General features: G+C 43.9%; 1 protein-coding gene across 2 annotated transcripts; it reads right to left on the bottom strand.

The window, feature by feature from the left end:
- Positions 1-36,920: 36,920 nt before the first annotated feature.
- On the bottom strand, positions 36,921-40,050 carry LOC123111714 (keratinocyte proline-rich protein). Of its 2 annotated transcripts, none has more exons than XM_044532562.1 (3): positions 39,938-40,050; positions 37,962-38,087; positions 36,921-37,419 (listed from the first exon to the last, which is right to left on the bottom strand). In XM_044532562.1, exons 2-3 carry the CDS (start codon positions 38,068-38,070, stop codon positions 37,142-37,144), a joined length of 387 nt encoding a protein of 128 aa, XP_044388497.1. In that variant the 5' UTR covers positions 38,071-38,087; positions 39,938-40,050; the 3' UTR covers positions 36,921-37,141. The 2 variants fall into 2 exon arrangements, with proteins under 2 accessions (XP_044388497.1, XP_044388496.1); XM_044532561.1 differs by lacking the exon at positions 39,938-40,050 and adding an exon at positions 39,751-39,931.
- Positions 40,051-72,089: the final 32,039 nt, after the last annotated feature.

Raw genomic sequence — 72,089 nt, forward strand, 5'->3', positions numbered from 1 at the left:
AACGCTAGTAAGCGCAACCAGGAGGCGTGCACCGTTAATTGTGAGTTGACTCTTTCGAGCGTTAAATTTTCTTCACGTATTAGCATTGCCCCTAGTATTTGTCTTCACTACATTAAATAAAGAGTTCGGTTTGTGCACAATTTAAAATGATTTTTAGGGAGACAAAAAGAAAACCACTCCATCTATATACGTTGCAGCCTCGGCGCTTCTTTTCTAGGGTTTGCTCTCTTCACACACTCTCTCCACTATATATATACACGTTGGAGCCTCAGCGCTTGTAGTTGCTCTCTTCACACTCTCTCACCCTCTCTAGATCTAAACAAGACTTTGTTGGCTTCTCTCTCTCTCTCCTCCCTCACTGCTGGTCAAAGAGCCGGCAGGATCCGTCCGCCGGGAAGGGAAGGAGGCTTAACATTGTCACCGTCGACGAGGGAGGGAATCCACTACCGGCGCAATTGTTCTCTTTCACCCAGCGGCAGCGCGGGAGGGCTTCCGACCCCTTCTTCCTCACTGTTGTACATAGTGTGGGCAGATCGGCCTCCGGCCACCCACTGAGCCACACCCCGAGAAACTTATGGTATTCCGCTTCTGCACTTGAATCTAGGTGTTGGATCAAACAGGAAAGTAGTGGGGAAAGTTGTATAGCATGAATCTAGGATGTGGTTGAAAGAGGAAAGGAAGGGGGAAAGCAGTACAGACTAGCTATCTAGCACCTACGTTGGTCGAAAAGGGAAAACAATGACAAACGCAGTACGCACATCTATAACGAACTGATCTTTCTGTTTTGGGGTACAAGGCTGTAGAGTTTGAGCAGGACTAGATTTGCTGCCCTCACATAGGGAAAGGTTTCTAAAGATAACAAACTGGGACCAACACAAATATGCTCCTTAGTCGTTTGTTCTTTGTTGCAACAGACTGTGCATCACCCCTTTATACATTGGTAGATGCACATGGTGTCGGTGCGTTCACTGTCCCGTACAACTCTTTAGCTATTGTTAATCTAAGGCCTTGTTTGGTTAAAAAGTCCTAGGACTTTTTTAGTCCCAACTAAAAAGTCCCTAGTCCCTACATGTTTGGTTCTAGGGGCTAAACATGGACTAGAGGTTATTAAATGACATGCTAAAAGACCATGTTACCCCTAGTAATGAACTAACAGAGATAAGGTGCGATGCAGGGCAGGGGCAACTATTGGAAAAAGTCCCAAAGGCCTCTCCCTTAGGGTCTTGTTTCTTTAGTCCCAAATGTTGGAAATATGCCCTAGAGGCAATAATAAATTGATTATTATTATATTTCCTTGTTCATGATAATTGTTTATTATCCATGCTAGAATTGTATTGATAGGAAACTCAGATACATGTGTGGATACATAGACAACACCATGTCCCTAGTAAGCCTCTAGTTGACTAGCTCGTTAATCAATAGATGGTTACGGTTTCCTGACCATGGACATTGGATGTCGTTGATAACGGGATCACATCATTAGGAGAATGATGTGATGGACAAGACCCAATCCTAAGCCTAGCACAAGATCATGTAGTTCGTATGCTAAAGCTTTTCTAATGTCAAGTATCATTTCCTTAGACCATGAGATTGTGCAACTCCCGGATACCGTAGGAGTGCTTTGGGTGTGCCAAACGTCACAACGTAACTGGGTGGCTATAAAGGTACACTACGGGTATCTCTGAAAGTGTCTGTTGGGTTGGCACGAATCGAGATTGGGATTTTGTCACTCCGTGTAAATGGAGAGGTATCTCTGGGCCCACTCGGTAGGACATCATCATAATGTGCACAATGTGACCAAGGGGTTGATCACGGGATGATGTGTTACGGAACGAGTAAAGAGACTTGCTGGTAACGAGATTGAACAAGGTATCGGTATACCGACGATCGAATCTCGGGCAAGTACCATACCGCTATACAAAGGGAATTGTATACGGGATTGATGAGTCCTTGACATCGTGGTTCATCCGATGAGATCATCGTGGAACATGTGGGAGCCAACATGGGTATCCAGATCCCGCTGTTGGTTATTGACCGGAGAACATCTCGGTCATGACTACATGTCTCCCGAACCCGTAGGGTCTACACACTTAAGGTTCGATGACGCTAGGGTTATAAAGGAAGTTTGTATGTGGTTACCGAATGTTGTTCGGAGTCCTGGATGAGATCCCGGACGTCACGAGGAGTTCCGGAATGGTCCGGAGGTAAAGATTTATATATAGGAAGTCCTGTTTCGGCCATCGGGACAAGTTTCGGGGTCATCGGTATTGTACCGGGACCACCGGAAGGGTCCCGGGGGCCCACCGGGTGGGGCCACCTGCCCCGGGGGGCCACATGGGCTGTAGGGGGTGCGCCTTGGCCTACATGGGCCAAGGGCACCAGCCCCAAGAGGCCCATGCGCCTAGGGAACCCTAGAGGGAAGAGTCCTCAAGGGGGAAGGCACCTCCGAGGTGCCTTGGGGAGGATGGACTCCTCCCCCCCTCTTGGCCGCACCCCTTTCTTGGAGTAGGGGGCAAGGCTGCGCCTCCCCCCTCTCCCCTGCCCCTATATATAGTGGAGGGGAGGGAGGGCATCCATACCTGAGCCCTTGGCGCCTCCCTCCCTCCCGTGACACCTCCTCCTCTCCCGTAGGTGCTTGGCGAAGCCCTGCAGGATTGCCACGCTCCTCCATCACCACCACGCCGTTGTGCTGCTGCTGGATGGAGTCTTCCTCAACCTCTCCCTCTCTCCTTGCTGGATCAAGGCGTGGGAGACATCGTCGAGCTGTACGTGTGTTGAACGCGGAGGTGCCGTCCGTTCGGCACTAGGATCATCGGTGATCTGAATCACGACGAGTACGACTCCATCAACCCCGTTCACTTGAACGCTTCCGCTTAGCGATCTACAAGGGTATGTAGATGCACTCTCTTTCTACTCGTTGCTGGTCTCTCCATAGATAGATCTTGGTGTTTCGTAGGAAATTTTTTGAATTTCTGCTACGTTCCCCAACAGTGGCATCATGAGCTAGGTCTATTGCGTAGATTCTTTGCACGAGTAGAACACAAAGTAGTTGTGGGCGTCGATATTGTTCAATATGCTTGCCGTTACTAGTCTTATCTTGATTCGGCGGCATCGTGGGATGAAGCGGCCCGGACCAACCTTACACGTACGCTTACGTGAGACCGGTTCCACCGACAAACATGCACTAGTTGCATAAGGTGGCTGGCGGGTGTCTGTCTCTCCCACTTTAGTCGGATCGGATTCGATGAAAATGGTCCTTATGAAGGGTAAATAGCAATTGGCATATCACGTTGTGGTTCATGCGTAGGTAAGAAACGTTCTTGCTAGAAACCCATAGCAGCCACGTAAAACATGCAAACAACAATTAGAGGACGTCTAACTTGTTTTTGCAGGGTATGCTATGTGATGTGATATGGCCAAAGGATGCAATGAATGATATATGTGATGTATGAGATTGATCATGTTCTTGTAATAGGAATCACGACTTGCATGTCGATGAGTATGACAACCGACAGGAGCCATAGGAGTTGTCTTTATTTATTTGTGACCTGCGTGTCAACTTAAACGTCATGTAATTACTTTACTTTATTGCTAACCGTTAGCCATAGTAGTAGAAGTAATAGTTGGCGAGGCAACTTCATGAAGACACGATGATGGAGATCATGATGATGGAGATCATGGTGTCATGCCGGTGACGATGATGATCATGGAGCCCCGAAGATGGAGATCAAAAGGAGCAAAGTGATAATGGCCATATCATGTCACTATTTGATTGCATGTGATGTTTATCATGTTTATACATCTTATTTGCTTAGAACGACGGTAGTAAATAAGATGATCCCTTACAACAATTTCAAGAAGTGTTCTCCCCTAACTGTGCACCGTTGCGACAGTTCGCTGTTTCAAAACATCACGTGATGATCGGGTGTTTTATTCAGACGTTCAAATACAACGGGTGTTGACGAGCCTAGCATGTACAGACATGGCCTCGAAACACATGCAAAACACTTAGGGTTAACTTGACGAGCCTAGCATGTACAGACATGGCCTCGGAACACGGAGACCGAAAGGTCGAACATGAGTCGTATAGAAGATACGATCAACATGAAGATGTTCACCGATGATGACTAGTCCGTCTCACGTGATGATCGGACACGGCCTAGTTTGACTCGGATCATGTAATCACTTAGATGACTAGAGGGATGTCTATCTGAGTGGGAGTTCATAAGATGAACTTAATTATCCTGAACATAGTCAAAAGGTTTTTGCAAATTATGTCGTAGCTCACGCTATAGTTCTACTGTTTAGATATGTTCCTAGAGAAAAATTAGTTGAAAGTTGATAGTAGCAATTATGCGGACTAGGTCCATAAACTGAGGATTGTCCTCATTGCTTCATAGAAGGCTTATGTCCTTAATGCACCGCTCAGTGTGCTGAACCTCGAACGTTGTCTGTGGTTGTTGCGAACATCTGACATACACGTTTTGATAACTACGTGATAGTTCAGTTAAACGGTTTAGAGTTGAGGCACCAAAGACGTTTTTGAAACATCACGAAACATATGAGATGTTTTGAGGGCTGAAATTGGGATTTCAGGCTCGTGCCCATGTCAAGAGGTATAAGACCTCCGATGACTTTCTTAACCTGCAAACTAAGGGAGAAAAGCTCAATCGTTGAGCTTGTGCTCAGATTGTCTGAGTGCGACAATCACTTGAATCGAGTGGGAGTTGATCTTCCAGATAAGACAGTGATGGTTCTCCAAAGTCATTGCCACCAAGCTGTTAGAGCTTCGTGATGAACTATAACATATCAGGGATAGATATGATGATCCTTGAGGTATTCGCGATGTTTGACACCGCGAAAGTAGAAATCAAGAAGGAGCATCAATTGTTGATGGTTGGTGAAACCACTAGTTTCAAGAAGGGCAAGGGCAAGAAGGGATACTTCATGAAACGGCAAATCAGCTGCTGCTCTAGTGAAGAAACCCAAGGTAAAACCCAAACCCGAGACTAAGTGCTTCTGTAATAAGGGGAACAACCACTAGAGCAGAATTACCCTAGATACTTGGTAGATTAGAAGGCTGGCAAGGTCGATAGAAGTATATTGGATATACATTATGTTAATGTGTACTTTGCTAGTACTCCTAGTAGCACCAGGGTATTAGATACCAGTTCGGTTGCTAAGTGTTAGTAACTCGAAATAAAAGCTACGAAATAAAAGGAGACTAGCTAAAGGTGAGCTGACGATATGTGTTGGAAGTGTTTCCAAGTTTGATGTGATCAAACATCGCACACTCCCTCTACCATCAAGATTAGTATTGAACCTGAATGGTTTATTGAATCTCGATCGTAGTGATACACATTTTCATGCCAAAAGATAGTAATGATAGTACCACTTACTGGTGGCACTGCCATGTAAGTCATATTGGTTTAAAACGCATGAAGAAGCTCCATGTTGATGGATCTTTGGACTCACTCGTTTTTGAAAAGTTTGAGACATGCGAACCATGTCTATTGGTGTATATGCATGAAGAAACTCCATGCAAATGGATCGTTTGGACTCACTTGATTTTGGATCACTTGAGATATGCAAATCATACCACATAGGCAAGATGACTGAAAAGCCTCGGTTTCAGTAAAATGGAACAAGATAGCAACTTGTTGGAAGCAACACATTTTGATGTGTGCAGTCCAATGAGTGCCGAGGCATGCAGTGAATATCGTTATGTTCTTACTTCACAGATGATTCGAGTATATTTACTTGATGAATCACGAGTCTGAATTGTTGAAAGGTTCAAGTAATTTCAGTGTGAAGTTGAAAGATCATCGTGACAAGAGGATAAAATATCTATGATATGATCATAGAGATGAATATCTGAATTACGAGTTTGGCACAGAATTAAGACATTGTGGAAATTGTTTCACAACTAATACAGCCTGGAACACCATAGTGTGATGGTGTGTCCGAACATCATAACTGCACCCTATTGGATATGATGCATACCATGATGTCTCTTATCGAGTTACCACTATAGTTCATGGGTTAGGCATTAGAGACAACCACAATCACTTTAAATAGGGCACCACGTAATTCCGATGAGATGACACCGTATGAATTATGGTTTAGAGAAACCTAAGTTGTCGTTTCTTAAAGGTTTGGGGCTGCGACGCTTATGTGAAAAAGTTTCAGGATTAAGCTCGAACCCAAAGCGGATAAAGTACATCTTCATAGGACACCCAAAACAGTTGGGTATACCTCCTAATTCAGATCCGAAGGCAATATGAATTGTTTCTAGAATTGGGTCCTTTCTCGAGGAAAGGTTTCTCTCGAAAGAATTGAGTGGGAGGATGGTGGAGACTTGATGAGGTTATTGAACCATCACTTCAACCAGTGTGTAGCAGGGCACATGAAGTTGTTCCTGTGGCACCTACACCAATTGAAGTAGAAGCTTATGATAGTGATCATGAAACTTCAGATCAAGTCACTCCCAAACCTCGTAGGGTGACAAGGATACGTACTACTTCAGAGTGGTACAGTAATCCTGTCTTGGAAGTCATGTTGCTAGACAACAATACCTACGAGCTATGGAGAAGCGATGGTGGGCCTGGATTCCGATAAATGGCTCGAGGCCATGTAATCCGAGAGAGGATCCATATATGAAAACAAAGTGTAGACTTTGGAAGAGCTACTTGATGGTCGTAAGGCTGTTAGGTACAGATGGATTTTGAAAGGAAGACAGACAATGATGGTAAGTGTCACCATTGAGAAAGCTCGACTTGTCGTTAAGATGTTTTTCGACAAGTTCAAGGAGTTGACTACGATGAGACTTTCTCACTCGTAGTGATGCTAAGAGTCTGTTGGAATTATATTAGCAATTACTGCATTATTTATGAAATCTTGCAGATAGGATGTCAAAACATTGTTTCCTCGATGATTCTTGAGGAAAGATTGTATGTGATACAACCGGAAGGTTTTGTCTATCCTGAAATATGCTAATAAGTATGCAAAGCTCCAGCAATCCTTCTGAGGACTGGAGTGAGCATCTCGGAGTTGGAATGTATGCTTTGATGATGATCAAAGATTTTGGGTGTATACAAAGTTTATGAGAAACTTGTATTTCCAAAGAAGTGAGTGGGAGCACTATAGAATTTCTGATGAGTATATGTTGTTGACATATTAATGATCAGAAATGACGTAGAATTTCTGGAAAGCATATAGGGTTATTTTGAAAGTGTTTTTCAATGGAAAGCCTGGATTAAGCTGCTTGAACATTGAGCATCAAGATCTATAAGGATAGATCAAAACGCTTAATAGTACTTTCAAATGAGCACATGCCTTGACGTGATCTTGAAGGTGTTCAAGATGGATCAGTCAAAGAAGGAGTTCTTGCCTGAGTTGTAAGGTATGAAGTTAAGACTTAAAGCTCGACCACGGCAGAATAAAGAGAAAGGAACGAAGGTCGTCCCCTATGCTTAAGACATAGGCTCTACAGTATGCTATGCTGTGTACCGCACCTGAAGTGTGCTTTACCATAAGTCAGTCAAGGGGTACAAGAGTGATCCAAGAATGGATCACAGGACAGCGGTCAAAGTTATCCTTAGTAACTAGTGGACTAAGAAATTTTCTCAATTATGGAGGTGGTAAAAGAGTTCGTCGTAAAGGGTTACGTCGATGCAAGCTTAACACCTATCCGGATAGCTCTGAGTAGAGATACCGGATACGTATAATGGAGCAACAATTTAGAATAGCTCCAAGTAGAACAGTTATTTGGAATAGCTCCAAATAGAACGTGGTAGCTGCATCTAGGAGATGACATAGAGATTTGTAAAGCACACACGGATCTGAAAGGTTCAGACCCGTTGACTATAACCTCTCTCACAAGCATAACAAGATCAAACCCAGAACTCATCGAGTGTTAATCACATGGTAAATGTGAACTAGATTATTGACTCTAGTAAACTCTTTGGGTATTAGTCACATGGGGATGTGACCTTGAGTGTTAATCACATATCGATGTGAACTAGATTATTGACTCTAGTGCAAGTGGGAGACTGTTGGAAATATGCCCTAGAGGCAATAATAAATTGATTATTATTATATTTCCTTGTTCATGATAATCGTTTATTATCCATGCTAGAATTGTATTGATAGGAAACTCAGATACATGTGTGGATACATAGACAACACCATGTCCCTAGTAAGCCTCTAGTTGACTAGCTCGTTAATCAATAGATGGTTACGGTTTCCTGACCATGGACATTGGATGTCGTTGATAACGGGATCACATCATTAGGAGAATGATGTGATGGACAAGACCCAATCCTAAGCCTAGCACAAGATCATGTAGTTCGTATGCTAAAGCTTTTCTAATGTCAAGTATCATTTCCTTAGACCATGAGATTGTGCAACTCCCGGATACCGTAGGAGTGCTTTGGGTGTGCCAAACGTCACAACGTAACTGGGTGGCTATAAAGGTACACTACGGGTATCTCTGAAAGTGTCTGTTGGGTTGGCACGAATCGAGATTGGGATTTTGTCACTCCGTGTAAACGGAGAGGTATCTCTGGGCCCACTCGGTAGGACATCATCATAATGTGCACAATGTGACCAAGGGGTTGATCACGGGATGATGTGTTACGGAACGAGTAAAGAGACTTGCCGGTAACGAGATTGAACAAGGTATCGGTATACCGACGATCGAATCTCGGGCAAGTACAATACCGCTAGACAAAGGGAATTGTATACGGGATTGATGAGTCCTTGACATCGTGGTTCATCCGATGAGATCATCGTGGAACATGTGGGAGCCAACATGGGTATCCAGATCCCGCTGTTGGTTATTGACCGGAGAACATCTCGGTCATGACTACATGTCTCCCGAACCCGTAGGGTCTACACACTTAAGGTTCGATGACGCTAGGGTTATAAAGGAAGTTTGTATGTGGTTACCGAATGTTGTTCGGAGTCCCGGATGAGATCCCGGACGTCACGAGGAGTTCCGGAATGGTCCGGAGGTAAAGATTTATATATAGGAAGTCCTGTTTCGGCCATCGGGACAAGTTTCGGGGTCATCGGTATTGTACCGGGACCACCGGAAGGGTCCCGGGGGCCCACCGGGTGGGGCCACCTGCCCCGGGGGGCCACATGGGCTGTAGGGGGTGCGCCTTGGCCTACATGGGCCAAGGGCACCAGCCCCAAGAGTCCCATGCGCCTAGGGAACCCTAGAGGGAAGAGTCCTCAAGGGGGAAGGCACCTCCGAGGTGCCTTGGGGAGGATGGACTCCTCCCCCCCCTCTTGGCCGCACCCCTTTCTTGGAGTAGGGGGCAAGGCTGCGCCTCCCCCCTCTCCCCTGCCCCTATATATAGTGGAGGGGAGGGAGGGCATCCATACCTGAGCCCTTGGCGCCTCCCTCCCTCCCGTGACACCTCCTCCTCTCCCGTAGGTGCTTGGCGAAGCCCTGCAGGATTGCCACGCTCCTCCATCACCACCACGCCGTTGTGCTGCTGCTGGATGGAGTCTTCCTCAACCTCTCCCTCTCTCCTTGCTGGATCAAGGCGTGGGAGACATCGTCGAGCTGTACGTGTGTTGAACGCGGAGGTGCCGTCCGTTCGGCACTAGGATCATCGGTGATCTGAATCACGACGAGTACGACTCCATCAACCCCGTTCACTTGAACGCTTCCGCTTAGCGATCTACAAGGGTATGTAGATGCACTCTCTTTCTACTCGTTGCTGGTCTCTCCATAGATAGATCTTGGTGTTTCGTAGGAAAATTTTTGAATTTCTGCTACGTTCCCCAACACCAAATTCCCACTTTTAGTCCCTAAAAGTCCCTCCTGTTTGATTTAGATGGGACTAAAAGGGACTTTTTTTAGTCCCTGCACCAAAAAGTCCCTGTAAACAAACACCCTCTAATGATGCCACTGGAAAATTGAAGCAATGCCACAGTTAAAAGCAAATTACATGTTTAATGAATTTTATTGTTAATATAATCTCTCTGTTAATATGAATCAATGCCACTATTTGAGAAATGCTATTGTCTTGCTTTCTTTCCCATTTAGATAAGTTAGATGCTTCTTTTTGTGGGCTTCTGTGTCATCCACCGTTATTGACCAGTAGTTGTTTCCATTGCACCTCTGTGTAAACAGGGTTATCTACTTCAACTCATTGCTATTGCGACCTTTTGTTGCATTGCACAAAACACTTTTGTTTTAAGAGTGTTTTGTGTAGTTCAACCAAAATGTTACACCGACAACATTGCTTGATTGCTTGATCTTAGTGGAACTGCACAAGAGGAGATCTGACTTCCTATCTGGGTTGGCAAATTTGTTTCAGTTCTTCTTCTTGTGAGTTGTTTGAATTCCGCGTCATGAGAGTTCAGTACTAGCCTTCTTCCACATGATTGTGCAGTGTGCTTCCATATGTTGTGCTACTTATACGGTAATGTTGCTTGATTTTAGTGAACAACACAAATGGAGACAAGACTTCCAATGTGCACCATAATATCCCATTGAGGTAAGATAATGATATTTCACAACTATTGGCATGTAGTTTGCTACTGTCATCAGAAAATTAATGGCATTGTTTAGTGCTATACTTGTGCTCCCTAATTGACATGCCAAATCTTACATTGAAGGTGAAGCTTTCCTGTTATTGAACCAAGTGATGAAGGGAAGAACAAGCGGAAGAAAAACAAAAATCAACTCCCAGTGCTGTAATGAAGCACTGGAACTGTGATGACACAAGTAATGATATAGTTTTGCATCTTAATTTATAGCTATGGCTGGAATGAGCAATTGTTTTGCCATTGATTTGGTGCCACTCTTAATGTAATACTCCTATGTAATTATCTCTACTTGTGCAAACAGGGATCTTCTTTGAAGATAACATATATTTTAGTGGACTGCAGAAGAAGATGTTGGAAACATTAAACTAATTGAGGAGTATATAGTAAGCATGGCAACCATAGTAGATAACAACAGATGGTTCCCGAGAAGTGCTTCATCTGTATGCTCTACACAATAAGCCTCTAGACAAAGGTTGGTACTGGCCCAAGGATTTCATCCATATGATTGAGCTTTGTCATCTCTATTTGTGTTTTGCTACTATTTAGCTACTGTCATGAAGTGCTTCATCTGTGTTGTTTTAAATATATTCCTTCCTTTTTTTGAGCAAACAGGGATGCTAGCATTTAGTTGTCCTCTTGTCTTTGAACAACAGGATCATCCTCCTCTGAAGAAGAATAAGTAGTACGTGAAGTTCCTAGTTACGATTATGCCAGGATGAAGAAGCCAAGCCTCTCTTCTTATCAGAAGGGAGCAGTTGAAGGATGGTTACATTATTGCCCACAAGAAAAAACTAACTTAAACTCAGAAGGACTCACAGTTCTCCATCTTTGTTGTTGTGATGGCCAATACAATGTTTTTTTAGGATTCTTTCCTGGTGAATTCCATTTTTTTAATGTGTGCTCTGCATGGATCATGTAGGTTGCGTGTTTAACTGTCAATTCATAGTACAGTTTGCTTTATACTAATCACTTTTTTTGTATTTATGCAAACATGGGTGCTCAGCTTGATTTCAATGGGAACTGCACAAAATGTTCTCGAATACATTGAATATTCTTGAATCATTCATTTCCACCACAAGAAAGGAGGTGCCGATATGTTCAAGGTGTTGCAACATATAAAGGTGAAATCATAAAAGCTACACGCGAATTTGGTTGATTTTTGTGGAACTGCACAAAAAGAACAGCTGGTTTATTTAACACGAGGTGCCATGTCAATGTCCGAACTGATGGAAAACTCTGCTCATTCCACAATCGTAGGCATTTGATATTTTGGAATGAGAAAACCTTATAAAAGTTTTCTCATTGATGTACGCAAAACAACACGCATTTGACATTTTGGAATGGGATAACCTTGTCAAATTTTGCTCATTGATGTTAGCAAGAAGACATGCGTTTGATATTTTTGAATGGGATGCCCTTTGCTGTCAGCAGCATCGATCGATTTTTCTTTATTCTTTAGTTGTGAAGTACATATTGGCTCTGACATGTGAATCACTGAGATGCATAATCATCGATTGTTTTGAGTGTTCTCTGTGAATTGTCAGGCCTGTGTGTTTGATTGCAATGTATAGGAACGCTAAAAAGCTGCTCAAACTTTTTATACTCCCTCTGTTCCTTTTTACTTCGCATATTAGATTTCTTTCAAGTCAGTGATACTTTTTTCTATAAGATTGGTCAAAGTAGAGATACTTTGACTTCAGACAAAACTTATATGCAGACTGTGGCCATGGCCGGTGCAACAGTTTATATAGCAATGGTGGGCGGCAGAGGTACGGACGGGTGGTGCTGGAGTATCCGCCTTGACAACCGAGTATCATTAATGTGGGTGGCAGGCGGACGGACGAACAACACTTGTGCTGTTTGAACACGGAGCAATCGCCTGCATCGGGAAGCGGCGCTGGCAGCGCTGACCATTTTGGGCGGAAAGCGCGCGCGAGCGAGGGAGGCAGTCTGGGTGGGCCAGGGCGGTTAGACTCGTGCTTGGCAACGGTTCAGTCCAGTAGCCAGACATGTTGGATCGCGAGCGAGCTCGCCGAGCTAAGCGACGAAATCAAACGATGGACCTGGCTTCCGACCAAGAGCCCGCGCCACCGCCCAAGCCAGTTCATGTCGTGTTCACCATAGAGCAGGTGCGGCCGCACTTCGACGCCCTAATGGCGGAAGAGCTACCAGCACAGGAGGGCCTGTGCTGCAACCTCCGTCTCCTCAATGAGCACCGGCTCGCGGAAGGACGAATCACCGACGAACAAGCGAACAACAACGCCGTCGCGAACATGTGGCCCTACGATCCTGGCTTCCTGAATGAGCAGTGGGCGCTGTATCAGATCATCCATAGAGCCCACGAGGCCCTCTACGGCGTCCTTCCAGTTGTTGCGCTCGTCGTGGCGCCGCCATCTCGCATTGTCAACATGGTCAACAAACATGAGGAATCGGGTGACTTTAATTGGAGAAGATGACAGTGGATCCCACCAGGGCCATAGCCGCACGTACGCAAGTGCCTCCTTATTAGTATATACAACTATAATTTTTTCTGGTTCCTCCTGGTTTCCTGACATCACGATCCCACACCATTGTCAACCTATATAGTCAATAAATGAGAGAATTGCACAAGGAGCGTCCGACTGCTGGGACCCAGCAGCTCGAGCAGTATTTGTGTTTTTGAGGTGTGAGCAGAGTTTTTCTTGAGCGATGTTTTTGTTGTTTTTCAAAGGAGTAGGGTATCAACTGGGCGGGATGTGGCCCGTCTAGCCTAGGCTATTATTTTATGTCGACCAAATATCTAGACCAGATATTAATATTTAAATGTGAAAATGGCTAGCCCAGATATTCTTTTTTTTGGAATACCCAACCCAGGTCAACTTGTTACTCTCCGGGCCGCATTAGACTTGCCAAGAAAATGGGCTTTAAGAAATAATAAATGGGTAGTAATTAAAAAAATTGGCTGCAAATATAAAAAGCGCACCGAACAGGTATTTTTTTATTCTTCTCAAAAAAGGTACATTTTTAATTTCATTACTTGTTGCGCGTGCATAATTTTGTTGGATTTTTACCTAATACAAATTTATTTTGAAATTATATTTAATCTGACTCTAAATTTTGGGTTAAAAAATATTTCGGATCCCATCAAAATGTTGGAAATTTTGTTGATTTTTTTTAGCGCTTGGCTGAAATTATTAACAAAGTCCTGGCTAGAAAATGGGTTGTAATTTTAACGAACAGTAAATGGGCTGAGTAAATTCCATTAGAATTAAAAAAATGGGCTATACATTATAACAAATCACAAATGGGCTATATGTTCTCCTCCACATATGTGATGGTCACTTGTGGGCCTACTAAGTTGACGCATACGAAAGGCTTTGTCAACTTATAGTCAACACACGATTCTATTAGCACTGGTTGTTGAATGTCCATCTAACGGCTGTAGTGCTTCTTCAATCTCGGATATTCATGCTTCAGCCACCCAAACCACCGCCGGCGGTACCGCCTGCTACTGCCTCCCATGACCGGTTGTGCTGTCACGCAGGCCTCACCGGCCCACCCTACTCCCATCATCGTCCAGTCCATTCCTCTACTCACCAACACCTCCTATTATTCTCCGGTGATGACAGCCTCACACCGCAGCCGAACCAGTGAACCCTCGTACTCCCCTCCGTGTGGGCATCCACTGCTGTGTCTTCACCAACTCCGGGTCGTTCCCTTCCTAGGCCTCGCCATTGTCCACCGCTTCGGTTCTCTCGGCCCGGCGTGGTCAACTTTTTCAACGAACGACATCCATCGGAAGAGGCATGAACCTGGAGAGGCTGACAGTAGGGACCCGCATGGCGCATGGTCGCACACGAGCAAGTCCCTCCTTATTATGCGAAAACAAATGATTTCTCCCCCTCACAGGTTTGAGCCACCAGCTACATCTTCGCACGTAGGGAAGTGTTTCCTTTATTACGTGGAAAAAAGTTACCTCTCCCTGATAGCTGGGACCCACCAGTTTTATTATGATCCATTTCGCGAAAATATACATTGTATCAAAGATGCTAAATTGTTTTCTTTTTATTCTAACTCGAAAAAGAAGAAATTAAAAAACCCAGAAAACATCTTCGCACGCAAGGAAGTGCCACCTAATTACGAGCAAAAAAATGATTCCCCCTGCTAGCTGGGACCCACCAGATTTGGAGGCTGACTTGTGGACCAACTAAGTTGACGCGTACGGGCTTTGTCAACTTAGTCAAAACGATTCTAGCTACACTGACCATTGGATGTTAAATCAACGGTTGTGCTGTGTCTTCAACCTCTGGTCTTTTTGCTCTAGCAGCCCAAACCAGGCCCGCCGTACCGCCTGCTCCATCCTCCCATGGCCGGCTGTGCTGCTGCGCAGGCCACATGGACCAACCATACTACGACTGGTCAGACCTTCCCTCTACTCACCCACACCCCCTGTTATTCTCTAGTGACAGCGGACTTACGTCATAGCCGGACCAGTGAACCCTCGTACTCCCCTCCGCATGGGCATCCACGTGCCTTGTCTTCTCTAGCTCCTCGTCATTCCCTTCCTAGGCCCCACCGTCATCCACCGCCTTGATGCTCTCGACGCCTCGTGGTCAACGAGGTCAACAAATGACAGCCATCGGAAGTGGACTTTAGGCTATGAGGCTGACAGCTTGACCCACCAGCTACATCTTCAAAACCAAGGAAGTGCCTCCTTATTACTCGCAAAATAAAAATGATTCCTCTCCCTGACAGCTGGGACCCACCCGGTCGAAGCGTATGTAGGATTGTCGCGAACATGTACGTACATACTAGTCGATCGGTCTCTCTGCAACGATGAGCCGTGGTCCAGAAAGCAGCGGCACATGTAGTAGTAGACGGCGTCGAGTTGGCGGTGAAGGAAGACTTAGCATGCCCCCGACGTAGCAGTTCAGGTAGTCCCTTCTAAACTGTGTACACGTACATACAGCCAGATGCCAAAAAATATGTCCACGTGCGTACATACGGGCGGGTTCTCGAACGCCTACTCGCGCATACGTATGGCCAGGACTTGTGTACATGGAGAGGCAGCAGATGGCGGCAACGGCGTTGTGTTCATCGGGAACCAACCGGCTTGGATGGAACAGCCGAAACGAGGTCTGGCGTGCCGTAGCACGGAGGAAATGGGCCTTCTGTTCGACCACATACGGTCGAAACGGGGTCCTGTTCATCGGGAAGGGTCTGGCATACCGCAAAATGGAGGAAACAGACTTGTGTTGAGTGCCTACGGTCAAAATGGGGTCCTGTTGATCAGGAGGGGTGTGGCGTACCGCAAAACGAAGGAAACGGACTTGTGTTGGAGTGCCTACGGTCAAAACGGGGTCATGTTCATCCACCGTCTACTGCCTTGCTCCAGCCTGCATGGGCTACTATTCATCCACCGTCCACTATCTCGCTCCAGCCTCCATGGCCTACTGTTCATCCACCGTCAACCTCCTCCAGCCTCCATGGGCTACTGTTCATCCACGGCTACTTTTCATCCAACCTCCACCGGCTGATGTTCATAGAGCCTACACAGGGTCCTATTCATCCACCCCAACCGGCTGGGGTGCGGCGGCCTCCTCGGGGTCCTGTTCATCCAGCGACAACGGCCTACTACCACAGGGTCCTATTCATCCAACCCCCACCAGGAACTGTTCATCCACAGCCAACCAACCGGCTCGACTCATTCTACGTACCGCGCGCATGGTAGCAACGGTCACTGTTCATCGAGATGCAACCCAACACCGTCTGGCTACATCTCGCAGGGGGCTCAATCGGCTTCAGTAAGCAGTAGCAGTGATCGATCGCTCGGGTTCAGTTAGCAGCAGGAGCGAAGGAATTGCTCGAGTTTAGTCAGCAGCGAATGAATCACTCGGGTTCAGTTAATAGTCAAGGGATCGATCGCTCGGATTCAGTAACGTGCGATCGCTCGGGTTCAGTTAGCCAACGCCTAGCACATGCGCGCGTACACGAGAGAAACGCGGAAACCTCCGTGCATCGCTCGGCCCCGACCACCCATCGTAACCGGGATCTCCCCGATATTTTCCTCGCCCTCGCTTCTACCACGGTTTTTTCCGTCATGGACGACCCAAATAATGTCATGCAGCTGCGTCTCCGGCCCGCCAGGACGAAAAGCCCATTTTTTGTCATAGCAATAGGAGCCCACCACATCTATGATGATACCGGGTTTTGTCATAATTATCATCATAGAAGTGTCATAAGCATGATAGAAAAAATTTCGTTCGGCCAAAAATGTCACGAATGTGTCTTTTTTCGTAGTGATACTTAGGTTAAACTTGACGAACCTGGTATGTACAAACATGGCCTCGGAACACGGAGGACCGAAAGGTCGAACATGAGTCATATAGTAGATATGATCAACATGGAGATGTTCACCATTGATGACTACCCCATCTCACGTGATGATCAGACATGGATTAGTTGATTTGGATCATGTAACACTTAGACAACTTGAGGGATGTTGATTTAAGTGGGAGTTCATTAGAAATATGATTAACTGAACCAATTATCATGAACATAGTCTAAATGTCTTTGCAAATCTATGTTGTAGATCAATGGCTCGCGTTGTAGCTCCTATGAATTTTAATGCATTCCTAGAGAAAGAAAAGTTGAAAGATGATGGAAGCAACTATGCGGACTGGGTCCCTAATTTGATGATTGTCCTCACTGCTGCACAAAAGGCTTATGTCCTTGATGCACCGCTGGGTGTGCCACCCGCTCCCGCAAATCTAGACGCTATGAATGTCTGGCAGACAAGGAATAATGACTACATGATAGTTCAATGCACCTTGCTTTACGGCTTAGAACCGGGGCTCCAAAGACGTTTTGAGCACCACAGAGCATATGAGATGTTCCAGGAGCTAAAATTAGTATTTCAGGCTCATGCCCGGGTCAATAGGTATGACAGCTCCAACAATTTCTTTAGGTGCAAGATGGAGGAGAACAGCTCCGTTAGTGAGCACGTAGTCAAGATGTCTGAGTACTACAACCGCTTGAATCAGTTGGGAGTTAATCTTTCCGATGAAGTAGCGATTAATAGTGTTTTTCAGTCACTGCCACCAAGCTACAAGAGCTTTGTGATGAACTATAATATGCAAGGATGGAGAAGATGATCCCTGAGCTCTTCGTGATGCTTAAGGCCATGGAGGTAGAAATCTAGAAAGAGCATCAAGTGTTGATGGTCAACAAGACCACTAGTTTCAAGAAGAAAGGCAAGGGAAAGAAAGGGAACTTCAAGAAGAATGGCAAGCCAGTTGCCGCTCTCGTGAAGAAACCCAAGGTTGGACCCAAACTTGAGACTGAGTGCTTCTATTGCAAGGGGAATGGCCACTGGAAGTGGAACTGCCCCAAGTACATGGTAGATAAGAAGGCTGGCAATGTCAACAAAGGTATATATATTTAATATACATGTTATTGATGTGTACCTTACTAGCGCTCGTAGTAGCGCCTGGGTATTTGATACTGGTTCGGTTGCTAATACATGTAACTCAAAATAGGAGTTGCGGAATAAAAAGAGACTAGCTAAGGATGAGGTGATGATGCGCATCAAAAATGGTTCCAAGGTTGATGTGATCACCGTCGGCACGCTCCCTCTACATTTACCTTCGGGATTAGTTTTAAACCTAAATAATTGTTATTTGGTGCCTGCGTTGAGCATGAACATTATATATGTATTTTTTTATTGCGAGACAGTTATTCATTTAAGTCAGAGAATAATGGTTGTTCTATTATATGGACAATATCTTTTAAGGTTTATTTTTGTTGAATCTCGATCGTAGTGATACACATATTCATAATATTGATGCCAAAAGATGCAAAGTTAATGATGATAGCACCACATACTTGTGGCACTGCCGCGTAGGTCATATTGGTGTAAAGCGCATAAAGAAACTCCATGCTGATGGACTTTTGGAATCACTTGATTATGAATCATTTGATACATGTGAACTATGCCTTATGGGCAAGATGACGAAAACCCCATTTCCCTATACAATGGAGCGGGCAAGTGACTTGTCGGAAATAATACATACTGATGTATGCGGTCCAATGAGTGTTGAAGAACGCTGTGGATATCGTTATTTTCTTACCTTCACAGATTATTTGAGTAGATATGGGTATATTTACTTAACTAAACACAAATGTGAGACATTTGAAAAGTTCAAGGAATTCCAGAGTGAAGTGGAGAATCGTTTTAACAAGAAAATAAAGTTTGTATTGTCGGATCATGGAGGTGAATATTTGAGTTACGAGTTTGGCTCACATTTAAGACAAGGTGGAATTGTTTCACTACTCACTCCACCCAAAACACCATAGTGTAATGGTGTGTCCAAACGTCATAATCGGACTTTATTGGAGATGGTGCATTCTATAATGTGTCTTAATGATTTACCGCTATCGTTTTGGGGTTATGCATTAGAGACGGTCGTATTTACTTTAAATAGGGCATCGTCTAAATCCGTTGAGATGACACTGTATGAACTGTGGTTTGGCAAGAAACCTAAGTTGTCGTTTCTTAAAGTTTCGGTATGCGACACTTATGTCAAGAGGCTTCAGCCTGATAAGCTCAAACCCGAAGCGAAGAAGTGTGTATTCATAGGATACCCTAAAGAGACCACTAGCTATACCTTCTATCACATATCCGAGGGCAAAGTCTTTGTTGCCTAGAATGGGTCCTTTGTAGGGAAGGAGTTTCTCTTGAAAGAAGTGAGTGGAAGGAAAGTACAACTTGATAAGGTAATCATACCTTCTCTCGAATTCGAGAGTAGCACATCATAGAAAGTAGTTCCCGTGATGCCTACACTAACTGGAGAGGAAGATAATTATGATGATCATGAAACTTTGGATCAAGTTACTACCAAACCTTGTAGGTCGACTAGGACACATACCGCACCAGAGTGGTACGGTGATCCTGTCCTGGAAGTCATGTTGTTAGACAATGGCAAACCTACGAACTATGAAGAAGCAATGATGATCCCGGATTTCTACAAATGGCTTGAGGTCATGAAATCCAACATAGGATCCATGTATGGGAACCAAGTGTGGACTTTGGTAGACTTGCCTGATGACTGGCAGGCCATCGAGAACAAATGGATCTTTAAGAAGAAGACAGACGCGGATGGTAATGTCACCTTCTATAAAGCTCGACCTGTCGCAAGCATTTTTGACAAATTCAAGGAGTTGACTATTGTCGTGGAAACGTCACGGCAGATGTCCTAGTGTGAGGACTTAGTCGTGAGGCCAACGCATCTATGTGGTGGCTTGAGAGGGGTTGATCGGGACGAGAGACGCAACACACAAGACGAGGATTTAGACAGCTTCGGGCCCCAGGAAACATCATCCGGTAATAGCCCTACAAGATGTTTGTGGCTAGGTCTCATTATGCTCATGAGGGAGACGCCATAAATCCGGCTCTCCTCTAGTTGTGTCTAGCCTTAACGATTATTTTCCTGCCCTCTTGGGGTGTCCCGCCCCTCCTTATATAAGTTGAAGGGGCGGTTTACATGTAGAGTCAAACTCGGATTAGGACTTAACCTATTTTGACGTCTTACCATGGGCTTCTCACCATGGGCTTCTTAACGTCTTGGGCTTCTTAACGTAAGCCGGCTTACAATCCGGCTTACAATCTGACTTACAATCTGACTTAACTGTCTGGCTTAACTGTCCGCTGGCTTACAATGCTTAACTGTGTCCACCAGCTTACAATGCTTAACTATGTCCGCCGGCTTACAATGCTTAACTATGTCTGTCGGCTTACAATGCTTAACTGTGTCGGTTGACTTATAATCTGCCAGGTCACCAATGAAACACCAAGCCCCAGCCGGGTCATATCTCCCATCGGGTCACACCGCGGGGTATATCCCCGACAACTATGATGAGACTTTCTAACCTGTAGCGATGCTTAAGTCAGTTAGAATTATGTTAGCAATTTCCGCATATTACGACTATGAAATCTGGCAGATGGACATCAAAATAGTGTTCCTTAACGAGTTCCTTAAGGAAGAGTTGTATATGATGCAACCGGAAGGTTTTGTTGATCCTAAGGGTGCTAACAAGGTATGCAAGCTCCAGCAATCCATCTATGGACTAGTGCAAGCACCTCGGAGTTGGAATGTACGCTTTGATGAGGTGATCAAAGTTTTTGCTTTTATACAAACTTACAGAGAAGCATGTATTTACAAGAAAGTGAGTGGGAGCTATGTATCATGTCTAATAATATAGGTGGATGACATATTATTGATTGGAAATGATCTAGGATTTTTGGAAAGCATGAAGTTCTATTTGAACAAGAGTTTTTCAATGAAAGACCTGGGTGAAGTTGCTTACATATTGGGCATTAAGATCTATAGAGATAGATCAAGACGCCTGATAGGACTTTCACAGGGCACATACCTTGACAAGATTTTGAAGAAGTTCAAAATGGACCAGTCTAAGAAGGGGTTCTTACCAGTGTTGCAAGGTGTGAAGGTAAGTAAGAGTCAAAGCTCGACCACGGCAGAAGAAAAAGAAAGGATGAAAGCCATCCCTATGCCTCAGCCATAGGCTCTATAATGTATGCCATGCTGTGTACCAGACCTAATGTGTGGCTTGCCATAAGTCTGGCAGGGAGGTACCAAAGTAATCCAGGAGTGGATCACTGGACATTGGTCAAAAATATCCTTAGGTACCTCAAGAGGACTAAGGACATGCTTCTCATTTATGGAGGTAACAAAGAGCTCATCGTAAAGGGCTACGTTGATGCTAGATTTGACACTAATACGGATGACCGTATTGGGTATATCTGTGCCCCTAGTTGCTTACTTGTGCTCAGTTTTGCCCAAGGAGTCTAAATTTCCTCACTTTTGCCCTCCCCCACTCGCCCCACTCTCACAAAAGCCCAAACGAAGCCTTGACATTGAGTTAACACAGTTGACCATTACCTCCTCAGTTACTGCCGCGTGGGGCCGGAGAGACATGTGGGCCTCGTATGACATGTGGGCCTGGCAGGTACAACCTATGAAAAGTGGGACGGATGACGGTCAATGTAGAGCCCTTAATGTGGGCTGGCCGTATACTGCTATTTGTACGTGGGCGTTTCTCTTCCCGTGCAACATACCGCGGTCGTGGGAGTGCACGTGTACGTGTCGATGGAAAACGTCCAAAAATGTTCCATCATATAAGAGGAGGGGAACCACCACCGGACACATCTTCCCCACCATTTACCCCCAAACCGGGCTCCCTCTCCATAGCAAAACCCTCACCCCCACTGCAGGCACCGACTCGCTCACCCCCACCGCACTTCCCTCCGTCCGGCCGCTTGTTTCCGGCTCCGATGGAGGACGATCATGGCGCTGCAGTCACTTCGACCGGAGATGTGCTGGGGGAGAAAGTCGTGGCCTCCACACCAGATGCCTGCGTCCACGGCGGTGCGGGAGAAGCTGCAACCGCTGCGTCCACGACAGTCGTTGGAGCTGCAGCAGTTGCAGCGGATTTGGTGAAGAAGGAGGTGGCGGGCTCCGACTCAGCTGTGTCGGAGATGGAGGCGAAGCCATCGAGTGGCGCAGTGCGTGCGGGTGCACAGGCCGGCGACGAGCAGGTGGTCGAGGAGGTACTTGTTCTCATTTCCCTTTCGTAGTTAATTCTAAGATTAACAATATAGGGTTAGCTAGTTAGATTATGATTCCTGCGTTACTATAGTTGGTTAGATTAGTTGGTTTGAGGGTTTTTTGTATTAGATTCGTGCTTGTTGCTATGCCATTCCCCTCGGCAACTATATAATCAAGCAGTTAGAAATAGTTGGAATTGGATTGTTACAATTGATTTCACTAATTCACATGCCTAGATTTGTCACTGTAATCTTCATGTGTAGATTTGGCTACTATTGAGAAGGAATGCATTAATTTCTACGTACCTATCAATGTATTTCAACTGCACTTTTTCAGTATAGTCTGGAGATTTGCTTCATTATCGAAAATCAAAATGTTTAGGTAGTTTTATTAGCTTTGTTGTTAAATATGCGCACATGCCTATGCAAAATGCAAATAGGTTAATATTATGGATAATATGCTCAATGTGATTATCATGTATATTTATATTTTCTGTTGATTTCCTGTAATTAATAGTAATGGATGTACTTTTATATTGCAGGAAGAGGATCCTATGGACAACAAGAGGAAGCTGGCCATGACTGGGTTGAAGGACCAGTATGGTCCTGACTTTGTTGACGACGAAGTCTACGAGGTAAAGCCTACTTGGAATTTTGTTTGTTTTACTATATGATCAATGTGACTTTTGTGTATATTTGTTTTGCTATATGAATGCGACTCATTTTTGTGTGCAGTATAATGCTGCATATGATGTGGATGACGGGGACGTTGACTCCTTCATATCGAAGGAAGTCCAAAGGAACAACGACTAGGGAACGGCTGCTTACTACAAAAGAAAGAAGTTTCGATGCCCCTACTGTACCACTAAGCCAAAGCCCAAGGATGGGCTCTTTAAGCACCTTCTACCTCATGCAGGGGATGCATCAAGGAGTGGAGAGGATGCCAAGATCAGGGCTCAGCACATGGCCCTCCTGAAGGCTTTGACTCCCGTTTAGTACCCCTCTGTGTTCTTGATCATCTAATGTTTTGCTTTTGTTAAAGTCCATGTGGTTGTGAACTGTTGGAAGATTGTATATTTTTGTAATGTAGTATGTGAACTGTTGGAGTTTATTTGTGGTTTATATTATCTTATAAAAAAGGAGTGTTAAAAAGAATTTTAAAGGAGTCTAGCAAATGTATGAAAGAAATAAAAAAGATATATAGAATAGTAATAAAATAGTGTGCAAATATATGGTCCATGCCTTATATTATCTTGTGTTAAAAAGAATTTTAACAGAGTCTACCAAATGTATGTAGAAATAAAAAAATATAGAAGAGTAATAAAAAGTGGTTAAAAAGGTGTGTGTTTGCAAAAATCAACATTCGAATTAAGAATCGAGTTTTCCATGTCCTCCCTTGTCATCTAGTGTGCAAATATAGTGTCCATGCCTAATATGGGATTGTTTGGAAGAACTATGGCATGGTTAACCCTAAACCCTAGCTCATTCCCCTTGAAAACCATGCACCCTTGTTCGTGATAGCTAAGTTGTATGAAGGAAATTTCATGAAAATACCCATAGTCATGGTTTCTTATTTTTTTCCTAATAACTTAGTAACATAAAACAATGATGTGCGCAAGTTTCGTATTTTTTTGATTTTTTTAAATTAATTATGCCCAACCCTAGCACTAAAAACCCTCTCAAAACCCCTCAAAACCCTGCACTACCAGGGCCGTTGGATCGCTGTTCGGGAATGGTTTAGGTCAGGCTGTAGGGTTTGCCATGGTCGATCCACGAGATGAGGCCTGATTGGCTGGATCGGGCGAGTGCTTCGTGACTGTGGACACGACATGAGTTGCCCACCTGGCAGCGAGGGAACAGGGACACACTCACCAGCCGTGGGCCGCGTGCTAGGCCGATGGGCTATTGTAGAGGCCTAGGCTCAACCTGCATGCATGCGCACTGCTGCATCGCATCTTGGCAATTAGTGCTCCCTTGGGATGCAACTTTATCGATCAACACGCCTCGCTTCAATGTGAAAATACGAAGGCGTTGCTTTGTTGAACTCCCTGCACCGATGGTCCACTCCCCGCACTCCTCTGATTAAATACCGGTGTGCGGCCTCGTTCCACTAACGCTTCACTCCATTGCTTCCACACACCGCGCAATCCAAAGATAGTTCAGCGACCATGGTGAGGATTCTACAGACCACAAGGATCTCCACGAGAGGTCTATGCCCCAGGGTGTCGGTGCCTGGCACAGGCGGTGGCTCCAACTCTGGTCGGGATCCAACTCCGGCGCATCCTCGTTGGGCTCCAACACCTACTCCAACTATTCTGAGTACGAGCTCATGTCGTCCGAGCTGTCTTATAACCGTAGGGAGTTCGAGGAGGAGGGGGACATCGAGGAGGAGGTGGCCTTCGAGGCGATGCAGGAGCACCTCGACATCTACGGTGTGGAAGATGTGACCGAGGAAGACGCACCGCCTCCTGTGCCCGATGTTGCCGTGCTCACTGCCCAGGCCGAGGAGGCCCTTCGCGCAGCGCAGCAGCAGCTCGACCAGGCAGTGCTAGCCGCGTCCCTGTCAACGCGTCGAGCGGTGATAACCCACAAGTATAGGGGATCGCAACAGTTTTCGAGGGTAGAGTATTCAACCCAAATTTATAGATTTGGCACAAGGGGAGCCAAATAATATTTGAAGGTATTAGCAGCTGAGTTTTCAATTCAACCACACCTAGAGATTAATTATCTACAGCAAAGTGATCAGTAGCAAAGTAGTTTGATAGTTTTGATAGTAGTAGCAGCAGCAACGGTAACAGTACAGTGATAGCAGTATTTTGTAGCAAGTGTAACAGTGATGATAGCAATAGTAACTTAGCAAGAACAATATAAATAAATTCTTAGGCATAGGATCGGTGACTTGTTGGATGATATTCATCATGTGATAGTTATAACCTAGGGCGATACGACACTAGCTCCAGTTCATCGATATAATGTAGGCATGTATTTTGTAAATAGTCATATGTGCTTTATTAAACGAACTTGCATGACATCTTTTGTCCTACCCTCTCGTGGCAGCGGGGTCCATATTGGAAACTAAAGGATATTAAGGCCTCCTTTTAATAGAGAATCGGAACAAAGCATTAACACATAGTGAATACATGAACTCCTCAAACTACAGTCATCACCGAGAGTGGGCCCGGTTGTTTTCACTCTAGGGTTGTCGGATCATAACACGTAGTAGGTGACTATAACTTGCAAGATCGGATCTAAAACATGGATGTAATGATGAATTTATAAACGGTACAGATCTGAAATCATGGCACCCGGGCCCAAAGAGACAACATTAAGCATAGCAAAGTCATAGCAACATGAATCTAAGAACATAGTGGATACTAGGGATCAAGCCCTAACAAAACTAACTCGATTACATGATGAATCTCATCCAACTCCTCACCGACCAGCGAGCCTACAAAGGAATTACTCACTCCCGGTGGGGAGCATCATGGAATTGGCGATGGAGATGGGTTGGTGATGACGAAGAATGAAGGTCCCCTCTCCAGAGCCCCAAACGGACTCCAGATCTGGCCTCCCGATGAAGAACAGGAGGTGACAGCGGCTCCGACTCGTGGATCGCGATAATTCTTTATCTCTGATTTTTTTCTGGAATAATGTGAATTTATAGTATTGGGGGGTCGTCAGCAGGGCCACCAGGTGGGTACAACCCACCTGGGGGCGCCAGGAGAGGGGGATGCGCCCTGGTGGGTTGAGCCCACCAGGGGCCCCTCTCCGATGGTTGTTGGTTCCAAAAATCTTCTTTTATTCCATAAAAAATCCTTGCAAAGTTTTACTTTATTTCGAGAACTTTTATTTCTGCAAAAAACAACACCATGGTAGTTCTGCTGAAAACAGCGTCAGTTCGGGGTTAATTCCATTCAAACCATGCAAATTAGAGTCCAAAACAAGAGGGAAAGCACGAGAAAAAGTAGATACGTTGGAGACGTATCAACTCCCCCAAGCTTAAACCTTTGCTTGTCCTCAAGAAATTCAGTTGATAAACTGAAAGTGAGAAAGAAAAACTTTTATGAACTCTTTTGCTCTTGTTTGCATAAATAAGCTTAAACAACACCCAGGTTTTCAACCAGCATTATAAAAAACCATGTCAAGAATAACATTTAAAGATTATAATGACTCGTATCAATGACATAATCAGCTAGCGAGCAATAATAAGAGATCTCAAACAACACATGTTGTCAAAACAACCATGATATAATTTGACAATAGTGGTATCTCACTAGCCCTTTCTGAGACTGCAAAACATAAATGCACAGCACCTCCAAAGTTCAAGCAGCGACTAAACATTGTAATTCATGGTAGAAAAGATCCAGTCATGATGCACCCAACATTAGCTATACATAATGCATAAATCATGACAATTGTGCTCTCTCAATTTCTAGCGCTTGTTTTGGAAGGTGATGACACAAGATAAAAGTAAATAAAAAGTCCCTTCGCAGAGGGAAGCAGTGATTTGCAGAGGTGCCAGAGCTACTTATGCATGGCATGAGAAACTATAATCTCTAACTGTTATTGCAAACATGTTTAATCATAATGGGCTGAATCATGGATACTAGGTTAAACATATTTACACAAACAGAACAAGTCGAGTTCATACCAGTTTCTCTTCGCCACGGCCAGTTCATCAAATATCTTCATTATTGCCTTTCAATTGCACAACCGAATGATATGAAAATAATAATAGTGCAAGAGTGCCATGGACTAAGCTGGAATCTGTAAAATATTTTATTCAACAGGAGAAGACAAGGTAAAAATGTGCTCTTTATTAGTTCAACATTTATTCATATGAGAGCCACTCAACATTTTCATCGTGGTCTTCTCCTCGGTAAGACTCGAATAAAAAGAAAAGAAGTTCAGAGAAACACACTGAAATATTTTTGGAGTTTTTGGTTTTCTTGAACAAGCAAATACAAGGAAAAAGCAAAAACAAGAAAAACTATTTACACGGGAAAGCTCCCAACAAGCAAAAGAAGAACAAGGAAACCTTTTTGGGTTTTCTCTTTTTAGTGCTACTACTAAGCATGCATAGAAAGTAAATTACTACAACTAATTTTTTTGTTTTTTCTAAAGTTTTTCAAACACACAAGAAGAAAGCAAGAAAATAAATGTAAGCATGGATGATACAATGAAAAAGTGTGAACACCGACAAATAGAATGATATGACTGAACATGAATGTAATGTCGGTGAGAAACACGTACTCAGTAGTAGGGATCCTGAGGAGCGGGCATCCACTCATCCCACTGCTGAGGTGCTTGTGCAACCTCTGCAGCAGTGTGAGCATTCCAGTAGGCGAGGATGTCTGCAGGCATAATCCGGTATCCACCCCTAGAAACAGAATCAAACAAACCAGGTGCAGGCAAGGGGATAACATCAAGAGTATTAACGCTATAGACCAGGTTATAAGGGATAACAATGTTAGGACAATCACGTGCAAGAAAATGATGGTGTTCCATGGCTGCACGGTCTAGGTAAACCTTAGTCAGAGGGTAATCATGAGGGTGTATATCAACCTCAAAGTGAGCCGCCAAATGAGTAGCAAAATTCCCACCATGTATTTTACCCTGGGATTTATTAAGATGGAGGCGACGAGCCACAATAGCTCCCAAGCTATAAGTGTTGTCGCCCTCTAATGCACGACGCAAAACAGCAAGGTTTGGTGAACTAAGTGCACCCACCTTCTCCCTAGCAAGCAAGCATTTGGTAATGAAATATGCAAAGTAACGAACAACAGGAAAATCTAAGCCACCGGCAGTGATGGCTGACACTTTCCTCTCATCACCCACTATCAAAGTGTGACAGAAGTTCTCAAACTCAGCCGGCCTAGGCTCAGCCAAACTCCCATCAGAAGGGATCATGCATATGTTACAAAACTCAGTGAGTGGTATCTGATGGTTTTCAGCATATAAGTCAAAGCTCACTTCAGGAGGATTATTTCTAGGCAGGAAAGTAAAACTTTGAACAAACAAGTTTGTGAGATTTGGTGTTGGTCACACTCATCTGCGATGAAGTCGGTGAGGCCGGCATTAGCAATATATTACATGAACTCTTCATGAATTCCAGCCTCTTGCAGGAACGGGGTATGCGGCCATTCGCACGGTCGTACCTCCGCCAACCTCCGAGGGTGGAGATCACTATCAGAAGACTCCCCAATAACACCCTTGGAGTTCTTCTTAGAGCCAAATTTCCTGAAGATATTCATGTCCGCGTACAATTTTTCCTATGAACAAAAATCTGAATTTTTAGTTCACAAAAATTTCTCAACAAAACTAATAGCAACTACTCATAGGGATACATAGAGGCCATAGAAAGCATTCAACTACTTAGAACACTAAGAATTCAACACGCAAGCTCATCTACAGCAGCACCAAGAGTAGCTAATTATTCAAATTATTAACCACTAAAACAAAAACTAATTGGACAAATGGTGGAGTCACATACCAAGCAACAATCCCTGAAACAGTTTCAGAAATGGAGCTTTGAGCAAAGAGATCGAAATCCGCGGGCTTGAGCTCAAGAACACGGGAGAGAGAGCAATGGGGATTTTTTTGGAGCTAAGTGATGATGTGGGCTAAAGAGATAAGTGAGGAGGCCCACATGGGGACCACAACCCACTAGGGCATGCCTGGGGGTCATGGCGCGCCCAGGTGGGTTGTGCCCACCTGGTGCACCTCCCTCTGGTATTATTTGCACCAAAAATTCTTAAATATTCAGGAAAAAATCGTATAAAATTTTCAGAGCATTCTGAGCACTTTTATTTTGGGGTCATTTTTTATTGCACGGGAAATTCAGAAAACAGGCAAAACATGGCATTTTATTTTATGTAACTAATAAAAAACAGAAAAAAAATGTAGAGACAGAAGGTAGTGCTTACTAAATTCATCAACTTCATACCGCTAAAAAATGATTCATTAATAAGGTTGGTCAGGTCTTATTAACAACCACTTTCGATTAGCATGAAACCGAAGAACTTTCGTAAATCACTAAGTTATCTCAATGGGGATATGCATCTCCCCAACAATAAGCATTTCATATTTCTTTTTGACAGTAGGTAGAGGTATTTGAAAACTTCCAATAGTGATTGTCGGTGATTTTGAATAACATTAATACCATTCACTTGGAATTGTTTCTTCAGAAAGTGCACCGTGTGCTCATTACCATTGATATGCAAAGTTACCTTGATTTTATTGCAATCAATAACAGCCCCTGTAGTATTCAAGAAGGGTCTACCAAGGATAATCGACATGTTGTCGTCCTCGGGCATCTCAAGTATAAAAAAGTCAGTCTAAATAGTAACATTAGCAACAACAACGGGCACATCCTCACAGATATCGATAGGTATGGCAGTTGATTTGACAGCCATTTGCAAAGATATTTCAGTAGGTGTGAGTTTATTCAAGTCAAGTCTTTTATATAAAGAGAAAGGCATAACACTAACACCAGCTCCTAAATCACACAAAGTAGTTTTCACATAATTCTTTTTGATAGAGCAAGGTATAGTTGGTATTCCTGGATCTCCAAGTTTTTTAGGTACTCCATCTTTGAAAGTATAATTAGCCAGCATAGTGGAGATTTCAGCTTCCGGTATTTTTCTCTTATTTGTGATGATGTCTTTCATATACTTTGCATAAGGAGGCATTTTCAAGATATCAGTCAAGCGAGTACGCAAAAAGACTGGCCTCAGTATTTCAGCAATGCGTTCAAATTCTTCTTCATCTTTCTTTTTAGTTGACTTGGGTGGAAAAGGCATAGGTTTTTGAACCCACGGTTCTCTTTCTTTACCGTGTTTTCTAGCAATGAAGTCTCTTTTATCATATCCTTTATTTTTGGGTTATGAGTTATCAAGATCAACTGGTGGTTCTATCTCAACATTATTATCAGGTTATTTTTCATTTGGTTGAGCATCTTCATGAACATCAGCATTATCTTTTTCATTATCACTAGGTGGATGTTCATTACCAGATCGAGTTTCAGCATCAGAAATAGAAACATCATTATCATTATCAGGAGGGTTTTCTATTTCAGGTTCACTAGAAGCATGCAAAGTCCTGTCATTTTTCTTTTTCTTTTTCTTTTTAGTAGGACTAGGTGCACTAGTGTTAGCTCTTTGTGAATCTTGTATAATTCTTTTTGGGTGTTCCTCGGGATAAAGTGGTTCCCGAGTCATTTTACCTCCTCTAGTTGCAACTCTAACAGCAAAGTCATGCATATTATTATTCATTTCATCAAGCAATTCTCTTTGTGATTTAGCAACTTGTTCTAGTTGGGTTTGGACCATAGAAGCATGTTTTCCAACACCTCTAACATCATTTTAAATTCTAAATAACAAGTCACTCAAGCGAGCAATCATATCAGAATTATATTTCAATTGTTTCATAACATTTGCATTGAAGTGATCTTGTTTTCTAATGTAATTTTCATACTCATAAAGGCATTGGCTAGGATGCATATTGTGAGGGTTATCATTTTCATTGAACTTCATAAGAGAATTTACCTCTACCACCTTAGGCAGTGGTGGTGTATTAAGCCCATGTATTTCTTCAATAGGAGGTAAATTTTTAACATCCTTGGCTTTAATACCTTTTTCCTTCATAGATTTCTTTGCCACTTGCATATCTTCAGGACTGAGATATAATATGCCCCTCGTCTTCGGAGTGGGTTTAAGCGGTGGTTCAGGAAGAGTCCAATCATCATAATTTTTCAATATGTTATTCAATAATTCTTCAGCTTGAGCAATAGTTCGTTTCCTGAAAACACAACCAGCACAACTATCTAGGAAGTCCCTAGAAGCATCGATTAGTCCATTATAGAAGATATGAAGTATTTCATTTTTCTTAAGAGGATGATCAGGAAAAGCATTAAGTAACTGGCAAAGCCTCCCCCAAGCTTGTGAGAGACTCTCTTCTTTAGTTTGAACAAAGTTAAATATTTCCTATAAGGCAGCTTGTTTCTTATGAGCAGGAAAATATTTTTCAGAGAAGTAATAAATCATATCCTGGGGACTACGCACACAACCAGGAGTAAGAGTATTGTACCAAGCTTTAGCATCACCCTTTAATGAGAAAGTAAATAATTTGAGAATAAAGTAATAGCGAGTTTTCTCATCATGAGTAAAAAGGGTGGCTATATCATTCAACTTAGTAAGATGTGCCACAACAGTTTCAGTTTCATAACCATGGAAAGGATCAGATTCAACCAAAGTAATTAACTCTGGGTTGATAGAGAATTCATGATCCTTATCAGCAATAAAGATAGGTGAAGTAGCAAACTTAGGATCATACTTCATTCTAGCATTCAGAGATTTTTCTTTGTACTTGCATAGTAATTTCTCTAGATCATCTCTATCCTTACAAGCAAGAATATCTCTAGATGTCTCTTCATTCATAACATAACCTTCCGGTACCTTAGGAAATTCATATCTAGGAAGGCTAGTTCTAGCAGGTGTTTCAGGAGTTTCAGTTTCAAGCTCATCATCAGATTCAACAACATCATGTTGTATAACTCTAGCAATTTGTTCATTAAGAAATTCACCAAGTGGCACATCATCATTATCAAGCATGGTACTAGCATCATCATAAGCATTATTCATAGCAGAAGTAGCATCATCAATAACTTGCGACATATTAGAATTGATATCATGTGGTGGTGTTGCAAGTTTACTCATAACAGAAGGTGAATCTAAAGCAGAACTAGATGGCAGTTCCTTACCCCCCCCCCCTCGTCTTTGAGGGAAATATCTTAGTCTTTGGATCCTTCAGATTCTTCATAGTGATAATATGATAATAATCCCAAGTGACTCAACAAATATTGCTATACTCCCCGGCAACGGCACCAGAAAAAGGTCTTGATAACCCACAAGTATAGGGGATCGCAACAGTTATCGAGGGTAGAATATTCGATCCAAATTTATAGATTCGACACAAGGGGAGCCAAAGAATATTTGAACGTATTAGCAGCCGAGTTGTCAATTCAACCACACCTAGAGATTAATTATCTGCAGCAAAATGATCAGTAGCAAAGTATTTTGATAGTTTTGATAGTAGTAGCAGCAGCAACGGTAACAGTAACAGTGATAGCAGTATTTTGTAGCAAGTGTAACAGTGATGACAGCAATAGTAACTTAGCATGAATAATATAAATAAATTCGTAGGCATTGGATCGGTGACTTGTTGGATGATATTCATCATGTGACAGTTATAACCTAGGGCGATACGGCACTAGCTCTAGTTCATCGATATAATGTAGGCATGTATTCCATAAATAGTCATACGTGCTTTATTAAAAGAACTTGCATGACATATTTTGTCCTACCCTCCCGTGGCAGTGGGGTCCATATTGGAAACTAAGGGATATTAAGGCTTCATTTTAATAGAGAACCAGAACAAAGCATTAACACATAGTGAATACATGAACTCCTCAAACTACGGTCATCACCGAGAGTGGGCCCGATTGTTGTCACTCCGGGGTTGTCGGATCATAACACGTAGTAGGTGACTATAACTTGCAAGATCGGATCTAAAACACAGATATAATGATGAATTCATAAACGGTTCAGATCTGAAATCATGGCACCCGGGCCCAAAGTGACAAGCATTAAGCATAGCAAAGTCATAGCAACATGAATCTAAGAACATAGTGGATACTAGGGATCAAGCCCTAACAAAACTAACTCAATTACCTGATGAATCTCATCCAACTCCTCACCAACCAGCGATCCTACGAAGGAATTACTCACTCCCGGTGGGGAGCGTCATGGAATTGGCGATGGAGATGGGTTGGTGATGACGAAGAACGAAGATCCCCCTCTCCGGACTCCGGAGCCCCAAACGGACTCCAGATCTGGCCTCCCGATGAAGAACAAGAGGTGACGGCGACTCCATCTCGTGGATCGCGATAATTCTTTCTCTCTGATTTTTTTCTGAAATAATGTGAATTTATAGTATCAGGGGGGTTGTCAGCGGAGCCACCAGGTGGGTACAACCCACCTGGGCGCACCAGGAGAGGGAGCGCACCCTGGTGGGTTGTGCCCACCCAGGTGCCCCTCTCCGGTGGTTGTTGGCTTCAAAAATCTTCTTTTATTCCATAAAAAATCCTCGCAAAGTTTCACTTTATTCCGAGAATTTTTATTTTTGCACAAAAACAACACCATGGTAGTTCTACTGAAAACAGCGTCAGTCCGGGGTTAGTTCCATTCAAATCATGCAAATTAGAGTCCAAAACAAGAGGAAAAAGCATGAGAAAAAGTAGATACGTTGGAGACGTATCAGGCGGCTGAAGAAAAGCCGCAGCTCGAGAGCAGAGGAGGGCGGCTACTCTGCTTGCAGCGGCCGCCGTCAAGGCGGAAGGTGAGGGAACGGACGTCGTCATCCTATCCTCATCCGATGACGAAGGCCACAACGACGACGACGACGACGGCACCATCATCCTTTTGGATGATGAAGACAAGTAGGGTCCACCTGTTGTCATTGTCAACGTCTGCCGGCCATCTTATGTCGCCCCTTCCCTTAAAATATTGTATTAGTTAGTGTGATGTCACTTATTAGTTCGCCATGTTAATCTATGAACGTGTTTGCTAAGTTAATCTGAATCTATTAATATGTTGTGTTTTACACCGCCGTGTTCTCTCTTTCCAATGCGACTGATTCATGGTCCTTCTGTAAGGTAGAAATGTCAAGTCGACTAGGACCGGCTCCGCCCATAAGCAAACAAACGCATATACTGAAATGGCTAGCTCAATGCATGATCAATTGATGGTCCCGAGTTCGATCCCCACGGGAGGCATTATATTATGGGATTTTTCATTTTGTTTTGCAAACAAATCAGGCACTGACATGTGGGTCCTGCAGTGTCCCAATCATCGGTATATTTCACTATTTTTTAACTAATATACCATACATTGACAGGTGGGTCCTGGGTGTCCCACACATCAGCATATGCGCCAGGTAACGATCAACTACATTGACCCAACGAAAGCGCTCTGTTTTGGGCAAACTTGAGTGGGGCCGAGTGGTGGAGGGGAAAAGTGATGGGCCTTAGTTGGCCGGGGGAAAACTGGGGAGTGCTAAGGAACCAAGGGCATAGAAATAGAAATCACATACATATTTATTATCTATGGAGGAGCAGTCAGTTGATGCAGTTCCAAGCAAAGCGTCGTAGCGGGATCTACATGTGAAGCGGAATACATAGCTTCTTCGGAAGAAGCGCAAGGAGTCTGGATGAAGGCTTTCATATCCGATCTAGGAGTTGTGGCTAGTGCATCAGATCCAATGACCGTTTTTTGTGACAACACTGGTGCTATTGCAATTGCCAAGGAGCTCAGGTTTCACAAGAAGACCAAGCACATCAAACACCGCTTCAACTCCATCGTGATTAGATCAAGGAAGGAAATCAAGGAGGGAGATATAGAACTTTGCAAAGTACACATGGATCTGAATGTAGCAGACCGTTCACTAAACCTCTTCCACGAGCAAAACATGATCAGCACCAGGACTCCATGGGTGTTAGATTCATAATTACGTAAACTAGATTATTGACTCTAGTGCAAGTGTGAGAGTGTTGGAAATATGCCCTAGAGCCAATAATAAAATGTTTATTATCATATTTCTTATTCATGATAAATGTTTATTACTCATGCTAGAATTGTATTTACCGACAACTTAAATACATGTGTGAATACTAGACTAGCCGGTAAGCCTCTACTAGACTAGCTCATTGATCAAAGATGATTAAAAAATTCAAAAAAAAGATGATTAAGGTTTCCTAACCATAGACATGAGTTGTCATTTGATAACGGAGTCACATCATTAGGAGAATGATGTGATGGACAGACCCAACCATAAGCTTAGCATCAGATCGTTTATTTATTTGTTATAGCTTTCTTCTTGTCAAGTATCAGTTCCTTTGACCATGAGATCATGCCACTCCCGGATACCGGAGGAATACTTTGTGTGTTATCAAACGTAACTTCGTAACTGGGTGATCATAAAGGTGCTCTACAGGTATCTCCGAATGTCGCTATTAGGTTGCATGGATCGAGACTGGGATTTGTCACTCCTTGTGACGGAGAGATATCTCTGAGCCCTCTTGTTAATGCAACATCACAAGAAGCTTCATGTGACTAATGAGTTTAGTCATAGGTCTTGTATTACGGAACGAGTAAAGAGACTTGCCGGTAACGAGATTGGACTAGGTATGAAGATACCGACGATCGAATCTTGGGCAAGTAACATATCGCCGGACAAAGGGAATTGCATACGCGATTGAATGAATCATCGACATTGTGGTTCAACCGATAGAGATCTTTGTTGAATATGTGGAAATCAATATGGGCATCTAGGTCCTGCTATTGAATATTGACGAGAGAGGAGTCTCAGTCATGTCTGCATGTTCTGAACCCATAGGCTCGCACACTTAACGTTCGGTGGCGCTAGGGTACTATGTTGAGATATTAATAGTGGAAAGTCCAAAAGTAATTCAGAGTCTCGGATGGGATCCAGTACATCACGAGGAGCTCCGGAATGGTCCGGAGATAAAGATTTATATATGGGAAGTCATATTCAGGGTTTAGGAATAGTTCGGGAATTTTTGGTAGAGTACCGCAAAGGTTTTAGAAGGTTCCGAGGGTTTCACCGTGCGACCCAACAACCCGGGAAGGGACCACATGGACCGAGGGGTGGGGCTACAGCCCACATGGGCTGGTCACACCATTCCCCAAGGTACATGTCATTTAAATCTAGAGATAAAGTCTTAATCTAAATTTAAAGGGTTAAATCTAGAGGTAAGATTTTATCTCCAAGTTTAGAGGAATTTCTCCCATATGGCCGGTTTTGGATGCCCTCCCCTGCCCCTAGCTCATTTGAGGCCAGTTGCTTTTCCAAGACCAGAACTGGACCATGATATTTTCAGAAAGCCCGAGCACGGAATCGCCGCATCCAGAAACCAATCTTTTCACATTTAAAAAGAAACAAACATTAGCCTAGACTCAATGAAAAAAAAACTATCATATGCATCGAATGACATCCCTTTGCTATAAAAATTAAGATACATGTCATCTTACTTATTATGGTTTTTCCTATTTCTATAATATTCTTATATCCTATGAACCAAAGTATGCCTTAGTGATTTGGAAGATGCTTAGCTAGGGCAAGGAACACGGCTCATGAGAGTGAGATTTTAGATGACGGGTATTGAGTTGAGTGAGGTTGAAGATGACGGCACTAGTTGCCAAAACGGAGTTCTGAGAGTGAGGTTTTAGATGACGGGTATTGAGTTGAGTGAGGTTGAAGATAACGGCAGTAGTTGCCAAAACGGAGTTCTATACATTCCAGCTAATTTTATGTCGCTGTATACGGGTTGGTTGCTGGGTGTACATATTCTCCGTGTATACGTAGAGGCGATGTCATTAGGAATGTAGTGCACCACTTACCACTGACACACACTTGTTCTCTCTTCCTTTCAGTATCGTGATATGCTGATGGTAAAACATGCCATTTGATCGTTGAATGCTCGGGGTGCAGTAGGAGAAACAGAGATTCCGTAGCCAAACAGATCCTCAGTTTATCAATACTCCAAAATACATTGTTAGTATATATCAAAACCATGGTATTAGGCTATGCTTCGCTATCAAAAATAGCCAGCCACTTTCAGATAGGTAGCCACAGATATAACATCACTAAGGCAGAACGATACCCAAACTATAGCTGATTTTCCATAACTTGGGTACCATAAATAATAATCCAGTACAATGAAAGATAATAGGCCTAATTCAAAGGTTTAGCCTGAGCCAGCAGAAACCCCCTAGTGACAGATAAAGAAAACAGTTTAAATGATCCAATCTCATAGACCGCTAAACCAAATCTGATCCAATCCCATATAAACAACCCTCGTGAATCAGATACGATCACTATAGACAGATAGAACCCCTAGTTGCTGCCCTGAGGGCCAAACAGAGGGACATCTGGAATGAACCCACCCATCTCTGGAGCAGCAACGGGTGGGGCCTGGACGACGGGTGGGGCGATGGCCTGGGCGATAGGTGGGGCGATGGCCTGGGCGTCAGCTGGGGCGACGGGTGGGGCGACGGGCGGGGCCTGGACGACGGGTGGGGCGATGGCCTGGGCGTTGGCTGGGGCGTTGGCTGGGGCGATGGCCTGGGCGCCGGCTGGGGCGACGGCCTGGGCAGCACCAGGTAGCTTACGCCCTGCATGCAGAAATTAAGATTACTCCACAAGACAGTTATAAATTATTATTGTAACACTGTAAATTAGAAAAATTGAAAATCAACACTGATATAGTTTCATGTTCCAAGTTGCATCCTTTGGTAACAAGTAAACTCTAGATAACAGTGCTCCTATTTATGATGTAGGATCACAATGCTTGATTCCTAAGCAAAAATAGCATATTTTAGAAATCAGCACAATACTCTTATTGATGTAATATCACATGATTCCTGATCAATGTCAGGTTATCTACAGAGTATGTGAACACACAATGTCAGGTTATCTACAGAGTATGTGAACACACTTCAGCAATCAGTTGGTGGATGACCAGAATCTAATCAAATAAAAAAGACTAGATCTAACTAGCAAAGACAACTTAAGTCCAAATGATATATTATTGTCTACTACAGGGAATCTCCAAACAATATTTGCTATTTGGTCACTCTGCCACAAGGCAAAACCATTTACGTTATGCCATTTGGTATCATAAAGATACATTGCTAGAACATGGAATCAAACATACCTGCTGCCCGATCTCTGTATGCTTTTTTGTTTTTCGACCTACGCTCTCTGCGAGAGGGGTATACCCGGGGAGGAGGGGGTTCCACGTTGGCTCCCTCCACAGCGAACATGGCTTTGTTCTCTGCAACTGAACATGTAAGAAAGTCACATTAGGCTGAACATGTAAGAGTGACATCTCACATCACATTAGTTCTCTGCAAGTGAACATTAAGAGTCACATCGTGTTGGTTCTAAGTGAATATGGAAGGTCTAAATCTAGAAGACACAATGGTTCAGGAGTAGAACAGCAAACATTTCGTTCCACAAATCACAAATTCAACTCAGGTCTAAGGTATTGACTGTTCTCCGTTGGATTCAGGATTCGCCTAAAAAAAGAAATTGATTGGTTTCATACGGATGTAAACAGCCCTAAAAAAGGAAAGGAAAAGTCTCTAAATCCACCGACTGATTTTCTCATCTCGTAAACCCCCTCCTCTTCTTGCCACGTGGCCCGCGTCAGGCAGCCCTCCCCTTCCCCCAACCTTATCTCTATCGATGAAGCTGCTCCTCCACATGTTTCTTTTCTTGCCCTTTCTAATCTCATTCATCCCGACAGTCAGAGGAGAGTACCCATGAAGAGCACCACCGTAGCAGCTACAAAATCGGCAGGGGCTGCCGCCGGACGCCGCCTTGATGCATCCTCCGCCCAACCCCGTTCAATGTTTGAAAACAAAGAGGAAAGACGCAACCACATCGCTGTTGCATCCTTGCCACGGGCTGCGACTGCAAAAAAGGGAAGTGCGACGCCAGCCACCATAACAGCACGGTTGCTAGGGCGGGGGGAAGGGCGACTCCGGCCACCTTGGCTGCAAGGTTCCAGTGTGCCTCCGTGGCGCCTGCATCCCCTGTGTTTTTGCAGCAGCACCATTGCTGCGACAACGGCCGCGGCGGGCAGCGATTTGGGCAGCAGCGACGACAATTTGCTGCGATGTCGTGTTGTGACGGTGGGGCAGCGACTTCGGCGGTGCTGCGTGGCAGCAATGGAGCGAGCTTGCCGGCACTGCAATGGAGCGGTCACCGGTGTCTCCGAGCTGCGATGTAGCTCACCAGCGCTCCCGACGCTGCAATGGAGCACTCACCGGTCACCGGAGTCTCCGAGCTGCACTTCAATGGAGCGCTCACCGGCGTCTCCGAGCTGCGATGCAGCTTGCCGGCACTGCAATGGAGCACTCGCCGTCGCTGCTCGCCGGCGTTCTCGGCGCTGCAATGGAGCGCTCATCGGCAGTCTCAGAGTTGCCGTGCGGCTCCCGGGCTACAACGGAGCGCTCGCTGGTGGTGTCCCGGTGTTGCGTTCAAACGCTATGTGACAGTTCATGGTGTCGTGTTGCAGCACTTTGCATCCGGCAGCCGCGAGCGGCGGCGACCCCATCGTAGCAAGGGAATGGGATGCGTGTTGCTTTGACAGCATCACCAGCGAGCAATGGCCAGTGGATGTCGTGGTCTACTGCAAAGCGGCCAAGCGGTGGCCGGCTGCCATATTGAAGAGGAGCGATGCTGGATGTGTGCTGCGCGAGAGAGATGGATGCGGGAGAGAGATGCAGGATCCGTGAGAGGCCAAGCGACGGTTGTGATCGTGGGCATCTAACGGCCTCCACGGCGGCTTATGTTTCGCTCAAATCAATTGGATGATTTGTAGCACTCGCCCCCAAAAAAATGAGAACTCGCTAGCATCCGACCTTGGGTTCCACGAATTTGGTAGATTGCCATCAAGGGATTAAACTCGATTGGACTCAGACAGAGATTGGGTTCACCTTGAGGTTCCACGAATTTGGCAGATATCTACCAATTATCCATAAACTCAATAGGATTCCGAGAAATAACCATGGTTTCGCCATAAAAACTCGAGAACTCGCTGCGATTCCGCCTTGAACTCTATTAGATTCGAAGAATCGCCTAGGACTGGAAATCTGTGGGATTTAGGGATGGCATGCCAATAACCTTCTTGAGGGAGTTATTGACAGAGACGACCTCGCTGAGGGAATTGCTTGGTCGATGAACTCCCACGACGGCGGAGCGAGGAGGGGGGGAATGGTAAGATGGAGATATTATATATAGGGGGTTTTAGGGTTAGAAAGAGCCAGCTGGGCCGTCGGATTGAAGGGGCAAGGGGCCGTCAGTTTCGGCCTGCTGTCTCTCTATCAATATTATCAGTTAAAACTCTAAGCTCCTCGGAATGACGGCCTGGAATGAGGCTTTGGGAGGCGCTGGTGAGCCCTGTGTGACAGAAAGAGAGGCACGGGTCTGAGGGAGCTCCTATCTATTTGCCGCATTTTTTCTTCTCAAAAAAAGAAATTTCTGCCGCATTTGGACTCAAAAAAAAAATCTGCCGCATTTTGCGGCAAATAGCACCTGAACGCACACACAAATGGCAACCTGGGCTCGCCCAACAGCAGGACCGCAGTATTGAAAATTCCAAAATTGAGTGTTGTTTTTTTTTGGAAAAACTTTCAATCAATTCATCTTCAATTATGGTAGTACACCGAACACTAAAAAAAATAAAAATTACATCCAGATCTGTAGACCACCTAGCGACGACTACAAAACACTGAAGCGAGCCGAAGGCGCGCCGCTGTCATCGCCCCTCCCACACTGGAGCCGGCCAAACCTTGTTGTAGTAGACAGTCGGGAAGTCGCCGTGCTAAGATCCCATAGAACCAACGCACCAGAACAGCAACCGCCGCGGATGAAGAGTGTAGATCAAAAGGGTCCAACCTGAAGATACAAGAACGAAGACGAACGACAAACAGATCCGAGCAAATCCACCGAAGACAGGTCCGTCGGAGACATACCTCCACACGTCCACCGATGATGCTACACGCATCACCGGAACGGGGACTAGACGGGGAGACCTTTATTTCATCTTCAGGGAGCCGCCGCCGTCTCGCCTTCTTGAGCAGGACACAAACCCTAATAAAGCTCGAAAAAAGATATGGAAATGGAGCACTCCCACAGACAAGGGCCGAGATCCACTCCACCTCCATGGCCCTGAGGCCACCGGAGACGGGACGGACAGGCGCCGGCACCGGTGGAAGGCAAAGAACCCTAGTTTTGGGAAGGCGGCGGCTGGCTACCCGCGCGTTGCTTAGCTTATTTTTGCCTCAGAAGTTATTTTATAGGAGTATCAAAAATAAGTGTTATTGCTGGGAGTCGAGCACAGGACCTTATGCTACCAGACACAGCAGCAAACCATTGCACCAACCAAGTATTCTTGACAGTGGTGGAGCTAGGCAGGAATGTCAGGGGGGCAAAAGTTAAAACATGAACAATTGAGAGGGCAAAGATTGATCTTTTCCTTATCTAATCCCCACACAGTAAATTTTCTTCACTAATTTGCCTAAGGCTGGGGGGCCACGGTCCCCTCAGGCTTGCACTAAGCTCCGCCACTGATTTTTGACTATTGGGTAGCGCGCTGCTTCAAGAACTAGGAATAGCCATAGATTTGGAAAAAATATTGAATGCGTTTTTTATTTTTGAAAAAACTGAATACATTTTGAAACGCGAACATTTTTCAACATTGCAAGCAAAATTTTGAAAACATGAACAATCCTCAAAATTGGAACACATTTTGAAATTTTAAAAAATGAGAACCAATTTTGAAATCATGAACAAAATTTGAAACTCTAAACTTTCAAGAAAATGTGAACGATTTTTGAGAAACATGGTATTTCTTTAATATTTTGACCCTTTCATGAAAATGTGCACAAATTTCAAAATTCTTAATATTTTAGAAAATGCAAACGATTTCGTTCAACGTGAACAAATTTTGGAATCACGAACATTTTTTGAGCATGCAAAAAACTATTAAAAAATGAGAACAAAAAATTGACTAACAATTTTTGTAAACATGAAAAAAAATAAACTCTGAACTTTTTTGAAAACACGAATAAATTTTCGAATTACGAACATTTTTTGAACATGCGAACAATTTTTGAAAAATAAGAACAAAAAATAACGAACAATTTTTGTAAACATGATTTTTTCTAAACTCTGAAGTTTTTTAAAACGTGAACAAACTTTGAAATCACAATTTATTTTTGGAAAACATGAAAAAAAATTATGAAATTTTTTAACAAACGTGAACAAATTTCAAAATTCTGAACTTTCTGAAAAACGCGAACAATTTTCTAAAACATCTTAAATTTTAATTTTCGAAAAATGTAAAAAAACAAACAATTTTGGAAGATGTTAAACATTTTTTTAATTTGCGATTTTTTAAAAAAGGCAAACAACATAATATGAACCTGAAAAGAACCAAAAATCGGAAACAAAGAAATAAAAAAAGAAATGAAACAGAAAAAAGAAAAAAACAATCACAAAAGAAAACCGCTAAACGGGTTTAAAAACAAAAGGCCGGTTCAGGGAACCTTCTGGAAGGCTTCCTCGCTATGGGATAGTAGGTCGGCCCAGTTCTCGCGCTCGGGGGGATCGCCCTATGCGAACCCTCGACAGTTTGATGCAGTTAGTGTCAAATAGGATTTTCCCGGGTCTATGTCCCCTAAGGCGGTAGCCTAGGGATTCCGAGTCGTCCGGCGATCTCTTCACCGTGAGTATTGTCCGTCCGGCGAGAGTCGATCCTACTCCTCTAGCCTAACTCTCATCTCTCCTCCTCTTGACCACACGGTCTCGGTCGAAGAAGGGACGTAGGGCTTCTCTCGGAGCTTTATGTTCGTAACGATGGCAGGAATGGTGACTCGGACTGATGGAGGGGCGGACAAAGCTAACAACATGCTGGATCGGCTGACGCTACAGGAGGATGAGTTGGACGTTTGGTCTGGGAAGATGAATTGGACGCGACAGAGATTAAACTGAAGTGGATGGCTCTAGGGCGACTTCTGACGTCAAAATCTTTCAGCTAGAGTGCTCTGATTGGGGATATAAGGGTCGCACGATATCCGACTTAACAGGTTGTATGGAGGCGGATAAATCCTAACTTGTTCTCAATCCAGTTTACCTATTTGGGCGATCGGAATAAGGCGTTTCACAAAGAGCCATGTGATTTCAGAGGGTATGCGCTAATACTAGCCGATACGATTGATTCTCGAAGCTAGAGAAGGTAAAACTTGATAAACTTGAGACATGGGCTCAAATCCACTAGCATCCGCAAAAGGCAAAGCATGACCTATCGTGTAGTACTTCGGGTGTCGATCCACAGGGAAAAAATGGGAGAACTGGTTGGTTTGTACAAGTTCTGATATCTTGGCCTAACCTAATTTGTAGAAACATATGGCCTAAATTAAAGGGGGGTGGGGCAATAAGCTTGCTTCTTCACAAGCTTATCCCCGCCCCTTTCCTGTCCTTCCCGACCGGCAGCAGATAAACTTCCGGATGGAGTTCTTAAGAACCAAACCTTTTTGGAAAATTTGGCAAGGTGAATAGGTGAGGTGTAGGAGGTTCAGGTGACACTGCCCAATGGTTTTGTGGGTGAGTTTATGAGGGCATGTACAATTGGATGTCAATACGAAGCTTACAAGGGTGGTTCGATTTACAAATGTTAAAGAAACAGAGAACTACATCGTTAAGTTCGAGAAGTTGCCGACCTTCTGTTATGAATGTGGCATGATGGGCCACTGGTACGCAGAGAGTGCGGGTCAGGGGAGCATGATGAGAAAAATTAGAATGGGGGCCTCTTTTACTAGCTAACAGAGGAGTGTCAATGGTGGCAGAGGCAATAGAATGGGAGGAGTTGGTCTAGGGGATGGGGATGATGGTACTGGTGTTGGGGAACGTAGTATTTCAAAAAATTTGCCTACGATCACGCAAGATCTATCTAGGAGAAGCATAGCAATGAGCAGGGAGAGTGTGTCCACGTACCCTCGTTGACCGAAAGCGGAAGCGTTTAGTAACGCGGTTGATGTAGTCGAACGTCTTCGCGATCCAACCGATCAAGTACCGAACACACGACACCTTCGCGATCTGCATACATTCAGCTTGGTGACGTCCCTCGAACTCTTGATCCAGTTGAGGCCGAGGGAGAGTTTCGTCAGCACGACGGCGTGGTGATGGTGATGATGAAGTTACCAACGCAGGGCTTCGCCTAAGCACTACAACAATATGACTGAGGTGTAAAACTGTGAAGGGGGGCACCACACACGGGTAAAGATCAACTTGTGTGTCTATGGGGTGCCCCCTCCCCGTAAATAAAGGAGGGGAGGAGGAGGCCGGCCGTCCCTAGGGGGCGCGCCCAAGGGGGGGAGTGCTACTCCAAGTAGGAATCGGCTCCCCCCTTTCCTGGTCCAAGTAGGAGAAGAAGGAAGGAGAGGGAGAGGGAGGGGGAAAGAGGGGCCGCGCCCCCTCCCCTAGTCCTATTCAGACTCCCCTTGGGGGGGGGCACCTCCTGGCTGCTGCCCTATCTCTCCCCTAAGGCCCACTAAGGCCCATTACTCCCCGGCGGGTTCCGGTAACCCCTTCGTCACTCCGGTTTTATCCGAAACTATCCGAAACACTTCCGGTGTCCGAATAACATGGTACAATATATCAATCTTTATGTCTCGACCATTTCAAGACTCCTCGTCATGTCCGTGGTCTCATCCAAGACTCCGAACAACCTTTGGTACATCAAATCACATAATTCATAATACAAATCGTCATCGAACGTTTTAAGCGTGCGGACCCTATGGGTTCGAGAACTATGTAGACATGACCGAGACACATCTCCGGTCAATAACCAATAGCGGAACCTGGAAGCTCATATTGGTTCCTACATATTCTACGAAGATCTTTATCAGTCAAACCGCACAACAACATACGTTGTTCCCTTTGTCATCGGTATGTTACTTGCCCGATATTCGATCGTCGGTATCATCATACCTAGTTCAATCTAGTTACCGACAAGTCTCTTTACTCGTTCCGTAATGCATCATCCCGCAACTAACTCATTAGTCACTTTGCTTGCAAGGCTTAATACGTATCTGATTTGTGACTTAGAGTCATCCGGATCAGTGTCACAGCTTGCATCGATGTAGCCGTTTACGACGAGCTCTTTGTCACCTCCATAAACGAGAAACATATCCTTAGTCCTTTTCAGGTATTTTAGTATGTTCTTGACCGCTGTCCAGTGGTCCACTCCTGGATTACTTTGGTACCTCCCTATTATACTCATAGCAAGGCACACATAAGGTCTGGTGCACAACATTGCATACATGATAGAACTTATGGCTGAGGCATAGGGAATGACTTTCATTTTCTCTCTATCTTCTGCAGTGGTCGGGCGTTGAGTCTGGCTCAACTTCACACCTTGTAACACATGCAAGAACCCTTTCTTTGCTTGAACCATTTTGAACTTCTTCAAAACTTTATCAAGGTATGTGCTTTGTGAAAGTCCAATTAAGCGTCTTGATCTATCTCTATAGATCTTGATGCCCAATATATAAGGAGCTTCACCGAGGTTTTTCATTGAAAAATTCTTATTCAAGTATCCTTTTATGCTATTCAAAAATTCAGTATCATTTCCGATCAATAATATGTCATCCACATATAATATCAGAAATGCTACAGAGCTCCCACTCACTTTCTTGTAAATACAGGCTTCTCCAAAAGTCTGTATAAAACCATATGCTTTGATTACACTATCAAAGCGTATATTCCAACTCCGACATGCTTGCACCAGTCCATAAATGGATCGCTGGAGCTTACACACTTTGTTAGCACCTTTTGGATCGACAAAACCTTCTGGTTGTATCATATACAACTCTTCTTTAAGATATCCATTAAGGAATGCAGTTTTGACATCCATTTGCCAAATTTCATAATCATAAAATGCGGCAATTGCTAACATGATTCAGAAGTACTTAAGCATCGCTACGGGTGAGAAGGTCTCATCGTAGTCAACTCCTTGAACTTGTCAAAAACCTTTTGCAACAAGTCAAGCTTTGTAGACAGTAACATTACCGTCAGCGTCAGTCTTCTTCTTGAAGATCCATTTATTCTCTATGGCTTGCCGATCATCGGGCAAGTCAACCAAAGTCCACACTTGTTCTCATACATGGATCCCATCTCAGATTTCATGGCCTCAAGCCATTTTGCGGAACCTGGGCTCATCATCGCTTCCTCATAGTTCGTAGGTTCGTCATGGTCAAGTAACATGACCTCCAGAACAGGATTACCGTACCACTCTGATGCGGATCTTACTCTGGTTGACCTACGAGGTTCGGTAGTAACTTGATCAGAAGTTTCATGATCATCATCATTAGCTTCCTCACTTACTGGTGTAGGAATCACTGGAACTGATTTGTGTGATGAACTACTTTCCAATAAGGGAGTAGGTACAATTACCTCGTCAAGTTCTACTTTCCTCCCACTCACTTCTTTCGAGAGAAACTCCTTCTCTAGAAAGGATCCATTCTTAGCAACGAATATCTTGCCTTCGGATCTGTGATAGAAGGTGTACCCAACAGTCTCCTTTTGGGTATCCTATGAAGACACATTTGTCCGATTTGGGTTCGAGCTTATCAGGTTGAAGCTTTTTCACATAATCATCGCAGCCCCAAACTTTAAGAAATGACAACTTGGGTTTCTTGCCAAACCACAGTTCATATGGTGTCGTCTCAATGGATTTCGATGGTGCCCTATTTAACGTGAATTCATACGTCTCAAAAGCATAAACCCAAAACGATATCGGTAAATCAGTAAGAGACATCATAGATCGCACCATATCTAATAAAATGTGGTTACAACGTTCGGACACACCATTACGTGGCGGTGTTCCAGGTGGCGTGAGTTGCGAAACTATTCTGAATTGTTTCAAATGTAGACCAAACTCATAACTCAAATATTGACCTCCACGATCAGATCGTAGAAACTTTATTTTCTTGTTACGATGATATTCCACTTTACTCTGAAATTCTTTGAACTTTTTAAATGTTTCGGACTTATGTTTCATCAAGTAGATATACCCATATCTGCTCAAATCATCTGTGAAGGTCAGAAAATAATGATACCCGCTGCGAGCATCCACACTCATCGGACCGCATACATCAGTATGTATTATTTCCAATAAGTCGGTTGCTCGCTCCATTGTTCCAGAGAACAGAGTCTTAGTCATCTTGCCCATGAGGCATGGTTCGCAAGCATCAAGTGATTCATAATCAAGTGATTCCAAAAGCCCATCAGCATGGAGTTTCTTCATGCGCTTTACACCAATATGACCTAAACGGCAGTGCCACAAATATGTTGCACTATCATTATATAACTTATATCTTTTGGCTTCAATACTATGAATATGTGTATCACTACTATCGAGATTCAATAAAAATAGACCACTTATCAAGTGTGCATGACCATAAAAGATATTACTCATATAAATAGAACAACCATTATTCTCTGATTTAAATGAATAACTGTCTCACATCAAACAAGATCCAGATATAATGTTCATGCTTAACGCTGGCACCAAGGTAGATGTAGAGGTAGCATGCTGACTGCGATCACATCGACTTTGGAACCATTTCCCACGCGCATCATCACCTCGTCCTTAGCCAATCTTCGCTTAATCTGTAGTCCCTATTTCGAGTTGCAAATACGAGCAACAAAACCAGTATCAAATACCCAGGCGCTACTGCGAGCATTAGTAAGGTACACATCAATAACATGTATATCAAATATACCTTTCACTTTGCCATCCTTCTTATCCGCCAAATACTTGGGGCAGTTCCGCTTCCAGTGACCAGTCCCTTTGCAGTAGAAGCACTCAGTCTCAGGCTTAGCTCCAGACTTGGGTTTCTTCACTTGAGCAGCAACTTGCTTGCCGTTCTTCTTGAAGTTCCCCTTCTTCCCTTTTCCATTCTTCTTGAAACTAGTGGTCTTGTGACCATCAACACTTGATGCTCCTTCTTGATTTCTACCTCTGCAGCTTTTAGCATTGCGAAGAGCTCGAGAATTGTCTTATCCATCCCTTGCATACTATAGTTCATCACGAAGCTTTTGTAGCTTGGTGGCAGTGATTGAAGAACTCTGTCAATGACACTATCATCAGGAAGATTAACTCCTTGTTGAGTCAAGTGGTTGTGGTACCCAGACATTCTGAGTATATGTTCACTGACAGAACTATTCTCCTCCATCTGGTAGCTATAGAACTTATTGGAGACTTCATATCTCTCAATCTGGGCATTTACTTGAAATATTAACTTCAACTCCTGGAACATCTCATATGCTCCATGACGCTCAAAACGTCGTTGAAGTCCCGGTTCTAAGATGTAAAGCATGGCACACTGAACTATCGAGTAGTCATCAACACACGTCTGCCAGGCATTCACAATGTCTTCAGTTGCTGGCATGGGTGGTACACCTAGCAGTGCTTCCAGGACGTAATTCTTCTGTGCAGCAATGAGGATAATCCTCAAGTTATGGACCCAGTCCGTGTAGTTGCTACCATCATCTTTCAACTTAGCTTTCTCTAGGAACGCATTAAAATTCAAAGGAACAGTAGCACGGGCCATTTATCTACAAAAACATAGACATGCAAAATACTATCAGGTACTAAGTTCATGATAAATTAAAGTTCAATTAATCATATTACTTAAGAACTCCCACTTAGATAGACATCCCTCTAATCATCTAAGTGATCACGTGATCCATATCAACTAAACCATGTCCGATCATCACATGAGATGGAGTAGTTTTCAATGGTGGACATCACTATGTTGCTCATAAATACTATATGATTCACGCTCGACCTTTCGGTCTCAGTGTTCTAAGGCCATATCTTCATATGCTAGGCTCGTCAAGTTTAACCCGAGTATTCTGCGTGTGCAAAACTAGCTTGCACCCATTGTACGTGAACGTAGAGCTTATCACACCCGATCATCACGTGGTGTCTCAGCATGACGAACTGTAGCAACGGTGCATACCCAGGGAGAACACTTATACCTTGAAATTTAGTGAGAGATCATCTTATAATTCTACTGCCGTACTAAGAAAAATAAGATGCATAAAGGGTAAACATCACATGCAGTCAATATAAGTGATATGATATTGTTGGGGAATGTGGTAATTTCAAAAATTTCCTACGCACACACAAGATCATGGTGATGCATAGCAATGAGAGGGGAGAGTGTTGTCTACGTACCCTCGTAGACCGTAAGCGGAAGCGTTATGACAACGCGGTTGATGTAGTCGTACGTCTTCACGATCCGACCGATCCAAGTACCGAACGCACGGCACCTCCGAGTTCTGCACATGTTCAGCTCAGCGATGTCCCACGAACTCACGATCCAGCAGAGCTTCGCAGGAGAGTTCCGTCAGCACAATGGTGTGATGACGGTGTTGATGATGCTACCAACGTAGGACTTCGCCTAAGCACCGCTACAATATTACCGAGGTGGATTATGGTGGAGGGGGCACTGCACATGGCTAAGAGAGATCAATGATCAACTTGTGTGTCTATGGGGTGCCCCTGGCCACGTATATAAAGGAGTGGAGGAGGGGGGAGAGGGTCGGCCCCTATGGCGCGCCTTGGAGGAGTCCTACTCCCACCTGGAGTAGGATTTCCCCCCTTCCAAGTAGTAGGAGTAGGAGGGAAGGAAGGGGAAGAGAGAAGAGAAGGAAGGAGGTGGCGCAGCCCCTCCCCTAGTCCAATTCAGACTAGGCCTTGGGGCGGCCTGCCCCTCTCTCTTTCCCCTAAAGCCCAATAAGGCCCATATACTCCCCGGCGAATTCCCGTAACTCTCCGATACTCCAATAAATACCCGAATCACTCAGAACCTTTCCGTTGTCCGAATTGTTGGGGAACGTAGTAATTTTAAAAAAATTCCTACGCACACGCAAGATCATGGTGATGCATAGCAATGAGAGGGGAGAGTGTGTCCACGTACCCTCGTAGACCGAAAGCGGAAGCATTAGCACAACGCGGTTGATGTAGTCGTACGTCTTCACGATCTGACTGGTCAAGTACCGAACGCACGACACCTCCGAGTTTAGCACACGTTCAACTCGATGACGTCCCTCGAACTCCGATCCAGCCGAGCTTTGAGGGAGAGTTCCGTCAGCACGACGGCGTGGTGACGATGATGATGTTCTACCGATGCAGGGCTTCGCCTATATCGAGGTGGATTATGGTGGAGGGGGGAACCGCACACGGCTAAGAGATCCAAGGGATGAATTGTTGTCTATGGGGTGCCCCCCTCCTCCGTATATAAAGGAGGGGAGGAGAGGGCCGGCCAAGGGGAGGAGGCGCGCCCAAGGGGGGAGTCCTACTCCCACCGGGAGTAGGACTCCTCCTTTTCCTATTTGGAGAGGGAGAGGGAAGGAAGAAGGAGGGAGGAAGGAAAGGGGGGGCCGCCCCCCCTACCAATTCGGATTGGTCTTGGGGGGGGGCCCTCCCTTGCTCCTTTCCCCTCCTTTCCACTAAAGCCCATTAAGGCCCATATACCTCCCGTGGGGTTCCGATAACCTCCCGGTGCTCCGGTATTATCCCGATCTCACCCGGAACCATTCCGGTGTCCAAATATAGTCGTCCAATATATCGATCTTTATGTCTCGACCATTTCGAGACTCCTCGTCATGTCCGTGATCACATCCGGGACTCCGAAATACCTTCGGTACATCAAAACACATAAACTCATAATATAACTGTCATCTTACTTTAAGCGTGTGGACCCTACGGGTTCGAGAACTATGTAGACATGACCGAGACACATCTCCGGTCAATAACCAATAGCGGAACCTGGATGCTCATATTGGCTCCCACGTATTCTACGAGGATCTTTATCGGTCAAACCGCATAACAACATGCGTTGTTCCCTTTGTCATCGGTATGTTACTTGTCCGAGATTCGATCGTCAGTATCTCAATACCTAGTTCAATCTCGTTACCGGCAAGTCTCTTTACTCGTTCCGTAATACATCATCCCGCAACTAACTCATTAGTTACAATGCTTGCAAGGCTTATAGTCATGTGCATTACCGAGTGGGCCCAGAGATACCTCTCCGACAATCGGAGTGACATATCCTAATCTCGAAATACGCCAACCCAACAACTAAATTCGGAGACACCTGTAGAGCACCTTCATAATCACCCAGTTACGTTGTGACGTTTGGTAGCACACAAAGTGTTCCTCCGGTAAACGGGAGTTGCATAATCTCATAGTTATAGGAACATGTATAAGTCATGAAGAAAGCAATAACAGAATACTAAATGATCAAGTGCTAAGCTAACGGAATGGGTCAAGTCAATCACATCATTCTCCAATGATGTGATCCCGTTAATCAAATGACAACTCATGTCTATGGCTAGGAAACTTAACCATCTTTGATTCAACGAGCTAGTCAAGTAGAGGCATACTAGTGACACTCTGTTTGTCTATGTATCCACACATGTACTAAGTTTCCGGTTAATACAATTCTAGCATGAATAATAAACATTTATCATGAAATAAGGAAATAAATAATAAATTTATTATTTCCTCTAGGGCATATTTCCTTCACGAATATAGTCGTCCAATATATTGATCTTTACGTCTCGATCATTTCGAGACTCCTCGTCATGTTCCCGATCTCATCCGGGACTCCGAACTACCTTCGGTACATCAAAACACACAAACTCATAATACCGATTGTCACCGAACGTTAAGCGTGCGGACCCTAATGGTTCGAGAACTATGTAGACATGACCGAGACTCATCTCCGGTCAATAACCAATAGCGGAACCTGGATGCTCATATTGGCTCCTACATATTCTGCGAAAATCTTTATCGGTCAAACCGCATAACAACATACGTTGTTCCCTTTGTCATCGGTATGTTATTTTCCCGAGATTCGATCGTCGGTATCTCAATACCTAGTTCAATCTCATTATAGGCAAGTCTCTTTACTCGTTCCGTAATGCATCATCCCACAACTAACTCATTAGTCACATTGCTTGCAAGGCTTATAGTGATGTGCATTACCGAGAGGGCCCAAAGATACCTCTCTGATACTCAGAGTGACAAATCCTAATCTCGATCTATGCCAACCCAACAAACACCATCAGAGACACCTGTAGAGAACCTTTATAATCACCCAGTTATGTTGTGAGGTTTGGTAGCACACAAAGTGTTCCTCCTGTATTCGGGAGTTGCATAATCTCATAGTCATAGGAACATGTATAAGTCATGAAGAAAGCAATAGCAACATACTAAACGATCAAGTGCTAAGCTAACAGAATGTGTCAAGTCAATCACATCATTCTCTAATGATGTGATCCCATTAATCAAATGACAACTCATGTCTATGGCTAGGAAACTTAACCATCTTTGATTCAACGAGCTAGTCAAGTAGAGGCATACTAGTGACACTCTGTTTGTCTATGTATCCACACATGTACTAAGTTTCCGGTTAATACAATTCTAGCATGAATAATAAACATTTATCATGAAATAAGGAAATAAATAATAACTTTATTATTGCCTCTAGGGCATATTTCCTTCAGTATCCCACTTACACTAGAGTCAATAATCTAGTTCACATCGCCATGTGATTTAACACCAATAGTTCACATCGTCATGTGATTTAATACTCTATAGTTCACATTGCTATGTGGCCAACACTCAAAGGGTTTACTAGAGTCAGTAATCTAGTTCACATCGCCATGTGATTAACACGCAAAGAGTACTAAGGTGTGATCATGTTTTGCTTGTGAGAGAAGTTTAGTCAACGGGTCTGCCAAATTCAGATCCGTATGTATTTTGCAAATTTCTATGTCAACAATGCTGTGCACGGAGCTACTCTAGCTAATTGCTCCCACTTTCAATATGTATCCAGATCGAGACTTAGAGTCATCTGGATTAGTGTCAAAACTTGCATCAATGTAACCCTTTACGACGAACCTTTTGTCACCTCCATAATCGAGAAACATATCGTTATTCCACTAAGGATAATTTTGACCGCTGTCCAGTGATCTACTCCTAGATCACTATTGTACTCCCTTGCCAAACTCAGTGTAGGGTATACAATAGATCTGGTATACAGCATGGCATACTTTATAGAACCTATGGTTGAGGCATAGGGAATGACTTTGATTCTCTTTCTAACTTCTTCCGTGGTTGGGCTTTGAGTCTTACTCAATTTCACACCTTGCAACACAGGCAAGAACTCTTTCTTTGACTTTTCCATTTTGAACTACTTCAAAATCTTGTCAAGGTATGTACTCATTGAAAAAACTTATCAAGCGTCTTGATCTATCTCTATAGATCTTGATGCTTAATATGTAAGCAGCTTCACTGAGGTCTTTCTTTGAAAAACTCCTTTCAGATACTCCTTTATGCTTTCCAGAAAATTCTACATTACTTCCGATCAATAATATGTCATTCACATATACTTATCAGAAATGCTGCAGTGCTCCCATTCACTTTCTTGTAAATACAGGCTTCACCATAAGTCTGTATAAAACTATATGCTTTGATCAACTCATCAAAGCGTATATTCCAACTCCGAGATGCTTGCACCAGTCCATAGATGGATCGCTGGAGCTTGCACATTTTTTTAGCACCTTTAGGATCGACAAAACCTTCTGGTTGCATCATATACAACTCTTCTTTAAGAAATCCATTAAGGAATATAGTTTTGACATCCATTTGCCAGATTTAATAAAATGTGGCAATTTTCTAACACGATTCGGATAGACTTAAGTATCGCTACGAGTGAGAAAATCTCTTCATAGTCAACACCTTGAACTTTGTCAAAACCCTTTTCGACAAGTCTAGCTTTGTAGATAGTAACACTACTATCAGTGTCTGTCTTCCTCTTGAATATCCATTTATTTTCTATGGCTTGCCGATCATCGGGCAAGTCAACCAAAGTCCACACTTTGTTCTTATACATGGATCCCATCTCAGATTTCATGGCCTCAAGCCATTTCACGGAATCTGGGCTCATCATCGCTTCCTCATAGTTTGTAGGTTCATCATGGTCAAGTAACATGACCTCCAGAATAGGATTACCATACCACACTGGTGCGGATCTCACTCTAGTTGACCTACGAGGTTTGGTAGTAACTTGATCTGAAGTTACATGATCATCATCATTAGCTTCCTCACTAATTGGTGTAGGAGTCACATGAACAAATTTCTGTGATGAACTACTTTCCAATAAGGGAGTAGGTACAGTTACCTCATCAAGTTCTACTTTCCTCCCACTCACTTCTTTCGAGAGAGAAACTCCTTCTCTAGAAAGGATCCATTCTTAGCAATGAATGTCTTGTCTTCGGATCTGTGATAGAAGGTGTACCCAACTGTCTCCTTTGAGTATCCTATGAAGACACATTTCTCCGATTTGGGTTTGAGCCTATCAGGATGAAACTTTTTCACATAAGGATCACAACCCCAAACTTTAAGAAATGACAACTTTTGGTTTCTTGCCAAAGCACAGTTCATATGGTGTCGTCTCAACGAATTTACATGGTGCCCTATTTAACGTGAATGTAGCTGTCTCTAATGCATAACCCAGAAACGATAGTGGTAAATCGGTTAGAGACATCATAGACCGCACCATATCTAGTAAAGTACGGTTACGACTTTCAGACACACCATCATGCTATGGTGTTCCAGGAGGCGTGAGTTGTGAAACTATTCCGCATTTAATTGAAGACCAAACTCGTAACTCAAATATTTGTCTCCGCGATCAGATCGTAGAAACTTATTTTCTTGTTACGATGATTTTCCACTTCACTCTGAAATTCTTTTGAACTGTTCAAATGTTTCAGACTTATGTTTCATCAAGTAGATATACCCATATCTGCTCAAATCATCTGTGAAGGTCAGAAAATAAGGATACCCGCTGCAAGCCTCATCACTCATAGGATCGCATACATCAGTATGTATTATTTCCAATAAGTCAGTCACTCGCTCCATTGTTCTGGAGAACGGAGTCTTAGTCATCTTGCCCATGAGGCATGGTTCGCAAGCATCAAGTCATTCATAATCAAGTGATTCCAAAAGCCCATCTGCATGGAGTTTCTTCATGCGCTTTACACCAATATGACCTAAACGGCAGTGCCACAAATAAGTTGCACAATCATTATTAACTTTGCATCTTTTGACTTCAATATTATGAATATGTGTATCACTGCGATCGAGATCCAACATACCATTTTCATTGAGTGTATGACCATAGAAGGTTTTATTCATGTAAATAGAACAACAATTATTCTTTGACTTAAATGAATAGCCGTATTGCAATAAACATGATCAAATCATATTCATGCTCAACACAAACACCAAATAACATTTATTTAGGTACAATACTAATCCCGAAAGTATAGGGAGTGTGCGATGATGATCATATCAACCTTGGAACCACTTCAACACACATCGTCACTTCACCCTTTAACTAGTCTCTGTTTAATTTGCAACTCCTGTTTCGAGTTACTACTCTTAACAACTGAACCAGTATCAAATACCGAGGGGTTGCTATAAACACTAGTAAAGTACACATCATGTATATCAAATATAGCTTTATTCACTTTGCCATCCTTCTTATCCACCAAGTATCTAGGGTAGTGCCACTTCCAATGACCATTTCCTTTGTAGTAGAAGCACTTAGTCTCAGGCTTAGGTCCAGACTTGGGCTTCTTCACTTGAGCAGCAACTTGCTTGCCGTTCTTACTGAAGTTCCCCTTCTTCCCTTTGCCCTTTTCTTGAAACTAGTGATCTTGTCAACCATCAACACTTGATGTTTTTCTTGATTTCTACCTTCGTCGATTACAGCATCACGAAGAGCTTGGGAATCGTTTCCGTTATCCCTTGCATATTATAGTTCATCACGAAGTTCTAGTAACTTGGTGATAGTGACTAGAGAACTCTGTCAATCACTATCTTATCTGGAAAATTAACTCCCACTTGATTCAAGTGATTGTAGTACTCAGACATTCTGAGCACATGCTCACTAACTGAGCTATTCTCCTCCATCTTGTAGGCAAAGTACTTGTCAAAGGTCTCATACCTTTCGACATGGGATGAGTCTGAAATACTAATTTTAACTCTTGGAACATCTCATATGCTCCGTGGCGTTCAAAACATCTTGAAGCCCCGATTCTAAGCCGTAAAGCATGGTGCACTAAACTATCAAGTAGTCATCATATCGAGCTTGCCAAACGTTCATAATGTTTGCATCTGCTCCTCCAATTGGTCCGTCACCTAGCGGTGCATCAAGCACATAATTCTTCTGTGCAGCAATAAGGATAATCCTCAGATCACAGATCCAATCTGCATCATTGCTACTAACATCTTTCAACTCAGTTTTTCTAGTAACATATCAAAAATAGAACAGGGGAGCTAAACACGAGCTATTGATCTACAACATAGATATGCTAATACTACCAGGACTAAGTACATGATAAATTAAAGTTCAATTAATCATATTACTTAAGAACTCTCACTTAGATAGACATCCCTCTAGTCATCTAAATGATCACGTGATTCAAATCAACTAAACCATGTCTGATCATCACGTGAGATGGAGTAGTTTTCAATGGTGAACATAACTATGTTGATAATATCTACTATATGATTCACGCTCGACCTTTCGGTCTCTAGTGTTCCGAGGCCATATTTGCACATGCTAGGCTCGTCAAGTTTAATCCGAGTATTTCTGCGTGTGCAAAATTGGCTTGCACCCGTTATATATGAACATAGAGCTTATCACACCCGATCATCATGTGGTGTCTCGGCACGACAAACTTTGGCAACAATGCATACTCAGGGAGAACCACTACAAAAAAATACACTTCCATGATGATACGTGTTTGTCACAGTAGGACGCGTTTTTTGTCATGCATGTACATCCATGACAATTTTATGACAGAATCAAGATAGTCATACCTGTGATGTCGTAGAAGTGTTCCATGACATTACCAAAATTATCATCACAGAAGTGTCCACTTCCATGACGATAAATCGTGCGTCATAGAAGTGCTTTCGTCAAGGGTAACCTACATGTGGCATCCACCATAACAGAATGCCGTTAAGCTATCGGGTCGGGTTTTGGATCCGATAACCCGTTAACAGCCCCGACCAATTGGATTTTCCACGTGTAAAATCATCATTGGCTGGAAGAAACACGTGTCGGCTCATCGTTGGGACAGATGTCATCCACTCATTGGACTGAAGGCACCTATGATACGTCGACACGTGGCACGGCCCAATAGAGGCCCATTCCTATGAAAAGGCTGGTCCGTTTGACTTTTCAAAAGTTGGCGGGCCAGCCCATGGAAAGCCGGTTAACGACCTGTTCGCATATAGCCCATTTACAACCCGCTAACCCAAGGCCCGTTACGCCCTATCCGAATTAGGCCCAGTAGCGTCATCTGGGCCATCCAATATGATTCCAGCCCGTTTTCACTTCTGGCCCATGTATGGCCCATGACGTCTTTCGGCCCATATGAGGCCCTTTGTAACTCTTGGCCCATTAACGGCCCGTGGTGAAACTGGCCCACAGTGAACAGTGTATCACTTTATACCCATTAACGGCCCGTGGTGAAACTGGCCAGTAATGAATAGTATATCACTTTATACCCATTAACGACCCGTTATTCTGTTGGGCTGTTTCCAGCCCATGTTATCTTTCGGCCTTCTCAGAGCCCATTTACTCTTGGGCTCATTTCCAGCATTCGTTTACTTACGGCCCGTTATTGTCATTTTCTGCTTGTGGGCTAAATTCAGCCCAAGGTTACAGTTGGCCCGTTTTGTGGCTCGTTAATACATTGGTCGGTTTTCATAGCGTCATCAAATACGACCGATTAACGATGGCCCATTATGGTCGGCCCATGAACAGACGATTCCAACTCTAGCCCGTTTACGACCATAATGCGGTCTGTTATTGGCCCATGTTTGGCCAACCGATCATACGACCCGTAGAAGGCCCATTAATGATACAGCCCGTAGAAGGCTCATTGTGTCTACGACCTGTAGAAGGCCCACTGTTTCTAAGCCCCGTAGAAGGCCCATTGTTTCTACGACCCTTAGAAGGCCCATTGTTTCTACGACCGGAGGCCCATGGTAACTATAGTAAATATGTAGCCCATGGTTATTGTGGCCCAGTTTTAAAAAATAGGTTATTGCGGCCACTAGCAAACCGCGGAAAGAACTGCACTGACTACAAGCAAAGAAATAAACAAGACAATAAGGAAATAAATAAGCAAGCAACTTACGCTAGGCTATCACGGCTATTACACATATTACATCCACTAGGCATCAAAGTTCGCCACCAGTGCAAATATAGGGAACACAACAGCATATAAACGCCACAGCAAAACAAGTCCAGAACTAAAACCACTTTAGAAGAGCTCAAGAAACAATATCCTGGGTACCCATAATGCTGGCAAGATGCTTAGCAAGCTTATTAACTTTCTCTTGTTTTGCGCTTAAGTCCTCCAACACTTGTTGTTGCACTAGAAAGTATGCATCTGAATTCTGCAGGGACTTCCTCAGTCCTTCGGCTTCCTGTCGCATAACATCTGATTGATGTCTTTCAACCTGAAGTTAAGACTCAAGAAGCCGAACTGATTCAGGCAACGAGTTCGAAGAGCTGGTGCCAGCAGTAGTAGCCAGTAACTCGAACACTACATCAAGACCGGACTTTGGGGTTGTCTCAGTGTCTTCAATATAGTTTTTATCAGCTTTCTTGGAGACCAACAGGGATGTCTCACTATGTTAAACCTTATCTGCATCACTTCCTTTACCATTGCATAACGGGGTACTCTTCTCCAGTATTTTATCCGCGTTCTAAAAGAGAAACAAACAAACACATCACATGTTTACAATGTAGTATATGAAACTCATTTTGGTAAACCAGTTCAGTAGTAAGGTGGACAGGATAACAACATGAAACAAACATATATCTATGTAGTATGGTCACTGTACGGTCTATATCATTCTAGTTTATGTTGCCAAATCAAGATAGATACAGTTTGAATCATATCTATTTAAGACAAAGCAGCATAGACAGAATATAAGTGTGGGAAACTACATAGCAATAACAACACTTGTAATGTGCATGGCATGAGAACATAACTGTTTATTCAATTGAAACTGAAATCAACATAGAGCAAGTTACAACAGCAAATAGCCAAACACGTTGAAGAAACAGGTTTAAAGCATACCTGTTGCGCCATTGGAGTTTCAATTGCATCCTTCAAATTTGAAATTAGTTGGTATGAGTAAATATAGTGATGCAAGAGCAAAGTAGTATGAACCATAGCTACGGAACCTGACCTAAGAACAATTCTTCTTCTGCTTTAAGCGTTGACTTGGGGTTTGGAGTGGTGGTCCTCGTGCTTTGGGCACTGCAGTTGCCTTACTAACTGCTTGTGTTTGGGTGATCTATGGTAGAGACAGTGCTGTGTCAACGGGAACTGGGTGTCTATCTGCTGGGGTTGGGGTTAGAAGGGGTGTAGCTGGTTCTCTATCCAACTGGGTAGGGGTACAATCTACATGAGTGTGGGTTATGTGTGGTGGGGCTGGTTCTTGGGCAAGTACAATCGTGGTTCTATCTGCATCGACAGGTAGCACGATCTTTTCTGAAGATCGTGTTTTTACTCCCACAGATACTGCCATCACTCCCTCCAATTGAAATGGCTGATAAACAAGAAAAGTAATTGAATGTATAGACGTTGTAAGATAGACATGTGTAATGGATAGTAGGGAAGAAAACAAGGCATGAAATAATTCACATTTATGTTGTCTAACCAAACAGAATAGCAGGACATAATTTCAGATATATGATGGCTAATTAAATAGGATAGCATGACACAATTTCACATGTATGATGGCTAACTAAACATGATAGAATGACATACTTCAAAATATGATGAATATGTAAACAGGATGACATGATATAACTATACGATGTGTCTATTAAAGTGGTTGGCATGCCATAAATCACAAACATGTCGTGGATGGAAACATGATGGCATGATATAATTCACGGATAGAATGACATAATTTAAAATATGATGACTATGTAAAGAGGATGAGATGATATAACTATATTATGTCTTTAGAAAATGGGTTGGCATGCCATAATTCAGATACATGCTGTCTATGTAAACATCATGGCATGACATAATTAAAATATATGATTTATATACTAAGGAAGTGAGCAGAGGGCAATCGCATATATGATGTGTCAACTAAGGAGATGGCATTCAATATTGTGTATATGATGTAAAAACTAAGCATTGCAATCCAACATATGCATGATATGAGTAATATAACCATGCCAAGTTTGAGCATACACCTCAGGGGGATAATAGGACTGGTCATCTGCCTCTGAATCCTCCTCTGAAGAGCCATCTATAACCAGCAAGATATCTGCTTCAGCAGGTAGCATTGTCTGCTCTGAAGACCTTGTTTTCATTCCAGATTTCTCCATCACCAATTCAAATGGCTGATGCACAGGAAGAGCACTTGAATATACAAACATTGTCTACAAAAGCAATGAGAAATACAAAAAAAGGATGGCATGATATAATTGACATATATGACGCTTGCTTAAACAAAATGGCATTGCATAATTCACATACATAATGCCTTGCAACAAGATAACATTGCATAATTCACATATATAATGTATTGCAACAAGATGGCATTGCATAATTCACATATATGGTAATTAGACACTAAACAGGTGGCATTCACACAAAGCATGTCTAAACTAAGCAAATGACATAGCAATGCAAGATACCATACACACGATATGAGCAACATAACCCTGCCAAGTTAGAGCATGCACCTCGGGGGGGAAATATGACTGGTCATCTGTCTCTGAATCCTCCTCTGAGGAGCTATCAGTAACCAGCAAGACATGCGCTTCGTCAGATAGCATCGTCTGCTCTGAAGACCTTGTTTCCACTCCATATTTTTCCATGACCGTGCCGAATGGCTGATGCACATGAAGAGGAATTGAATGTACTAAAATTGTTGACAAATTTAACACATAATAAAAAATGATGGCATGATATAATTCACATATAAGATGACTGGCTAACCAGGGTGGCATTGCAAAATTCACATATATGATGCCTGGCTAAACAAGATGGCATTGCATGATTCACATATACGATAAAGAAACTAAACAGATGGCATTGACACAAAGCATGTCTAAACTAAGCAGATGACATCTTTAATGTATACAGTAAGGAATGCAAGGCACCATATGCACGATATTACCAACATCAGCATGCCAAGTTAGAGCGAAGACCTCATGGGGTAAATAGGAGTGGTCTTATCCTTCTAAACCCCCCTCAAAACAGTTATCTTCCTCTTGATTACGATCCGAAATGGGTGGAGGGGGGGCTGCCTTTGCGCCCACCATGGAATGACGTCTGCATGAAATTTTATTGCCACGCAAGGCTCGTCTCTTTTTCTCTACATGTTCAGTTCCATTATGTACAATAACTGGCATGCATAGGAGTAAAACATAGTGAGATTATGTAAGGAGTGCATGCACAAATCCAGAGTGATGGTAGCAAATTGCGTATAGACCCAAAACCAATGATAGCAGGCAGATAATAGCTTTAGTTAAAAATACAGATAATGGCTCCTTTAATGTTTGTTTGCACCCAACATGAAACTCATAGTAGACACCAGAGATTAAGCAGATAGTAGACAGATAGTACTAATTGCTGCCCCAATATGTACCCCACAACCATTTAAAAACTCAAGTTTCAGCATTAGTTTGGACCCGACTCGGAGTCTAATAGGTTAACATGACGATAATGTAGCATGTCATCATATTAAGCGACGCATAACGTAAGCAGACACGAAAGAGTGTGACCTCTCTTGCGGACCCGTGTAGTCCTCAAGGTCATCTGCTTAGTTGATGATGGTAATGTTGTTGTCGTGGCTACCGGTGGCGGGGAAGAAGATATGAGGCGGCGAAAGACAGTCTGGAGAGCGGATACCTGTTGTGGTGAACCCTTCCGTCATTGGAGCAGCTCAGCTGGGGTGGAACACAACGCCGCAGGAGCAGGACAAACCACACAAGGTTTTCTTTGACACATATCTATAACAGAAGTAATTGAGTAAGGGCTTGTTTGAATTTGAGGATTATAACAATGCAGGGATAGGAAATAGACAAGAATAGGATAGGAATGCACGTGCAAAACAGAGAATTTAAAAACACATGATTTTTGCCAATCTGGGTGTTTGATTCACAACAATTGGAAGATCACAGGATGCAAAAAAGCATGGTGAGATTAAGTCAAACCACAAGAAAATGTACGGTTATGATGCTATTATGCTACTATCTCTTAGTATTGTGCTTGATGAATAGGAATATGAAAAGGAGGACAAGTGGAAATTAGGATTCCTACGATTTTTCTTTCAAGGAGACACTAAAGGAACAAATCCTACAGTTTTCCTTTGCTCCATTCCTTTGCACCAAATTCATGAAAAGTAGTGCCATAGGAAACTTTCCAATTCCTATGTTTTTCATTCACTTTTCCTTTCAAGCACTAGAGATTCTAGTAGGCAGGCTTGAGCAAGGAAAATCCTACACTAAAAAATGTTTTTGTGCTACTTCTATTACTTTGGACCCAGGCCACTGCCATACTAGCTCAACTCCCAGGCCCATCGACAAATGCACAGCTCAAACGCACAGAGATAAATAATGATGGCATTCAAGAGAGTCCATCACGGATATCTAAGTTACCTGGTACCTCACTGCTTGTCATATAGTAGGATAAAATAATCGTATTTCCCGTTACTACGAGTGCTCAGTGGACAATATATATAACATGTAGAGTAAAAAAGAGATGCAACAAGTGCACAACCTCTTTCTCGAAGCCATGTCAATCTCAGCGTGATTGGGTTGGCCGGTGAGGATGCTCCGGCTGACTTGGCTGGCGGAGGAGGGGGAGAAGATCTTAGGCGTCTGGAGATGGAGCCCGAGGTACTGCTCCGCTGTGATGGAGGGTTTCGTCGTTGGAGCAGCTCCGGTGAGTTGTACGACGCCGAGGCTGAAGCAGGACAACCGAGACAAGGTTAACCTGAGTGGAATTCTAATAGCATCTCCAATACATGACGTAAAATACATAACCACAAAGTGCTAGATGTAAAATACATCAGCCGCTCATCTATGAACTTAACTGTCGAAACTGAATTTAACTGTCGAAACTAAACTTAACTGTCAAAATTGAACTTAACTGTCGAAACTGAATTTTGCTGTCGAAACTGAACGCACTAGCAAGGTGAGGCTACACGTCAGTCGACTGACTTTTTCATCTTTGGTCAGTCGATTTTGCAGCCGTTGGATACGAAATCAAGGGCCTGCGGTTCATCTTCAACCTCCACCCCCCTAAGCCGCCAGCCACCACCAGTCAAACAACAGCCCCCCGCCGCCCGCGGCCGGCGGTGCGTCGCCCCGCCCGCCCAAAAACACTCCCCACCGCCCCGGCCATCCCTCTAGCCCCCCCCCCCGTGCCGAGCTTTTTCTCCGGTGATCCACATGCCACCACCCCGCCACCGCCGGCGACCACCGCCCCCACCCTGAACCCTAAGATAGATAGTGGGGTACCTCTCCGGCGAGCCCCCCTCCCCGCTGCGGCTAGTTCTTCCTTCACCCCAGCGAGCCCCCCACCCCCTGAAAATCGACTGACCCAAAAGTCGATTCAGTCGACTAAAATGTAGCTAAATCGGAGCAGCATCGCAAGCAAGAGCAAGAGCGAGAGCAGCAGCGCGAGCAAGAGCAATAGCAAGAGGAGACCAGGCAGGGGACCGAGAGCAAGAGCAGAGCAGCAGCGTGAGCGAGAGCTAAAGCACCAGCAGCTCCTACTGATGTGGACGTCGTTGCCGCCGTGGATGGAGCCACGCCGTGTCAGCTCGGGACCGAGCGCCGGCAGCACCGTGAGATCGAATCAAGAAGAAAATGCGGCGATTAGTGTACAACCTCTTTGGTGGCGCCGATTAGGCCGCAGCTTCATCCGAGGAAACGATGATGATGATGCTCTTTCGGTGGTGCAGGTGAAGATGGCGGTGTGGGAATGGATGTGGCGCGAAAGACGAGGGGAACATTGGGGCAGCCCCTTGGAGGTGGAGGACAGGGTGGCTGAACCGGCGGGACGACAAGATCGACGACGGATCCTCATCCGGTACGCTGGATGAGGGATGTCAAGGTGTTGCTGTGGACGACGTCATCGGGGAAGAGGCTCCGGCTGGGTGGCAAACGGAGCAGGGTGTGGGGTTTCATCGCGGGTTTTCACGGCCTTGGTGTACGAATGGGTGGGCGGATGGGATGGTAGTGGGGAACCATGGCTTAGGAACGCGCTTGTCCGAAATGTGGGGTAAGTTACGAAAGTACCCCCACCGATTTGAGGCGGTTTTTTCGGTTCAGGGGTACCACAGGCATTTTGCGTGTCGGGATTTCACAGGAGGTGGGAGTTTTCGCGCGCGTTGTAATTTCGGAATAGCAAGGCACGGGTTGAGATGGAGGGAGTTGTCGGAGCACAACGAGACAAAGATATATCTTAAATATTTCGGGCTAACAAGGCGCGGGTTGAAGAGGCAGGAGTTTCGCATCACGATAGACAGAGACGCTAGCTTGAATTTTCGGTATAACAAGGCGCAGCTTGAAATTTCGGAAGAACAAGCTTAACGTGTACCCAAAAAATAGACAATTTGCACCTCAACACGCACAACACACACACACAAACACCATTTAGACTAGAGTAAGGTACATGTGCATTGCACGCATGAGATTTGGCAACCAAATTATGAATAAATACCACATTATAGCATGTAAGCTTTGAGTCATATATTCATGATGTAGATGTTCGTTTAATTCTTATAGTTCATTTCATTCAAAATCATCTAGTTTTTATAAGAAAGCTAATCTATTTTAAGATTCATGGAATTGTGCGTTGTAAGACAGAAAGTAAAAACAAATAATGGCAAATCATGTAAAACAACATTTGGGCAATTTTGAGACGGAAGATTCAAGAACAAAGAAGAAGTGCTTGTATTTTGATGTTTGTGCATTATGCTTAAGTTCAACCATGGAGTCTTCTAGATTATACATGTGGCGAAATCTGGTGGAATCTAGATGATATCCAACGGCCAGTAGTGCTCAAATTTGCCATCTTTGGACCATCGTATTCGCCTCATCCAACGACCATCTTTCAAAGTTAAAGTTACCCGCACACAATATAAAAATATATCAAATAATATATATATATATATATATATATATATATATATATATATATAAAGGGGTATAGATATAGATATGTGATGCGAAAGCCACCCATCATCTCCAATTAGAATAGTGTGTCCATGCATGGATGCGACGTGGCCAAATGATGTCTGCCATCGGTATCTCAAATTCAAATCAGTCTGACCTTGTTCAATGTGTATACATTACAACATGCTCGTTTCCAAACCACACCGCGCGGATCTCTGTTATATTCATGCATGCATGGGTTTCAAACATCAGGATCTCTTATTCAAATATTTGAATTCAACTTTACATTGATTATGACCTCACCTAGTCTTTTACACCCACACAGTCGTGTTCTCTTTATAATTGTACCACTAACTTTCTCTCGTGCATGCATGCACACACACTACTAGTCGTCATTATCCATCGCACACATGCAATCTTTTTCTTCAGGTCGGTCTCCCATGAAGGCACACACCCACACACATCCCCCTCTCCATCATATCGGGCATTCTTTATCTCTCATGCATGCATGCGCAACGATCGATGTTCCTCTATGTATTTGTGTATACAGCTAGGTCTTTCATAGTTTTCCACACAAACCGATCATTCGATATATCCAGTGAGGTCTCACCCTCTTTCCCACGTCCACATCGATCAATCTATACCTCTCTATATAGGATTAACATTTATAGCTAATACACCCACATTAATTATATACCCAACGTCCCCCTCTCATCATCCATGCCTTCCACTTCATCTCCCAGACGCACGCACAATGGCGAAGATAGGGCGCAGTAAGGGCCCTGCCCCCCCTAACATCACTATATATCGAGGCTAATATGAATGTGATCATTAGACAATTGCTGCTAAAAATGGTTTAAGTTCATGAATTGACCCTCCTCGTAAAGGATTAGCAATGCTTGGCCCCCTAGCTCATTTATTTTTCATGGCTCCGCCACTGCGCGCAACAGCGCACGTTCTCGCCCCCTCTCTCTAAATATCGATCTCACACTTGTGCATTCCTTCATAGTCTCCCTCCACTCGGCCCCTCGCACCATCTTCTAGCCCCCCATCTGATTTTGTCACATGTACAATCTAGCAGACTCCATGGTTGAACTTAAGCATAATGCACAAACCTCAAAACAACAGTGGTTCTCTTTTGTTCTAGAATCTTCCGTATCATAACTGCCGAAACTTTTTTTCTAGTTGAATTGCCATTATTTGTTTTTTACTTTATGCTTTACAACACACAATTCCATAAATCATAAAATAGATTAAGGGCTTCTTTGATTCAAAGGATTCTCAAAGGAATTTTGGAGGATTCTAATCATTAGGAATTTTTCCTATCTTGGTTGTTTGATTCGTAGGATTGTAAACCATAGGAATTTTTCCATACGATTCAGTTGCACTAGATTTCATAGGAAACATCTCATCCACTCAAACCTCTTTGAAAGAATTCTGCATTTTTTCTATGCACAATCAAACACTCATACAATCCTGTAGGATTCAAGACGACATTCCACTATAATCCCATGTTTTTCCTATTCCCGCGTTTTGGAAATCCTACGAATCCAAGAGGCCCTAGCTTTTTTATAAAAACTAATTGATTTTGAATGAGATGAACGAGAAGAATTAAACGAAGGTCTACATCAGGCATATATGACTAAGAGCTTACATGCTATAGTGTGGTATTTATCATATTTTGGTTGCAAAATCTGATCCATGCAATGCACGTGTACCTTATTAGTACTTCGAGTATGTGCAAAACACATAAATTAGAATTCCAATGGCACGCTACCCAGTGTTTCTCTTACAGTTCATGAAGCCACATGGCACATGTGGAGGCGTTGTCGCGACCTCCTTGCATGGATTGATCACAGTGACGTGCTGCTGGTTCCAGAAGAATATACTCGTCCTCCCTGAGCCATACTGATGGTACATGCATGAAGCGAAGATGTGCACGCACGCCACGCACACACTCATTCCCTCGCACGCACACGAGGGTACACGGGCGGACGCAATTTTGTACCAATATCCACCCCATGTGATAATTTGACGCGTGTAAAGTCGTTCACTTCATTGATGGTCAATTAATACAACACATGCAAATTGAGTGGACGTGAGGGCGGAAGAAAGACATTATTACTAGTAATTAAATCATGGGCTGCTAGTAGTACATCCATTGGTCTCCTTCGTATTTTGTGCCAATTTTTGACAGTAACATAATACTTATGCATTTGAGCAGTGTAGTCTACTTGAAATTTATGTTCCGCTAAACTCATCGGGAGCCGTTTCGGGCCTCGAAACCAGAACCATCAATTAATCTTTACCTTGTTCCCATCACATTCGAAAGCATGCTCACACCTACTAGTACGTACCAAACCTAAACATGTTCCCACTATGCAGGTATTAGTACTAGTGCTAGTACTTAGGTTATAAAAAGGGGAACTACCTAACCGAAAATTACTCTACCTTTCCTCCTTATAAGTGCTTCTTCTTCGTCCGTCCTTGCCATGGACGGTGAGCAGAGCTCTAGGTCGAGAACTACTCATAACAAGGGAGCGGCAACCAAGGCTGCAGAAAAAAAAAGAGGGCTCGCTGCCACGCAAAGACCTCGAAAGATCTATCACGGGCAGGCGATGGCTCCCAGGAGCGCCCTAGCCGCGGAGGCGAACATGTCGAGCCGGCGGCGCTGGAGTCATTATCCCTTGACGACAAGCCCAATCAGCTCATTAAGCACCTCAATAAGCAGAAGGAGTTCATCCAAGGCTTGGTGGAGCTGCTGAAGGAGAGCCTCGACGACATGCCCGCTGAGCTCAATAAGCAGGGGGAGTTGACCGCCGGCTTGGTGATGCTGCTGAAGAAGAGCATTGCCTTGGCGATGAAGAAGCAATTATGACTCCGCGGCGAATTAGATCATTTGGGGTGATAATCTTCCTTCTTCTTTTGCTCCTGTGTTTCATCTTTTGCTTCGGGTGTTTCGCCGCACGTGTCACGTTCTCTGCGAGGCATGAATAGAACAATGATTTTTTTGAGGGAATGAATATAACAACGCTAACAATGAGATTACTAGCAAATTAGATCATTTTATCGCCATGTGGCACTGGGCTACCGTGTTTCGTGCACCTCCGTCGTAGTACTACTCTAGTGGAAAACTTGAGTATACCGCATGGTTCTTTGCTCCTCCTCGGGTCGTCGGCGCATTTATACGAGCAGTCAAATCACAAGGCTCCGCCTTCCAGCAGTAATGAGCCGTCAAATCACAAAGGCCCTTGCCTCTCGTGAAACCGACCAAGCTAGACTGCCCCGCCCTCTAGCCTTTTAAAAAATATATACTTTTATAGGAGTAGTATTGATGGATTGCGCCATGGAGCAAAACTTGAAGTTAAAAAAAAGACGGTACATATAGAGAGCGCTCGTCGCCAAATTATGCATATAGCACTATTAAAAAGGCTAGTCACAATAATGGTGTCCAGCACAACCCACCCCTCAAATAGAACTATGCATCCTGGAATTCTTTGACAAAACTAAGCACCCTGAAATTCTTCGACAACTAAACTGCTAGCTATATGATGTTGGCCATATATATTGTACGTATATAATGTGAAGAAATGAGTGGTAGTACTATACCAACTAAAATATGAAATGTAAGAAATACTAGTATGTACGTACTGAAGAGTTAAAGTAACGAGAAGAAACATAACATAGTTCTGCTGGGGGCTCAGCACAACACACCCCTCAAATTAAATTAAGCACACATGAAATTAAACTTTGCAACTATTCCGGTAGACACTGCATTAGAACCACCATGAGCAACGACACTGCCACCTTACTCGGAGTCCTCGTCCACGTCCTCGACTTCGTCCTTGTCCCTCTTCCTCTTGGCCAATACTTATTTGCTTGAACCGCACACTTGGCTCTTGCTCTTCATCCAACCCTTGTAGATATTGAAACAAAGGTAGCCATCCATTGCAGCGTAGTGTATGTGGTCTATATCTAGTACATTCCGCTGCCATGCATAATGATGAAATGTGTATGGAGGTTTCTCCAATTTACCATACGAAGGATGAACCATGGCTCCTGCCAGGGTCAGCATTGAAGGCTGACGAGAGGACACCAACCGATTCTTATGGAGGTTGAAGGGGTTGCCTACAACGAGGCCTATCCGACCTAGGACTTCTTCATCGTTCGTAAAGTCTACAGTAACGAATTTGACTAGGTTGCTCTCGAGGAAGTCCTTAAAATCGAGGAATTCAACATCGGCATGGCATATGTGGTAGACCAAGCATAAGTCATGCACGCAAACCTGGATCACGGCGGGCTTCTTCCTCTCTTCGTCCTTTAGATCCTTCTCTCGTCCCAGGACTGTGGTGTACTCAACATCTAGCCCAGCGACCCACTCATCATCTGAGTTTTCAAACATGCGTCTGAAGCGAGAAAGGCATCCTTTCACCGTCGCGGAAGAATGGGTGTAGATGACGTCGAACTCATCGCTAGTGATGGTTCTAACCTTGTACTCACCGCCGATCGTGGAGATTTGGGACGCCATGGATTTGGGAGGAGGGTTAGGATTAGTGGAACCGTCGTAATGTGAAAGGATGGGATGACTAGGAGCGAACCATTGTAGTATTAAAGGATGTGTGAGGATGAGTAGGAGCGAACTGCCAGCGTGTGAATGACAGGGTAGTGGCTTTCCATTCTCCCATGATACGGGCTTCCGAGAGCCCTTGGATCTGAGATCGAACGGTTGCATGGCGTGATTCTAGACCTATGGGTGAATATCCTATCCTGGAGGGTTATTCTGCAAATTTTCAGCAACTTAGCATGCGACCGTTTGATCTCAGATCCAAGGACTGCCAACAGCCCATATCATGGTCGCGCCTACCATGACCATCACATCGCTCATGCGGTCGCACCCTTGGAGATTTAACACGGTGCGTTAGGCTATCTGATGTTGGCATGTCATACATAGTCATCACTTAGTCACTCATACTACAACAAGGTTAGCTATAAGGTTGGCTATAAGTGTATTTTTTTACTCCTCTCTATCTCTTTCTTCGTACTACCTCCGTCCCATAATATAAGAATGTTTTTGACACTAGTGTGGTGCCAAAAACGTTCTTATATTATGGGACACAGGGATTACTAGTATTTATTGCATTTGCCAAGGAGTGACCTCTTCCAATGAAATAGTGTGCTTATTAGTTTTTTGTTGCTAAGTTTGCTTCATTTAATTAGCTATAGACTCAAAATTGTCTTTTCACCTAGGTACACGTGCTTAGCACCGTTTCTTCCTTGGGTCACCAAACTAGTCTCTCTCTTCTTGATTAACTTGCCACATCAGATTTTATGCATATGTGGCAAGCTTAGCACCTGTAGGAGCAAGTAAGTACAATAGTGCGCTTTATATGGCATTTTTGCATATGTGGAGGAAAGAGAGGCAAGGAAAAAGTGGAGAAGTGGGCTCTCATGTAAGAGCCAGCCTCTACTACATGGTGGAGCATTGGGAGAGGCACCTGTATGGAAGTGGTTAGGAATCGGGAGACTCACACCGGTCGTAGCGCCGCAGTTAAAATGATAATGGCAAGTCAAATCACGTGCCCCTCTGTCCAACAGTAACTCGCTGTCAAATCACAGAGCCCTATGTTTGCAGCAGCCTACTCCCTTGTCTTCTCGCGTCTCTGTCGAATCGACTAGGTGGAACTGCCCCGCCTACCGTGCAGGAAAAGCCCCGCCCTCGACTTTTAAATAGTACAGTGTACTAATTTTATATCCATGGATTGCACCATGGATCAAAGCCTCTAGAAAACGGCGGTACACATGTACGGAGTATACAACACGCCCGTCGCGTTCGCGTCGCACCCCAGACAGTCGGTCGGTCTGGCATATTGTCTACATATCGTGCAGGCTGTGCTGTACATGGTTGTAGTTGTGGTGAAGAAATCTAAAAAAAGGTTTCTTGTCATCTCGCAAAATTAGGTGTCATGTGCTTCGGATCACGGCGAGGGTTAAACAGCGACAACTGAGTTGGGCTAGTCATTGGGGGCACCTGCACGAAGACTACTCAGCTGCCATCTAGGTCAAGCCGGCTATGTTAATTAGGGCATATATCGATGGACCCCTTTTCTACGAGTTTATATTTAATTTAACCTTTGTTCCTCGTCTAGTTTGTCCGTTGGGATTCATGTTGTCTCCTTTGGGCAGTGAGGTTATGATTTCTTGTCAGGTGGCATTTTTTCGTGTTATATATTATAATCCGGCACTTTAGATCAAAATGACGACAACTGCGCCTCCGGGCCACGTGCATGAAGACTTCTTGACAGTCATTGACGAGGTCAAGCCGGCTCCGGTAGACAAAAGAAAACTAGTACTACTCCATTATATAGGCAGGAGCCTCCGCGCTTTCTTGCTAGTGTTGCTCTCTTCACATTGTCTCGTCCTCTCCAGATCTAAACACGACAGCGATGGCCACACACACACTCTCTCTCTCTCTTTGCTCACCGTTGGTCATAGATCCAGCCGGATCCTCTCCGCCGGGGAAGGTGAGAAGGTGCAACGTTCACGCGGTCATCCTCGGCGATGGCTCTTACCCACTGCTGGCGCATCCTGATCATCCTGCCATGCCGTTCTCTCCCAAGCACCGCTGGCGAGGGAGGGCCTCTGACCCCTTCTTCCTCGCTGCCGTAATGTGGCCAGATCCGGCCTCCTACCGCCCACCTAGCGACATCCCGACGACCATCAGGTATAACTTCCTTTGAAACCGGCCTTGCTCTACTTCCCGAGCTCCTGACGTCGTTGCATTTGTATCTTTTACTATATCTCAGGCCCCTCGTAGATAGGATCGATTGGCTGTTCGAAAACCACCTATTTTTTTTACGTTTAAGAGGTAAAACTAGTTCATGCACTCAAATCTAGTACTACTTGGTTCAAACAAGGAAGAAAGGGGGTGGGGTGGGGGAGGATTTGTT

The sequence above is a fragment of the Triticum aestivum genome, chromosome 5B, assembly GCF_018294505.1.
Source record: "Triticum aestivum cultivar Chinese Spring chromosome 5B, IWGSC CS RefSeq v2.1, whole genome shotgun sequence".
Lineage (NCBI taxonomy): Eukaryota > Viridiplantae > Streptophyta > Magnoliopsida > Poales > Poaceae > Triticum > Triticum aestivum.

Coding starts and splice junctions, on each gene's coding strand:
- LOC123111714 (XM_044532561.1), bottom strand. CDS start 39,834: ATGGCGAAACCATGGTTATTTCTCGGAATCCTATTGAGTTTATGGATA. Junction 38,088..39,750: donor CAAATTCGTGGAACCTCAAG/GTGAACCCAATC, acceptor TTACATGTTCAG/TTGCAGAGAACAAAGCCATG. Junction 37,420..37,961: donor ATACAGAGATCGGGCAGCAG/GTATGTTTGATT, acceptor TTCTGCATGCAG/GGCGTAAGCTACCTGGTGCT.